General features: G+C 39.8%; 1 protein-coding gene across 3 annotated transcripts; it reads right to left on the reverse strand.

Annotated features, from left to right (window-relative positions):
* Nucleotides 1-9,305: 9,305 nt before the first annotated feature.
* Nucleotides 9,306-46,786, reverse strand: RNASEH2B (ribonuclease H2 subunit B). Of its 3 annotated transcripts, none has more exons than XM_059493893.1 (11): nt 46,674-46,786; nt 35,645-35,716; nt 32,610-32,717; nt 30,279-30,355; nt 27,595-27,712; nt 22,363-22,427; nt 21,032-21,137; nt 17,858-17,936; nt 17,030-17,072; nt 11,976-12,056; nt 9,306-10,048 (listed from the first exon to the last, which is right to left on the reverse strand). In XM_059493893.1, the coding sequence occupies exons 1-11, from the start codon at nt 46,732-46,734 to the stop codon at nt 9,941-9,943; spliced, it is 918 nt and encodes a 305-aa protein (XP_059349876.1). In that variant the 5' UTR covers nt 46,735-46,786; the 3' UTR covers nt 9,306-9,940. The 3 variants fall into 3 exon arrangements, with proteins under 3 accessions (XP_059349876.1, XP_059349875.1, XP_059349877.1); XM_059493892.1 differs by having other exon boundaries at nt 27,595-27,715; XM_059493894.1 differs by lacking the exon at nt 9,306-10,048 and having other exon boundaries at nt 11,972-12,183; nt 27,595-27,715.
* Nucleotides 46,787-72,089: the final 25,303 nt, after the last annotated feature.

Genomic DNA, 72,089 nt, shown 5'->3' on the forward strand with positions numbered 1-72,089 from the left:
CATCCACTATACTGTGGCCAGTAGGGAGAATGTGATTCCTGGCTATTAAATTGCAAAATCCTGAAGAGGATCCAGATTTTGAACGAAAGACTCCAATCTACTCAAGTTTCCCCCCTGAAAAGTGACAACTTGGAGTACAGATGGTGGCTATGTTCTCCACCTCACAAAGGAGGAAGAGAACAAGCCCATCTCTTCCATAGAGGAGCTCCATACATCCAAAGAGTCCCTTCACACAGACAATAATCCCTCTCTGCATCTTCCCTGCTTTGTTCCTGAGCTTGTATCAATCTGTCACAACTCTCCACTTGGGCAAATTCTCCACTTTGTCAGATGGGTCCCACCTGCTCCTAGCAGGTCTCAGTCCTCAAAGTGGGTTCCATAGTTGTCAGTGCCTGATTCCTGTTGACACCAGATGTGCAGCCAGGTGTTTACCCATTGAAGCTCTTTTCCTTCCCAAGCCCTTCCCTTCACTCATGGAGACCAGGTATTGTGAGCATAATGGCTTAGATCTTGTCAACCAAAAAACAAACTGTTTATACACACTGTTAGTTTAAGCTCAGTGCTTCCAAACCCCCGGGCAGAATTCAGATACACAACTCCCTTTCTGTCCAATAGAATTTGTGTGGTTACACTTTGGCAGAGTTGAAAATCCTCACACACACATGGAACAGAACACATGGACACAAGTATGAGGACATCTGAGAATGTCACTGTTTGTAGTTATTCTGTAAGCCCACTGGGACAGATACCTCATCTCTCAGTGGCTTCAAAGCCAAGTAGGACTCTTTTGTACACTGTAAAAATAAACAGTTTTCTATGAAGAACTGCTGAAAAAGGCCCTGGCAAACTGCACCAAGAATCTTTCTGATCCTTGCAAGTGCTACTGGCAAACTCATTTCTATAGTGGTTTTCTCTTAAAAGGGTCCAGTAACATTTTCTTCTTGTCGTGGAGTAGCGTGTCCATTCTAATGAGTTACTGCTTTTTAGTAGTTGCCTGCTGCCTAGTGGTTTACACATACCACTGGCACAAGTAAAGAAGAACTTTTAAAGCACGACTTCCAGATAAAATGAGAGCATGGAAAAGTGCTGATCCATGGTCTTCTTTGCTTCCCTGTGCTATTCAAGCTCTCTTTTCTCTCTGCCCTTCCCACCTCCACTCCTTTATTTCCAAGCTTATCAGAGTGACATAATGTTTGGGTTGGAAGGGCCCTCTGGAGATCATTTAGTCCAGCTTCCCTGTTCAGGCAGGGTCACGTGGAGCAGGTTACACAGGCATGCATGCAGGTAGGTTTTGAATATCTCCAGAGTGGGAGACTCTACAACCTTCCTGGGCTGCCTTTGAGCCTTTTTCCCCCCCATATTTTCCTGCAAAAAAACCCCTCCAAACAAGCCAACAACAAAACCCTCTTATCTCTGCAGAGCATTTGTCCCATGCTGCTTGTCACTAACAAATAGTCCTGGAAGGGAAATGCTCAAGTCAGGCATGTGCATACAGGGACAACTTGCCTTGGAAATAAAAACCACAGCAAATAATCCTCCCTAAAGGTGTCCTCTCTGTCAAAGCTGCACTGTCTAAACAATGGGCTGGGAAAAACGTACATAGCACTCACTCTTGCTGCAATTATGTGGTGGCACATTCATTACAGATTTCACAGAATTATAGAACAGCCCATGTTGGAAGGGACTTCAAAACATCATCTGGTCCAACCATTCATGGAAGAAGAGCCTAGATGAGATTATCTAGCATCCTGTCCAATGGCATCTTGAAAACCTCCAGTGATGGGGACTCCACCACAACTCATGAAAGGTTGTCCAGTGAATGATTGTTCCTAACATGAACAATTTCTTTTATGTCAATAAAAAAGCTCTCCCAGTACAACTTATACTTGTTACCCCTTGTCTTAATGACCTGGGATGACTTTATGGTGCTTTTATCCCCAGTTGTTTGTTCTGTTTATGCTGGATATTAAGTTCTGCACCTTTAAGACTGGTTCTGAGAGTGAAGCGGGGAGAGAAGAGGCACAGAGTTTTTTATCAGGGACTGCACTTGCTCCTTCTCCTGGACTGTGTTACCTGCAGCATGGACAGACAGTGGGGGAGAGCTCTCCTTTGCTTTTTTGCTTGGGTTTTTTTTTCAGTAAATTGAGGCAGAGAAGTTCCCCAGATTGTGGTTTTTTTCTTTTTCTTGGAACTGTTCAAATCTACTCTGGACAGAAAACTCAGAAAAACACTTGGAGCTCACACTTGTGGCCCACCAGGGCCTGTGATGCTGCTTTCCAGTGCCAGAGGGACTGACAAGAGTCTGAGTGAGCCGAGCTACAAGCCACAAAAAGAACTTTCTGAATTTCCCATCCCTTCAAAACAGAAAAGAAGTTATACTGCTTAATATTATTCATTTTTTATGCCCGTGAATACTCTGCTTGTTAAATAAACAGTTTTTTCCACTTTAATCCAAGAAAATCTTTTCCTGAACACCTCAGCTGGGGGAGGGGTTGCTTGAATTTGCTTTTCTAGAGGCACCCCATTTGGAGGTTTCCTCCCAAAATTTGCCCTAAACCAGGACACTTTTCCATGTGACTCTACAGGAAGACAGACAATTCTCTTTTGGCAATGTGGCTCTGCAGCATCAGTAGCTGATGCAAGTGGTACTCCCTCATTAGGAGCCCTCAGGCACTCGTGGCACCAAGATATTCTGAAATACAAGAAAGGGCGTGGTCCAGCGGCTGCACCATCAAGGGATGATGTGACAGGACGTGACGTTGGGGGAGGAAACTGAAGTCAGAAGAAGAGCGAAACACATGTAAGGAGTTGCAGACACCACACAAGCCACCCAGTGCTATCTCCTGCTGTCTGGAGATGATGTGAGCTCTGCAAAGGGCATGACACCTGGGGGTCTACCTCATATGGAAGGAACAGCAGGACTGAGCTCAGTGCTGCTCCATCTGCATCTAGAGAAGAGGTGCAGCAGCAAATCCCACTGCTGATAACAGCAGCCCAATCTCTGTACCCAGTGTGCCCACTCAAGTGGTACCAGATCCCTGGCAAGACCATACCATGACTGATGCCAATAAAGGTAGAGAAATTCAGCAGAAATTAAATATAGTCTTTTTCATTTGTGTCAGCATTGCTGTTGCTTTCTTCATGTTCAGACTTATTGTGGTCTTTTTCCACTTTCAATTCAAGAGTTCGTTTTCCACTATTTCCTTCCTCTGCCTACTTTTCCTTCATTTTCAACACTGCCTTTTGTATTTGAGCCAGCTTTGCTGCCTTCTTAATTTCCATCCTCATTGTTGTCTCTTTAACCTGTCTGCTCAGTTTCTCTAGAGTAGGATTAACTATAAGAGAAGAAAGTACATCAGGTTGGAGCTTTTCACTTTCACCCCTATTGAATCAACTCTGAACTGTTTTGGAAGAACCTGTAGCAATGCCAGCTTGCACAAGGTATTCAAGAGGAAGTAGTGATGAGTCTATGCACGACCAGGGCTGCAGAGAGTTTTGATTTTGGCTGCCCTCATGAATGTGGATTCCTGTTCTGAAACAGTTTGCTCAATTGGCCTGAAGGCAAGGGGAGGTGAGACTATAACAAATTAGCACCTTCTGAAAAAGAACCAGGTCCTCAGATTGAAAAAAGGATGAACAAAACAATGACCATAATCCCAAATCAGAAGCCAAATTTTAAAGCAGAACTTTTCATCTTCCTATTAGCTTCCCCTTTTAAAAACTGATGAGCCTCACAGGGGCATTGTTTTACCTGACACACCATTGCTTGCTTTGCAACTGTCTCAGGGTATGCAATGCATTTTAAAAGGGAGCTTTGGAAAAATTAGCGCAATTTGCAATGTGACAGACCCTAAAAGACAACAGTTGTGCACAGAGAGGGTACTAGAGAGCTCAGCTTGGACACTTGAGCTACTGAAGCTCTTCAAGAATGTAAAGCAATGTGCTGTTTTCCTTAGTCTTAGCAATGCCTTGCAAAGTGACTTCATTGAACTAAGAAATGTAAATGCTACTTCATATTTAAATAGATGCCATGCCATTGCTTTGTTGTTAGCACTGGTACTTCTCTTTCTTCAGATAAGTCTTGGTGAGCGATGGGTATATGAAATGGTACAAGCCTTACTTCTTTTCTTTTTTTGTTTCATTAATATCAATAAATAAACTTGGCAGTCAAATAAAATATCCATCATCTTTGCTTTGCCCCTTGTTGTCTGGATTTTACAAATGCAATGACTGTAACTATCCTAACAGCCTTGAAGCCTCATGTCAGCACTTACAATATCAGGGTGATACCAGGATAATGTTTTGGCAGAGGAACAGCTTTTCCTCTGTGCTTTATTACCTGTCTGCTCTTAAAAACCATGATAATTGTTTATCAGTTCTGTGTCAGTCTGTGATGCAGCACCGATGTATCACATATGTGATGGCAAAGAATGCAAAGTACGTAAAAAGTCACACAAATAATCACATCATTCTCTTCACCTCCACTCTCTTCATCCCATCCACCAACACTCAAAGATCCACCACCATCTTCACGAAAATGAAAATGTCCAGAGTGTGCAGGCCAGCAACTGCATATAGACAGAGATGGGTTCTCTTTAGAAAACCTGTACAGTAAGGTCCTCAGGGATTAGCCTAATTGCATCTAGACTGAATCTGTCTAAATGAACTTTTAGATTTGTATTTATATCAGGACTCATTATTTCCTCCAACTCAGTCCAAGAATTACTGACTACCCTGTGCAGGGTAACAGCATCAGCAGCCTGACTGCACAGCGTTTTTCTTTGCATTCCTCTGTGATACTAGTGAAGAAATAATCAGCAAAATATTCCAAAGGCATTTATTTATTTCTTGCACATATATTAAAAATAAAATCTTACAAAATATGGAACCATATACTGAAATATATAATCTTAATTCATACATCAAACATTTTTTTATGTAAGCTAGAAAAATAGAAATTTCATTTTGGACCCGTATAATAATCTTGCTGTATTCCTAAAAATGATGTTAAAAAATTATTTTTCCTTAAAAAGAGAAAGTGCACATTGCTTCACCAGACTAGCAAAAATAATTCAGTGCAAATTCCTAAAACAGGCATTCATATTACATTTCCTTTCATATATGATTTCTAAATAGTGAATAGTTCAGGTTTTTCCTATTCTGAAACAGAGATGAGCAGAATCAGTTGAAAAGAAAGTTGAATAAGCTATTGCCTCTGTCCTGGAATTTAGCTTCCAGCAAGGTCAAAATAAACTCTTATTGGAGCTCTTCTTTACTCAAAGTTAGGCAAAATTTGCTAGTGTTGATGTAAAATATTTCTTTACATTTTACCTAGAACGCTTAAAATACATTCAAGCTTTACCAAGCATTTTGGTTATTTGCTGTAGGCATCTGTGAACTGTCACAGCTGGAATTTACAGAAGTAAAATTCATTCTGTTCAAAATCCTGTCAATTACTAACTTTAAAAAGTTCTTCAGCAAGGAGTTATATATTAACAGTAGTTTGATATACAGGTATTTAAGTCAAGAAAATCAGACTGCATATGACACAAATCACTTCAGGATCTCATTAGCATCCACTTTCTGCATGTTTTATGTAGACTCAGGCTGACATTTTGGTTGAAGCTCACTCCACAGAAAGTGCCACTTACATTAATAAATAAAGGATAATTAGGTACTTTTTTTAACCTGAAAAATTACATAGGTTTTGGTTTAGTTCTTAACACAAAATGTACATGTTATTTTATATACGTTTGTAAGGATTCAGTCCCTTAGAATAAAAGAAGCAAAATAAAAAAATACAGCTTCTCCATCTGTCCTTCTGAACATACAACCAACTTGAAGCACTAGCACTTAAGAGTCACACTGTCCACATAACCTGAGCTAGCTATAAAACTGGTCAGCGTTGGACAAAATAATGTAAATCAAACTCAGTGAAATTACTTTTAAAAATGTAAATGTCCTATAAAGAGTCGATATTGGGTTTTTTCCCATTTTGGTTGATTTTTTGACTGAACATTGGACTTTTGAAAAAGAAAGAAGAAATTGCATAAAACATGCTATACAAACATATTTTGCTATACAGCTTCTAAAACTTGTAATTACAGTTACTAAAAGCACACATTCTATTAAAAAAATGAGTACAAAACATAGAAGATCAAGTATTTAAGACTTGCTCAAGGATGCAGTTGGTCTAATCTTGCAAAATACTTGGGCAGGTGCTTAATATTAAGCATATGAGTCATTGTGCCAAGAGAGATTTTATGGCGAGCACTAATGCACAAATATTAGACTGGCTCTTCCACTTCAAGATAAGCATGGACGTAAGTGCTTTGCTGGATATGGATCAGGATGCTCAGCACCTAACAGGGCTGCAGGCACTGATCCAGCAAAGCACTTACCCACACGAACAACACCGCTGACTTGAGGATCGCTGCTCATGTGCTTAACATTAGGCATGCTCGTAAGTGCTTTCCTGGAAGGGCCCGATAGACCAATCGTGTGTGAGCTATAAAATTTGAAGCAGAGTATGTTTAACACGCCGCATATTTAACAATGCTAATCTGCTGAGATTTGCTGTTTCTTGGAACGGGGCATGTCCGATGTCAAACATTTATTTTTCAGAAAGTGCGTAAAAGAAACCATCAAAAGCAGCTTTGTGATTATGGAGAGTTACAATAATACAAGTGAGTCTTCTTAAGCTCCTTTCATTTCTTCTTTGCACGTCTTTTCTCAGGCATCTACAAAGTAAAGAGAAAACCCTAATCAAAAACATTACTTTATTCAAATAACCACTGAACACCTGAAAACAAGCACACTGAAGCCTTCCAGATTTCAGATCTGAATGCAAGCTCTGCCAACTATGCCACCTCTTCCACTGAAAATACTCAAATCACCAATCACTTCTACGAATAGAACTAAGTTTATTACTTAAGACTGAAAATGATGTGCCAGTTTGACCCTTAAATATTCCTAAGTCAGTGCTTGAATTTCCATGTTTTCCATGCCCACTGATGTCAATCCATTTTCTATGCAAAGTCCAAAAAAGTGAAAATGTGAGAGCTGTTTAATCCCAGATAAACAACTATAAAATCATCACAGCTCATCAGATATTTACATGAACATGTAGAGATGTCATGTTAACCCAGAAAAAGAAATAAAGTAAAACCACATTTCTATAATAGCCCTGGCATGTTGCTCTATACTATGCTAACCAAGGAAGAAATAGCAAAGCAACACTTCATAATGATCTACTGCTACTGCTGGCCAAGCAGGGTAACTATATTTAAATCTTTATTGTGGTAGGAAATATTGTTTTATGCACTTGGCACCTTATGCTCTTCATAACTTCTTACAGATACATGTCGAGGAAGTTTCAAACTTACTAAATGTATTTCTTGCTTTCCTAAAGGGAAAAGTTTTGTTTTCATGTGAAAGTTCTAATGGTTTTTGGAAATGGCTTATTTTTCTTGTCATGCACAAATTCATGCTTAACCAAAAGTACAGTCACTAATAAAATTACTATTATGGTAAGTTACAGCATAGCTGACAGCTGAAGTCGAGATGTGGCACTAAAGCAAAATGCATCCCTGCACAGAAGAAGAACTCTAGACTTAGTCCTTGAGCACAGCAGCAGATGTGAAAGGCATGCATAGAGCAAGAAAAAATAAAATCTGGTACCCAAGAAGTACCAGAAGGTCAGCACAAAGACCTCTCATCTGTATCAGATTTGTTGTCTCTCTGTCCCAAATTCTGACCAGAGAAGCTGTGACTTTTTCATAGAAGGTTCTTGAACAGCTCAGTCAATGAAAAGGCGTTCTTGGAAAGTTTATTTCACAAAATTTTTGAACTGTTAAAATCCAAATTCCTAAAACTAGCATATTTAAATATCCAGAAGAGCTTCTATCATGTATCTGTTCTGCCCCATAGTTCCCGTTTCGAACATAATCCTCTCCCATTCCTGGTTTTCCAACAAGCACCCATCCCATGCTTGTCTGCTTTCTCAGCATTTTCTAGAACTGGCTTTTCATTAATAGATACAAAACTCCTTTTTTCTACCAAAACACTCCCTAACTAGTTGCTTACTGCACAGAACTTCTCCATTAACCTAACAGAATGTGCCTGCTCTTTTTCTTTCCTTTTTTTCCCATAGCATCATCCTGCATTTTTGACAGGTGTTTTTCAAAATTGCCATCACTTTGGCATCCCATGATTCTACTCACATGAATTTGGGAAGTTGAATGTTTTCTGGAATTTAACCCTTCCAGTTCACAACCACAATTGCTTGTTCTGGGGTCATCAAATGCTATTTATTATCAGAGATAATAATTCTGTAGATTTCCAAGTATTTTCCTCCATCTGGAATTCCAGCCATGCTGACCCTCTGTGCATTTGCAAACTACATCTGACACTTTGTAGAAAACATCCATTTGAAAGGCACACAAAACCCAACAAGAACTAGAAAACTGCACAGAACACATGGCAAGACTTCTCTTTCATTTCTGGCTGGAATAGAGCACTACAGAGCTTTTTAACCTAACAGGCACCATCGTAATCCAAGGGTTGTAAATGACAGCAAGTAAGTTTGAAGTGGAAAAATGGCATAGTTACTCAAAAAGGGGAAATGCCTAACTTCTCTAAAACTTGCATGATCAAGGGATACAAGCAGATTCTTTACTGAGCTGAAGTAGCAAAGACTGATGTGTTTTAAGAATGTCATTCAAAAACAAACATCGTAGTTGATCTACAGTAATGACTCAGTGCAACAACTGATGGATGACATTGATTGATTATTGTGCAGAATTGGCTAGATCGGTACAAATGATCCCAGTGACTCCATCTCTTTTTCAATTCTGAGACTGAGGGAAGCCACATCATCAGCTATCCCTCTAAATATACAGGAATAGTCTGTAATGATGAAAGAACACAGAAAAGAGTGGATAGTGCATTTTAAGTAACAGTCCTACCTTGAACAAAACTTTGTAAAACTAAACCTTATCTAAGACACTCATACTTAAGCTTTTGAATCCAATGCCAAACAGGCTTCTTAAAAAAACCCCCACCCATTCTTGCCTTTAAATCAATTTTTCCATGATTATTTTTGTAAGGACCTCTTGACCTTGGAACTAAACATAAAAATACCCCTATATTGCTATGCGCTAAGAGATTTATCACGTAAAGCCAAAGAGATGCCAGAACTCTTTAAGGATTAAAATTTATATACAGGAAAATACCAAAAGCACTTAAAAAATGTGCTGAAACCCAACCTAGCTTTTGAAGCATACAGCAAATACAGCAAGCACAAGTTTGTTACACAAAGCACTTTATTGCATTACACATACACTGACATTCAATGCCATTTGTTTCCAGCATATTGAATACGCCCCAAATCCCAATACAGAGAGTATCCTTGCCTCGATAAAATACCAGTGACAACGCTTACATCAACGCTTACATTTGGGTCAAAATAAAAATGCAATGATGTCATCCTACTCTGATGCAACACTGGGTAAAAAACTTCAGAAAGTTTTAAAAAAATAACGCTCCTTAAGAATTTAAGAAAAAAAATCATCAAAGGTGGGCAAGTTTTTGACCTAGAATGAAGTGTAATGGAGAAAACTCCATGGTGGGCTTTACTGGGCTTGCTCTAGAAGGAGGAGCAGCACAGTATAGTACCCTGCTAAGCCTTGCTTCTAGCTCACAGCACCATGTTAATGCAGCTGAGCCATCTTCCCAATCCAGGCTGGAAAATCAGATATCATGGTACTGCCTTGCCTCACTAAGGACCAGCAGCTCTGTGCCTGGCCAGCTGACAGATCTCTCCATCACACTCGTACCCAGACATGCCCTGCATACACTATACTAACAAAAAACTCCAGGAGACTTCTTTAGCTTAACATAAAAAATAACCATTGTATGAAATTCTTTAAAGAGTAGGTCTTCATTTTGATGTTTTAGGTTTGGAGCTGAAGAAAGCAGAAATGGATTTCATTCCACTCTTATCAACTTTGGCCAGAGCCTTCTGTGCTGCAGACATCTTGGTATTTGCCTGTGAGTGAAATGATCAACAGAAACAGTTAAACAGCAACTCCATAGGGGGGAAACAGATGCTACAAACTCCTAAATACAGAAGTCAAACAATAAGTTGAATTGCTTTTTTAGTATACGGCCATAAAGATAATGTGATGCAGGCACTGAATAGTAGGAGAAAAATATTAAAAAACAAATTTGAGATTGTTCAAACTGAAGAATACTTGTCTTGAATTACTTAACCTCAAACAAAGACAGAAAACCAACTACAAGGAGAAGGAGGTGAAACATCTCTCGTTTCTGCAGGATGAGGTATCCCAAATCAAACGTTTACTTTGGGATAATCCCTGAGTGTACATTAATAGGAATAATGCATGCAATAGAACAGATGCATTCTGTACCCTCCAACTCAATCTCATGATTATGCTGTCAGCAGGCTGAATTACAGACCTGCATTACGGATGATGAATAATTCACACTGATTTACTATCAAAGACTATGCACAGTGAAATAAAGGGAAAAGGGATTAAGAACTAGGAATGAAGAAGGTAACTAACGTTTCCAAAGCACTTTTGAGGCCACTGGGACAACTTCCCAGACTTCTACGCCTAAAACACATTTTATGAACCACATTTTATAGAGCCGATCTCCTTTCTTGTATTTTAAAGCGTTATGCTTTGAATCTCTAGCTGCTTTCCCTATTAAGAAAACTTTGCATTGACCTTTCCTTATGATACTCCTCAGTCTGCAGGAATTCCCAATTACAGTACTTGGGATCAGCTAGATGGTTATGGATACGATGGAGATAGGCAACAACTGTATGATTGTCTGTGTTACTCTACAAATAAAACCACTGCCAAAGTATTTTAAAAAGAGTAGTATACTGTACAGAGTCCAAGGGCTATCTTTTCTTTCCCAGATTCTCTCATCAATGTGCATTATTACTTCAGAAGTAAATCTTATTTAATGTTAAAATGAATTATCTCTCCTCAGTTTATTTCTATCATTATGCTAAGTTCAAAAGCATATAATGTGGGGAGGGGGGAAGCACGCATATTTAAACTATTTATCACCTTCACTTAGGGGGCAATCCTCCTACTTCCAAACTAGAATGTGCAATGAGTAAAAAAAAAAAATCTGGGGTTTTGGGGGGAGGAAGGAATGCATCTGTCACCAGCTGCTTCTCTTTGCAAAGGGATAATGAGTAGTCAGCATTAGACTGAAGGTCACAAGACCAGCACAGCGGGCCTTCTCAGTTCCCCACGGATTGGAGGAAGATTCATTTTCTTTCAATGTTCAGAGAAATAAGCCAGTACAAGCCTCACAGCTTTGGCAGACACAGACAGGATCTATTTCTTTTCACATCTCTGTTGCTCTCCTAGGAATAGTACAGTGGCAGGCATCGCTGGACTCAGATTTGGATTGGCCTCCAAACATGCGTTGGAGCTGGCAATCAGTAAGTTCTGTGTTGACTTAACTTCATTAAGTTGACATAAGTAAGTGCACAAGCAATATTTCTAGGTAAAAATAAAGCCTGTCCTAGCATCCCTTGGAATTTAAGTAAATGCTGCCATCTTAATTTCTTTTTTGAGTAACTGAAATTTACCAGTTGCTATCACTAAGCCACAGGATTTCTCATCTAAAGATCTCAAAGAGCTTTGCAAACATTAGCCAAACACCTTAACACATGTGTCTGAGTCTGTGAGGCTCACTGGAATGTTAACTGGTGAAATACAGCCTGGCAAAACAGTTCGGAATACGAAATTAAAACTGTCACATTAAACCTGAAAGAAAAGTTCAAAGAGATATAATTACAGATGTCAGACAATTTTGTATTTGTTTTGTATTTGTGATGTGTTTTGAAGGAGAAAGTTATGCACTCTGTGCTAGTATTTGCTATTCATCTACACTTCAACAAAACATGTATGAATGCAAGGCTTGCTTACCTTCTTGGTTTTCAGATTGTCGCTGTTAAATTTAGTATAGTCTTCTTGTGGTTCCACAGGGACATCTGACAATTTCCTTTTCTGAAATGTTAGAGTGAGGAAGTTGCTCTGTCAACCACTTTTATGATGTACACACAGGGAAGTTCAAAGCTTTGGCTTTAAAACGTAACCATAGCACCAAAACAGGACTGGCAATCAACTGAAGAATCTGCAGCAAGAGTGGAAGATTTCTGTCTGCAATCGTCTTCTCTACATGTGAATATAAACCATCCTGACAGCATTCAGAAGAGAGCATTCAGTGTCAGGGGAAGCATTTTCTTCCTAGCCTTCTGATGAATGACTGCTAGAAATCAGCCATGATCATGACTTTGGTGTCAGTCTATTTAGAGAGCTTTCTGGAGCAGCTGTTGGAAGTCAGTGCCTGACAGTCAAGGAACTGTGGTGCTTATGATCTCATAGACCTGTGCAGCACCTCCAGTGTTGCAGCTATCTGCCAGCACATGTGGATCATCATTTAGTCTGTTGTCTGTTCACAACCTTTAGAATTAATTAGCTTCTACAGGCTGGCAAGAGTGAAACACTGCCATAGCTCATTTATCACTTGAATCCAACAGTATATTATGGAAGTTTGACTGCATGTGCTGTGTGACTTCTAACTTCAGAAATAATGCACGTGAACGATTCTAAGCACTCCACATGATCAGGCAGTAAAAATGAATATTTCTTTCCATAAACTGTGAGCATGTGTTTAGTTTAAAGGTGAAAACATTCTGGTATGTTTCCAAAAGGGAAAAAAAAGTATGTAGTATTTTACAACACTGTATTTTTATTATTATTATATATCTGATATTACTACCCTCTCCTTAATATCCTGTGAAATCTAGACCATGGCCTTCCCAGCTTTTGTGCCAAAGAGAGTGATTTTGCAAGCAACTTGGATGGTACCATACATTTTAAGATCCTGTTTTATTCATTTTGTTTATGGTGCTTCTGATATCTCTCTCTTCCCCTCCCTCTCTCTGTTTGGCACAGAAGTCAGGTCTGCAGCCTAGATTTCTCAGCTCTTAGAACCAGATCCAACTGAAGCCTTTTCTTCTGATTTCAATGGAATCTGGATCAGCCTCTTTAGGAGGCTGTTTACTGCGCTGTGATTACATTTTCAAATGACCATCTAATGAAGAATTACTTTTCTCCTCTTTTTGGAACCTGATAAACAAGTTTTTAAAACTTATAACAAAAATGTTTGCATTTCAGCAAAACATTTGCTGTTTAGTTGTAGCAAAGCCTACATATTCTTTGTAAATGTCTCTCATCATCTGCCAATAGCCAGACTCCCTGTGCTGACAAACTGGACACTGTGATGATTACAACACAAGATCAACAGCTTACAATTAATACAAAGAACATGCAATTTTGATTTAATTATTAAATCACAAAGACCAGGCTGCACCCAGCTTGTTCTTGTTCAGGAAAGAGAATTTGTCATTACTTTTCGGCTGATCACTGAAGTTTCTACTTCTTTTCTCCCTTCAGAGTTTAATGTAATGTACAAACATGCAATTATTTTTCCAAAACAGGAAATGCATGTTAGAACGTTATTTTGGAATAATCATATATTATGACTGATAATACACCTTGTCCTCATGAAGAGAAATGTCAACACAAGTGATTAGAAACAGTCTGAAGGAGATGAAGTTTCCATGTATAAGCCTACCTTGCTCCTCTGAGATTGTGAAATAAAGGAGTGTTTTAATCTCTGAAGTTGCAAGGACTTAAACACAGAAACATCATACACACCCTGGTCAGTGCTCTGGAAATTAATCAAATCCTCAGCAAGGTCTCACTACCCAACAACTGAACAGTTCTAAGCCTCATTTCCTCTGCAACCAAACTGCTGAAATGAAACTGTTTTTAAAAATAGATTCTCAGAACTATCCCAACGGTATAAGAGGTATTCGTACACAATATGGAATGTACATCACATGCAGTTTAATACAGTTGTTTTAACATGCTTATATAGCTAATGACTATCAATTGGCTCCTGATGTGTGCTTAATATTTCTTACAACACATAAAGATAATTCTTAACTGAATCAAAGGGCCAAGTAACTGTGCAGCCAGAACAACTGTCCAGCCACATGGAAATAACAGATCTCTTTGGATATCCATTGGAGAACAAATGCTATTAATAACAGTAGGGCTCAATTATTCCTCTATGTGCTAGCTGACATGCTGCTAAACAGAATAGTCACTGAAGGAGCCAGAACTGAGGGTTTTTTTAGACTTTGTTTCAGTAAGTAGCAGGGACGTTGCAGGAAAGGCCAGCATGATAGGTAATCTCGTTTCAGCAGACATGGGCTTCCCAGTTTAAAGTAAATGGAAAGGATTATCCAAAATGGGGTTATTGGTTCTAGGGGGCAAACTTTGCAAACCATATGCCTTACTTGTCTGAGGCAAAGCAAAGGGACTTGATAGAAAAAGACTGAAGAAGTGATTTTGGATCTTCGACTTCAAACAAGGTGAAAATCTTGGAGGAAAAAGCTTTTCAGACTAAACACTATAAATGTGGCTCCTTGCTCACACAGATGCACACACATTCCACCACCCCCCATTCATCCTCCAAAAAATCCAACTGACACTAGGTGTAAGCAGAAGTCTCTAATGAATGGGGGGAAAAAAGACTGGGGGAAAGGAAATATTAAAAAAAAAAAAGATTGGTTTAGGGGTCAGGTAATCCTGGGACTAAGTGAGAACTGCCAAAAAGTCAAGCTGAGTTAGACCTTGAAAAGGAAATTAAAACAAACAGTACAAGGTTGTTTAGCCACAGAGGCAAAAAGGGAATTAAAAAAGAGAAAGTGGAGCTGCTGTACTGTAGGGATTGGATAGATATTAAAGTTAACCTATGTGTGGACCCAAAATGGAAGAACTCTTTTGCCTCAGTAAATCATTTTCAATAAAAATGAAGAGGTTAAACACAGGGACAGAAGAGAGAATAGAAATCACTCTATTCAAGACAGAAGTAAAACTCAGTATGCTGATCTGGTTGGAAGACCGCATCAGAAGATACAAGATGAGAGCCAGAACCTGGTGTATATTCTGTCAGGAAGGGACCATAGTGCAGAATAGCCACAGACCCATCTTTAATATAAGAAGGGAGAAAAAGTGATAGTAGGACTCAGGAGAAGAGAGTGGGGAAAAAAGTGAAAGATGGAAGAATAATTGAAGAGTAAATGAAACACAGAATCATAGAGTGGTTTGGGTTTGAAGGGACCTAAGATCATCTAATTCCAACCCTCCTGCCATGGGCAGGAACACCTTCCACTAGACCAGGTGGCACAGAGCCCCATCCAGCCTGGCCTTGAACACTGCCAGGGATGGGAGTTCACATGTCTGGGCAGCCTGTTCCACTGCCTCACCACCTTCACATCTAATTTAAACCTACACTCTCTCTCAGCTTAAGGTCATTGCCCCTTGTCCTGTCACCACATGCCCTTGTAAAAAGTTTCTTGCCAGCTCTCCTGTAGCCCCCTTAAGGTACTGGAAGGTGCTCTAAGATCTCCCTGGAGCCTTCTCTTCTCCAGGATGAACAACTCCAATGCTCTCAGTATGTCTCAGCCTAAAATCAAAACAAGGTAATGCCTACTAAGTTGCCTTTATTTTCTCAAATATAACACATTTTCTGGCGACAGAATGTGAGGGATTGCCAGAGGACTTGATATGGTGCCACTTAAGCAGCTGAAATTACAGAAAACAAATACTGCATAAGAAGTTTAAGGTAGGTGAGAAACTGGGGAAAAGGGAAACAAAGGCAAATAATGCAGAAAGGGATGCCATTGGATCACATGGAGATTACTAGTTAATTACTAATTAAAGATAATAATACAATGCTATCATTTGCCAAATGTACACCACTGAGTAGCATTATGAACACCTAAAGAGCTTTTAACACTGTGTAAAAAAGTCAGGGAACCTTCAAGACTGGAAACATTAAAACCAGATTAAATGTACAGAAGAAGCAAAAGGTCATGTACGCAGAAACTAACTGCTTGAATTTCTTGTAAATCTGAGAACTGATCAAGTAGAAACTGCAGTGGAAAAAAACAAACCAACTGTGTGTCTTAACTATTCACAGCACAACAGAGAATTATCTGATCACACACCAACAGAGGGAAATGGGATTCCAGTCTGTAATGGGACCAAGTATTTCTAGTTAAGACAAGAAGGGAAGAATGCCATCATATTGTATGAGTAAAGGTTTTATCAGAAATAATTACACATTTTTCTGGTCACCTGCTTTGAAACAATTGAATTCATCTTGGAATAGGTGTAAAGAAATGTTTCCACAATGAGGGAATGGAGAACCCATCTCACACAACCAAACTGGCTTCTCAAAATGAAAACACAAAGCATATATGTTTTCCCTTTACACATTGAAAGAACTAATGTTAGGGAAGGAAAGGAGCCATTTCAATTTCAAAAAACAATGATAAAGTTAGCACAAAAGGGCAGGGGAATAAATTGGCCATGAATAAATTCAAGGTGGAATTTACAGAAAGGTTTCTGAGCATCAGAGGAATGAGGTTATAGAACACTCTTCCAAGAGAAGTAATGGAAATAAAAAATCCTAATGAGACTTACAGTGAAGAATGGTCAGTGTATGAGAGATTATTCAACATGGTTGTCTGGGAATCCATGACCCAGGAGGTCCCTTTCAGGGTCCTCATAAATTATATATGAAAGAAAACCTATGAGGTCATATTGTCCCATCAACCTCAATAAAACTAAATAAGCAAAACATGTATGAAAAAGACTGCTGACCGAAACCATAAAATATGTCTTTTTCCCTCCCCTTTTTAAGCAGGAAAACCAACCAAAATATTCCTTATTAAAAATATGAGTTACCTGGTAAATTTCTTGAGCTTGTTTCAGACTGGCTTTTCACAAGGCCACCTTACTTAATGTATTGTACCCAGTGCTTGGTCTGGTCCAGTTTTAATAATAACTCAGAAAAATTAACTTACAACACATCTATCAATATCTTAATGTTCTCCTACCTTCACTGGTGGCTCTGGTGCTGGGCTTCTAAGTTCTGGGAGCCTGCAGAACAAAATATTTTAAATTAAAAATTAAGAGAGATGAATTGCACAATCTAAAGTTTGGAAATCCTTCTTTATGAATGCTGCTTTGGTTATCAGCTACTCACACATGGCAAGCACTTGCAAAAAAAAGCAGCTCATGGACTGTATTTCTGACTTATGAAACTATGGGGCTTCAGGCTGCAAATTGCACACTTTTCCAAAGGCCACCATAACAGAAGCCTTTGAGCAAAACTGAACTGATGAGTAGGTGCAGAGTCCCAGTGATGATCCAAGCCAAGTCTGCTGCTGGCAGGGAACACCAGGATGAGGATTTGGCTCACCTTCCAGATTTAAATACAAACTAACACAGGTGAGATAAATAAGTCAAACCCAAGCAGCATTGAGTGAGTAGGGAAAAGGAAAGAGGAGGGGGGATGAAGACTCAATTTCTGGCTCTGCTGTTTGTGCTTGACAATTCTGGACAAACTGTTCTTTTGGATTTTCCTCCCACTTGCTTTCAAACAGGATACATTACTCAGGGTTTCATCAGGCAACAGTGGTAACAGACATATCCGACTTTAACATTACATCTCCCCCAGCTCACAGTCCTTAACACCATAGGAAAGCCAAAAAATAACCTATAGTCCACATTTGAAAAATCACGTTTCAAGTGTGGCAAATATAATCTCATTTTGTCATTCACTGCACTGCCTTGATGAACAAATCTCAGTATTCAACAGAAATGACCAAATGGACATTAATCCATGCCATGTAAAGCTATAAGCCAGCTGGAACAATACTTACCCCAAGTATTTTAACAACTCCTTACTCAGATCTTCAGGAATATACTCTGATATTAACCCATGGGCATACCGTACATAGTCTTCAGGAACAGGTCAGGGAGTGGGGAGGAGGAGAAAAAGAACATTCATGTTACAAAGTCGCATTGCTTTAGCCATGTTGCATGTGCTACCATGAGGCACAAGGTTGAATCACTCACAACAGACTTCTAATGGATACACTGTGATGCTTCTCTGCCTTGAGTAGTTTATGTTATATGACACTCGTAGGTTTATTTAAAAAGTAAAGACTTACTACACTCACTTTGTCAGCACATGTTATTAATATCTGCTGCATGTACTTTACAAAAGCTGTTCACTTTCTGAGAGTACTAGATATCGTGTATTTTTCCGAAGAAATTAAATTTTAAAAACCTGCAAAAGTAAAAAGCTGAGTCAACAGAACATGCAATCATTAATTTTAAACCATCTGGATCTTACAATTATTTGGCAAGGGCTTCAGTACTAAAGAACATTTTCTGGCTTCAACTGAAAACAATTAGATGAGACAATGAGTCTATTTCAAAGTCTTGTACTTAATTTTCAGTACTTTATAGAAAATGCCAAGGCCTATCTAAACATCACTGGCAAGACAGGATAATTATCTGTGGAAATATGAACTACTAGAAGCTGTTTTCAGTACAGGGCACTCCTGCTATAAATGTTCTTCTGAGAGACTGAGGAAAAAAAGTGACCCTTTTATAACACAAAGTCCTAAACCAGATCTTTTCCGGTCACGTTCTTCACAAGCATTTACTGATCATGGGCTGGATTTTTTAAACTTGCTGTTGTTGAGGCTGCTAGGGAGTAACTGCACCCATGCACAGGAAGCATTTGCCAGGCAGATATTAAGCTAAAATCTCCCTTCTGAATTCCAACTCCAACAGGCCAGTTTATCTGGTCATTTGCCTCCACACTTAGAGAGTTCAGAAGCACATGGCATACCAACCTTAAGGCGGCAAAGAGCTATTACTTTAGTGCCAGAGATAAATTTATTTTTTTTCCCCATTTTCTCTTTCTTTAACCTGAAAAGCCCAATGCAAACTGGCATTGAAGGAGAAAGCATTAACAAACTGACAGCAGCATACGCATTTCAGTTGAACTGATAATAAATTCCTACTATCATCTATCAGCACTTCTCCTTCCTTCACTGCCTAGATTCATCAAAGTTTTTTCACTCTCTAAGCCTACTTTGGGATCAGGAGAGAATACGAAATAATTTCAACCCAAGACAATTTCACCTCAGCACTTAATATGTCCAATTTACTGCTTAAGAAAAATATTCCAATCATTTCGCTCTTTGCATTATGACACTGAATGGTGAGTCCAAATCAACTGCTATTACTTCATACCAAATACAAAACACATTCCCTTTGCATTTCTGACTTGAAGTAATCTTCACTATCTTCCTTTACTAATTTAAAAATACCACTATTTGCCTCCTATGGAGTCTGTGTTCTTACACCAGCCTATCTTTGTAATTAATCCTTCATCAAACATTAGGAATATTGCACATTCCCCTTCTTTGTCTTCTGAATGAAATAGTCAAGTCCCATATGATAAACCTCCCCTACTTCCCTATTTGCTCTCGTTATATCCTCCCCTATTTTTGCCCTACAACATCTGTAGAAGCTAACTACATATACCCATCTATTTTTAAGGTGCTGAAATTTCATAATACCCCAATGAAAACAATTCTGTACAGAAATAAATTGCACTGTCACAGCAGTGAAAATCAGACAAGAAAATGAGTCTTACTAGAAATAAGTGTTGAGAAATGCCCATTTGACTTCCTGTCATACACCTTGCCACATACAGTGGGACTACCTCCAAAACTCACTTACTCTAGACCTCAGTATTCCCAATTTCAATGCTGCTCTCTCAAATATGAAAACCCAAGGTTTTTAAAAATACTACTATAATCATGTCACTACAAATAAAGAGCAGGGTGGAAAAAACCCACTGCAGATGAAATATTTAATTATAAATTTCAGAGAAAAAGTATTTAACCATAGTCAAGATGGTTGTTGCCAGGACACTTTCCCCTTTCTTTAAAAGAGTAGGGGTTGGGAAAAAGGTGAAAAGCTACTGTGAAGTTAAAGTCACAACTTTTGCAATTTTGTCTCTTTTTAAAAACCATATATTACAATCTCTGTTCTATAAAATTGTCTATTTGCCTTGTAAATCTCCTTTATGTTGTTTCTTTTGATATCATGACTTGGTAAGTAATTTTCCACTTTGTGAGCAAGCTGCTTTGTTTCTTCTTAATTTTCAATAGCATGAAGACTTCTGACTTTGTAATAAGAAACAATTTGCCTTGGTTCATCTTGCTCTAAACTGTTCTTAATTTTCATTAACATTTGAAGATTTTATTCCGAGTCCATTTTCAGGTTTTTTTACAGAATTTGGTGTCAGTAACATTCAGGACATTGCCCTCCCCAGCAAAATAGTGAATAGAAGCACACAGGATCCCATGAGACTTTTTGGTAACAGGACTGTTATAATTTAATACACATATTATCAAAATTTTGCCCTTAATAATTACACATTTGTGCATTTGTAGTGGGTTGAGGATGGAAAAATGCCAGTGCACCCACAAAAGTCGTCCAACTTGTACATTTGTTGCATAAAGTAATGTTTGGATGAGGAGCCTTTTCTCTGTGACCATGACTTCCCAAGATCTCTTCACCATTTTGAAGAATTCTATGAATGCAAATACTCCATGCATCCTAATAAAAATATTAATGAAAAGAAGCATGTTCTAATACAGACACACTTACTGGTTGGGACCCATATACATTATAAAAATGTGTCCTATTCTTTAACACAGTCTCAGTTCAGCAAAGCACTTCAGCAAGTATTTCACTGAGAAAAATGTTTCCTCCTTGAACTGTGAAGAAGCTAAGAGAACCCCAGCTGAGACCATTGTAATTGTTAATTACATTGTCATCTGATGAATATAGCAAAGAACTTGGAAAAGCCAAGGCACAGAGTCGCAACTTATATGGAATTTTCTGCACAGGGCATAAATTTACTGCAAAGGTCAATTTCAATATATTTTAGTTTCTAATCATGTGTTTTATCTCTACATATGTGACTTCACAAAAATGGAAATCATTATGATGTTTAGTTTACTTACCTTCCTGAGCATCAGTGATCTGTTTACTGTTGATAAATGTACTTGCAAGCACCCTTTCACCTACTGATATATTGTTGCTTTTAAGTGCTTTCACTGTTTGATTAACCTACAGAAAACCAAAGAATGAAATGCCTGTATCAATATTGTTATGCACATGTCAATGCAGTGACAAAGCTCTTGTAATTTTGTTTCAAGCATATAAAACACTCAAGTTATGGACTGTGGTGAAATTTAATATACGTTTGTAATGACTAGCAGATGAGCTCAAAAAACCCAAAGAAACTAGCATGTCTTTGAACATGTTGCCTTGGCAACACAGCACCACATTTGCAGCACCCTAAGATGAGCTGAGCTACTCAGACTCAACAGCCATGATTATACAGGTGAGAAATACACCTGCTCAGAGAACACTCCTGAGCTCAGCAGGATGGCAAAGGCAGTCCTGGTGGAAATCAAAGATTAAAGACTCTACAGGGCACTGATGTGCTAGATCCAACAGAGAGAGAACTGTCAGACGAAGGTATTTTCAACAACATAAACAGGTAACTGTTCACACGTAAATATTCAGGTAATCATTGCAAAATAGGTATTCATTCCCACACCTCATCACTGCAGAAAGTGGACCAGATTTTGTACTTGTATTGATTAATTTAAATGACAAGGCCTCCTCATCATGTGATGCACAACCTCTTTTTCTATAGAGCGGCATCATGTTAAAGGCACACGTGCATGAGTCAAAGGAAATTCACTTTCTTTACATCGAAACAAAGACCTCATCAAGCTTAGCTTTAACACTAGTTTATTTCTGGCAAACTCTACAGGCCTGTTGAACAGCATGATTGGATCAGGATAATAGCAACCAAACCAGGACCATTCTGAGTGAATTCTGCCAAAACTTCAGGAAACACATTTGCAGCACAAAACCAAGGCAGTTCTGTCCAGCTTCAAAGCACAGCAGAATTTAGAAACTTTAACAATTAAAACCCTCCTCTAGCCCATCTATGAAAGGGACAAAGCAAAAGCAAGCCCCTCACCTTATGCAAAGCCCACAGCAATAAGCTGACAGATTCTTCTTCCTACCCACACCCCATATAAGCCCCTTTCATGACCAGTCCCATCAAAAAGAGAAATGCAACAAGCTTGTTAATATCTCTAACACCTGATCACATTCCCAAGTGGAGCAACTTTACTGTGATGTCTGTCCTTCTTGGACAGGACACATACCTTGAACTGAGGCACAGCACATAGCTCCAATGCAAATGTAGACAAGCTAAAAAGCATTTCCATTTTAAACATATAGCAATTTTTAAAGCAAAAGTGAAACACAATACCTTTTTCTTTAACCACTTCAGTGTCTTCTCCTGGCTGTATTTGTGGAATTTCTGACTGCCAATCTCTGAGAAAAAACAAGCAAGGGGAAAAATGTCATGCCTGGTTTGGATTGCATTTTCAATACCTTTAAAATCTTTTAACTTGTAGATAGAATATAAAAGTTAATTTGCATCTTGCACATGTTTGATATCAGGGCAATAAGTTTAAAAAATATTGGAAGCAAAAAAAAAAAAATAAACAGACTGAGCTGATATGAACAAGTCTGGACAATCTGACAGTTCTTTAATTAGGACCTAATCCAGCAAAGCACAGATTTTATTTATTTATGTGCAATCTTGAGTTCTCTTATTCACCAAGATTCTTCTCAAGTCCTTGTAGTTTCACTTCACCTTCACTGCCCTGTGTCACCAGACTGGTGATTTTAACTACGTATCTCATAACACAAAATGTTGGTTCCACAATTATTTTTTTTTTTTAAACAACAGATTATCTTAAATCTTTATGTACTGGATTTCAGCACCTAGTAAGGGACCAGGACAGAGTTGGTTACTGAAGCTAAACCATCCACCTCTTCTATAAACCCTTTCCCTATCAGTTCTCCTCTCTCATGTCAGAGTGACTAAAACAGGATTTTTACTTCTATCCCCCTTTTACATAATTCAATAAAATGTTAAAAGAAAACACAGAATCCAAAATAGTGAAACTCACTCCTTGTGGGAGGAAGTACATGATTCACTCATGATTTATGGAGCAACACAAATTAACTTGATGATATAAGAATTCTGGAGAGTGCTTCCCCTGTGATAATGAGGGCATCATGAGCACTTGCCATTCACATGTGATCTGGAGATACATCAGTTCTAAACATCCAGGCAAAAGAGAAAATTACAAAGGCTCAGGGAAATTTCAGTATAAAAATTCAGTGTTAACTCACAGAAAGCTACATTTGGGAAATGGAATCAGATGCCTAATAAGCTTTCACAGGAGATTTTGGAGCCTGCTGTTTCAGTCCTTTTCTTTAACAGGTATTTCAATAAGTTTTGATCTCCTGTATACCATTCCCATAAATACCTACATCTGTTTCACGTCATTTACTGAGACAGTGTCATATTCCAACACTCATTTCATGGATTTTCCTTCTCCCCTGGCAAACAACAACATATTATTTATGATTCCTTCAGCATTTCCTTCTTTGGGGTTTATCTTGGCTCTTCCAAATTGCACACAAACAGTGAACTATTATGTGCTCTTTCTGCATGCATGGCAGGGGCTATGGAGAGGTCAAGGAAAGCTGCTTGCAAGATAAAAGTTTAAATCTCTCTCAATAGTTGTATAATAGCAAAATACAAAAATTCTTCAGAGCAAAAATGAAAAAAAATACACTAATGTACACTTTGTTTAATGATGAGCTGCAGGTAAAACAATTAGCTGTGACATTGCTGGCTGCAGGCTTTAGGACTTAGAAGCTTCTAAATGGCTCTGAAAGAAAAGGAGCAGAAAATGGAGAAATTCTGGATACCTGAACCTGCTTCTCAAAGGGCTAACGTGGTTTGGGTTCAAGCACAGTGAGTACAATTCATGGACTCCTCTCTTATCTATGAAAGTTCGAGGAAGGGACATCCTCTGGGCACCATCCCCCAACCCGTGCTGAAAAGTAATTCTAGTCTGGATTCCCAGGCAGACTCCCCCACAACAGCATGATTCAGAGTGACTCAGGGAAAGGAAATGTGGAACTGTGAAGCCATTTTCATTAAAACATGTGAAAAATAATTACACTGAACCCTTCAGAGATCACTTTGTTTGAAAATATTTTGTGTGCTTGACAGTTTTGACTATTAAACCCTAGAAACTGACAATATTCGAGACCTCTGAAGAATTAAAGTGAGTTATGAAAGTCACAAACTGCTGACAAAAGGATTCAATATTGGAACGTGGATTTAACATGTGATGCACATTTGATATTGGTGAGAGTTAGTGACTACGTTTGATAATATGAGTATATATTGGAAAGCCTTTTGTTCCCTAATGTGTCTGGTGCCTATAAAACTGGTCTGAGACATCTGGAAAGATTGGGTTTGAGAAATACAGATGGAATATAAGTGGTTCTACAATTAAATAATATGTTCAGTGATCGGGTAATCGCTATGTAGACTTGGAAGTTTCCCTGATGTATTGTTGAGCAAACTGCCTAAAGCACATTTTAAAATCCATTTTCTCAGTGTTTTCCATAACTCTGAAACTTATAGGGCCCCTTTTTTCCTACCTCCTGGGAATACAAGCTTGGCAATATTATTTAGTTCTTCTAATCAGGTAAGTTTTCTTGGCTCTTCATGTTAATCACATCAGACAAGATCATAGTGCAGCTTTTGCCTCGCAAAATGAAACAAAGAGTAAACACTCTAGAACTGGAATTCATAACCCTTTCTTAAACCCTCTCTACTGTACATTCAATCCAACGTCAAAATTTATTAGCAAACAACCCGCCTCACCCAGACTTAGTGAGCTGTAGCACACCCTTTCCAGAACTACTAAAGCGGGTAATTCAGAATATAATTCAACTAAATGAATTTTCAGTGCCCTTCAAGAATGAGGCCAGGGAAGGTGGATTTTCTGCTAATTCAGTAAGTGTAAACTGTGAGTGCTCTGGGGTAAGAATTTCTTAGACAGATGTTAAAAGTCTTAAGACTAAATGAAGAGTGAAATAATTATGTTGTTAAGTTCTGTCAAGCAGAACAGAGCTGCAGAAGCCTTAACGCAACTGGTATTTCTTGCCCCAATGCTCTAGTCCTAAAATGAGAAAGGCTACAAAGTGGACAACAGCTCTTAAGAACCAGAAAAGAGTGAGTACCTGAAGTCATAATGCTGGTATTTTTTACAAGCAATAAAAGACATGAGAATATGAAACACATAGAAGTGGATTAAACAGAAAGGTGATGTGTGCATGACAGGCAAGAAAGTGCCAAGGGGTTTGTTGCATAACAGTACTCTTGGTGTTCTATAAAAAGAAAGAAATCCTAAGAACAAGCTCCACTGTAACCCAATCCAAACCTGAACAAGAAAAGAAGTAGCATGTACATGCAGGTAAATGCCTGGGAAAATCCAAGAACATCACAGAAAGCTGATGTGTGTGTGTACAGCTTTTATGACAAAAGCATTATTGACTTCACATTTCAAAACAAAACCCAGGAACTGAACACACCTTTAACAGCTAATACAATTTGCTGGCAAAATGACACTAACTTATGGGTGTACATAAAGCATTACTTAAAATGGAAAAAAACAAGCAGAGAAGCATCTTCACTACTGTCTAACAGAATACACTTTATGGGAGGATGCTCCCAGATGGATAATAACTGCAAATACAGTATCAGAATGGATACAGAAGTTAGACCAAGACACAAGACCTTGCCTATAGCAAACAATTTTTAAGAAAGTTTTGTTTTGGGAACATAAATACTGCCCAAAGGCTGTGCTGCTGTTTAGAGGAAGTGGCCCTTCAAAAAAAATCATCCAGACCTTGTCCTAAGTTCCTATGCTCTTCTCTCACCCTGGCTACATATCCCATCTTACACAAGTTGTAGGGCAAGCAATTGCCTGAAAACTTAAAAATACTTTTTAATGGAAATACTTGTCACTTCATGAAAAGGCAAAAAGAGTTTTGCTTTTCAGATGCACCTGTCCTAGAGAAGCCTTCTCAAAAGTCAGAACTCACCCAAAAAAAAAGATTGTTTGGTCCAAAATTATACAAAATGTAACTAAATGTTTCTGTAGGCTCTTTTGGAAATGCAGGAGGAATAGTAATATTACTCCACAGTTACGTATTTATGGAAGCTCATAATTCCAACTACTCCAGTCCCAAACAGAATGTGACAACAGCCTTGCTACCTAGATTTTCTGCTCCCTTGTGAAAGTGAGCATTTTCAACAGAAACATGTCCTGCCCTGGAGTTCAAGTGCAACTTCCCTACCCTACTGCACATGCACCATAAAAAGCCCAAAATACTTAAACTTGTTCACCTAAATTAACTTACAGCTTCCACCCCTCACAAACACCTTAATGTTCTATACAGTTAGAAGGAGGTCTGGTCTTTTACTTAGCAGACACTATTTTTTCATCACCTTTCCTTAGCCACGTCCCATTTATCTGTAGATCATCAAAATATTTCTTCTTATGTATATATATATGTATCAATGATAAGGGTCAGCTTGCTTCATGAAAGCAAATTCTTAATGTTTGTAGCTTTCAATCTATCTTTTAACTTAAATCTCAACTCCTTGGAGCAGCTCTGGTGCATAAGAATCAGACTTAGGACTGAGCTTAGGACTTTTGCATTTGGTGGTGCGAAAGATTCCTGTATGTTCTCCTGTAGGTCTCCATGTGCATGTAGGGAAATCTCCATTCCCTATCAGGGAGTTAGCAAGCTTAAGTAGAATGCTATTCAAAGGACTGAATATAAAAACCGAAGTCTTGCACATTTTGCGTATCTGCAAACAAAAATTATGATATGCTCCTGTCCCTTCCCTAGAAAGCATATATTGTCCTTAAATAAAATGAAAGTTCCCACACCAAAGGGAATTCTGAGCAAAGGCTGAGGAAACCATGTACAGAATTGATAGCTTGCTAACTTTTTCCATTTGAGTTTTCTCACTCATATACTCATGCATCTCAATATTTTTTTTGTATTTTAAAACTATTATGCCTTTAAACTTAAACCCACAACACTAAATTATGCAAAGCCAGAAAATTTGTATTCTCCTTTCTCAGCAACATATTCATTCTTCTCCAACTTTTATTGACTTATTTTTTAATTGTTTGTGACAAAGGATTAAAAAAAGTAAAATGGACCTTTTCCATGCCAGACCATCATACACTAAACAGAGAATTGAGAGAGATTTAAGATTCTGATCCAAGTCAAAGAGACTTCACAACATATACAATAACATCAACAGCCAGCTGTGATTGGTTTATCATTTGTATGACACCTAGCAACAAAACTCCATGAGATTTTCAGACTTGCAGCAGATAATCTGAGATCCACAAATTTCTATTCACAAGACTGTAATGATAAGCTCTAAGCCTAAGCTTCTGTTTTCAAAGTACAGCTGTGTCCAGCACTTCAGTTGTTTGGTAAAGCAAAAAACAATATTTAAATCTATCTTGTAATGAGGTGACACTAACAAATTGAGTCTTTTTTTATTTGTCCTCCCTCCCCTCCCACCCCATTTTTTCACCTTTTTCTTCTGTTACGTGCTGTATGTACTGTTTAACATCTGCACACTTCAGCAGCAGTGGGCAGCTAGGGTATTCTGAGTCTAGTACAACTTGATCAAGTGGCTGGAACTTTCCTTGCTGCTGAAAATACATCAAAGGGATTACAAAAGCATTACTTAAATGTTAAGACACATATATACACACTACACATAAGTATATAAATATATATGCATGCAATGGCCATAGCTTTAAAATAAAGGATTTAAAGAAGATCGTATTTTGAATGGTAACACATGACACATTCAGAAACTGATTACAAAGCAAGTTATAAATATTTATTTCAGACCAGTAAATACCTGCAAAATGCTGAACTCTTCAAACACTGCACTTAAAAGGCCAAATTTAAAACAACACAGGGAGAAACTAATGTGAAGTACAGCAGGATTTTTTGGAAGATGACATAAGACACAGTAGTCAGTGTATGCCAATAGTGTTTTAGACCAAAACCTGTTGGATTAAACCCAGTGTCATAACTTCCATTCAAATTTTGCTTTTTCTTCCACAAAGATACATCTCAAAGGAGCAGGGCAGCTTCTGGAACACAGTATTAACCTTTCACCTCTGCAAAGTCAATTCCAGTTTGGCCAGAGTAGGGATATAAAGTGATTTTGGCACAACTTAAATAGCCCCACACATGACAGAACCATCAAACAAATTTTGCCATTGCCAAACAATGCATAATCATTCAGCATGGTTTGGCACAACTGGCAACCTTCCCTTTGGAAAGATCCTTTAGTGCATCAGTACAAAGACTCCGTGAACTTCTCATGCTTAGAGAGTGCGTGGTCTCTGCAGCCAAGGCTGAACTCATTATACTGGTCAGCATGAAAAAACCCACTTGGGGTATACTGCTTTCATTATTAATTAATTCTCTTGCTAGACACTCAGAGGCTTAATAAAAGTAACCACCTATTGTTAAATCACAATAAAACCAAGAAAAAAAGTCCCAAAGAAACAAAAAAAAAAAAAAAGGAGAACCAAGAAAATATTTAGAGGGTTTCTTCTCCTTAAAAGGGAAAAGGCACAATAACCGTGGCAAAAGGAATTTAAAATAAAACTGCACAAAAAAATAGAACTGCAATAAGCTCTTTCTTACAGATAACTGACCTGCCTGTGTCCCAAAGCATGACAGCTGCATTTACCTCATGCATGGGCACAGAGCCTAAGCCAAGAAAGGTGCTGTAAAGGAGATGGCTCTGCTCAGAGACACACAAAGCAATCCTGCATCACGCTATCAAAATCAAAGGACAGTGCAAAGGATGATTCTATGATATCCAGTGATATCCATTATTCAAGCTGGAAGTGACTGTGCTGCATTCAGGCTAACCTTGCCACAAGACTGCAGAATACACTAACTTAGGCAAGGTGCTGCAGCAAAGCATTTGCCCTTTTTTAGGACCCACAACAGCTCTATGCATTTATCTGGCATCACACCTGGCCTAGAAAAACCAGAAAACCTAGAAAACAATGTACTGAAAAAGTGAATGGCAGCACAGGACTCTTCCCATGGACAGAAACAGCAGCAGTAGCTGTCCTTTACTCAGGCTACCTCAACACCGCCCCACATAAAGAGAGATTTACTACTTCCCTAATTTAAGTTTGGTATAAAGCTTTCAAAGGAATGATGAATTCAGAGTGCAGCACCCAGGGAACAAACTGAACTACTTGTGGGATGGCCTTTTCTGATGACCAACCTGACCACTGAAATGCAGAATATATCTGCACACCCTATACCTTAAATAATTAAAAATAATGACAGAACAGTAAGTTACTATTACAAAAGTATAGGGAGACTTTATATCTTCACCATAAATAACTTGTTCTCCTGCACTGTCCACTTGCAATCTAAAGCAGAAAATAGCAAACAACCTTGTAGAAATTCTTTAGAGCAAAAACGTCTTAGGATGCATAAAGTGCATTGTCTCCACAAAACAAAACAAACAAGCAAAAAAATCCAACAAAAATCAGCATTTCAATTTTATTTTGTGCCCCTTTGTTCACAGGCTCCTTATTAAAAAATATCAGAAAATTTGCCTACAACTTTCGATACATTTCATAAATTTAAGTGAGGTTTACACCAACTATAAATCAATGAACCCATTTTTTTAACTATCCAACTTTTGGATACTCAATCATCCCATTGCTGTTCTATGATATGGCATCTCTACAAATGTTGTTGTTTCCTTTCAAGTTAAAACTGCCACAAAAAGGTTCCTCCTTCCTCCTCCATAGCATCCAAATATTTCTTTTTTTCCCCCTTCTTTCCCAAAATAACCATTTTACTGATGCCTCAGAAAGGGCACTAGGTTTGTTTTGATCTGATGACATGTCAGCATTTTAAATTCAATAGTTCTGGGACAGGCTCTCACAAAAAGACAAAAGAGATTCTCTTCTCTAAAAAAAAGAAGGTGATTAGTGCTTGTTGAGATTGAAAGCTGACTCTTGTAGCATAATTCACCAACCAAAAAACTTGATGGAAACAAAAGTACTTCTAGGTATTAAGATAATACTGCTTTAAAAGCAAATTAAATGTCCTCTATTATGGAAGCCACTCTTTGTAAAATTAACATAACTTCTGCAGAACTGAAGTCAGAAATAATGTTTTCTCCTGAGAATTCCAGAAGAAAAAATAAAGCAGGCTTACCTCTTTGTCTGCCTTTATGAGGTAGTAAAGTATCAGAAACAAGGGGTCCATTGGTGTAACAAACAGCAGCCGCCCATCTAGGTGACAGATAAGGAAAAGTAAGCTTCCACAATATATTGACTTTTTGGGGCTTTAGGATGTTTTTTAGGAGTGTGAATAGAATTTTTTTTAGTAAGTATCCCAATATTTGAATAAAACAGAAAAATAGTATTTGTAAATTCATATTAAAAATACAGAGATAATTCAGTTCTCTAGCCTACCAAACCAAAGCACATACTCCACTTCAGGACTTCTGCTTTGTATAGTCTGAGTTTTGCCTTTTTTTCTGGACTGTATTAAAACAAGCAACATTGAAGCTGCCCTCTATTGGCAGATTTGGGGGCAACAGAAATTGGATTGGTACACCAGAGATATTCAGCAATATTCCACCTCTAACACTGGGCAAGGTAACACTGGCAGAAGAGACAGGCAGGACAAGAAAGAATTTCAAGGGCTAGTTAAGGGAGAGCTGCCTTAATCTGCAAAGGGAATATCTCATGCAGTCTCCTAATGGAACAAAATAAACTTAGATCAGAATACATGGCTCAGAGTGCTGCATTCAAGGTTACACACAAAGGAAGAACTTGGTCTCCCATTGAAACTGACACCTCTGCCCATCTGGAGTTCATTGCAGGACAATGGCTTAGTCAGGCCTTTTGTACAACTGCAGATAATTGGAAACAATGTAACATCAAGGAAATTCACTAACAAGACCAAATAATTGATGACAATTTGACAGTAATTAGCAAACCAAAAGCAAATAAATGTAATTATTTTTGTTTTAAATCACATGATTAAGATAATTAAATAAAAGGAAATCCTATTATGATGGCCCTAAAACTAACAAAAGATCATGTGGGAAGAATGTGTTTTGGGTAAAGCTGATATCCAATCTACCATGTGTATTATCAAAATGATGCTCAGTGTGAGGCAAGGCAAGCATCAGGGCTACATACAAACACAAAAGCTTTGATATTGAAATTGGAAGGAAAAAGACCCACTAGCCACTTTCTAAAAGCTTCCATTTAAATGCTTTCCACCCAACCTCCAGGAGGAGTTATTTTTGTTTGTTCTAAAGACTCAGACTCACTAGAAGTGTATAAAGACCTCTGCCCTTATCTGCAGATAACCAGATAATTTGTTTTAACTGCAAACACACAGAATTGTTTTTATTGTTCTTCTCCTGACCCTTTCAGAGATACAGCAGCCCTAACATGCACGAACAATTTTTCCACTGTATTTTTAAAAGAAAACTGAGGGCATGATTTCTTAAGGCAACTGTTTCCCAAGGGCCAAAATAAAGGTTAGAAAGGGAGAGAGAGAATACAATGTGGACATAATTGGGAGCAGGGAGCAGACCCAGTCTGTTGGCTCACCCCCAAGACAGAGCAAGGAAAAGCTCAGAGACATACTGCTTGCACTGCTTTATGTGCCTGCAGAGGATGTTTAAAAGTTAGCACACACTTTGGGATATTATGTTAAAGAAGGCATATGTCTGGAAGGGTTGCTTTTATTTATTACTATAAATGGACTTTTCTCTAATGAAAAGGAATAAAACAAATATACCTTAATCTTCTGAATTAATACTTATGAACATGCTGGTCTGTGGACATGCTGGCAGAGAAACACTGCTACAATAACATCCTTACTGAAAATGGATTGTGAAAGCCATCCCAAGCAAGTTACACAAGCTTCCTCCTCATTTTCACAAAGGTGAACAGGATCAGAGAATGTCCAGGATATTACAGACCAGCTCCCTTAGAGAAAACAGTGAAATAGCAGCTTCAGACCTCTCCTGAGAACTCAGCACTTAGGCTGGGGACTACAGAGGCAATTTAAAGAACACAAGACCATACATTCCAGTGATTGGAGCTCTAACACACTACTTTGCTTGGCTAGCTAAGGCCTTCCAGCCCGTTCTTTTCTTTCCCAGTGGAAAATACATATAAACTTACAAAGAGGACTTGCTGGTGAGATTGACAAGGAAAGCTAACTATTTTATGGCACTTCAGTTTAAACACAATTGAATTACTTACCCCTCCTTCCCCCTTCAAAAAATGACAAATGAACATCAGTCTAATTGAGGCTGCCAAAGGCAACCTTTTAAAGAGAAATGACAAAGCCCCCAGCCCTGGTTAAATCCTTATGGCAAATGAGTCTATCAGAAGGTGGGGATATGATGCAGCATGTCTCAAACAAGGAAAAACACCTGTAAATTTACTAGAAGAAAGAGGGACGGTCTGTGTACAAACATTAGTTAAAGATGGGGGAAAAACACATTATCCAACTCACCCTGTTGAACAGTCTGACCTATAAACCAGGAACGACGTTCCTCGTGAAAAGCTTTTACTTCAAACAGCTGCTGTGCACCACTATTGAATAAGTAAAGGGTTGCTTCCCCTGTTGAAAAGAAATCTGGTTTGTGTTTGTAAGCTTTCAGAAAAATCAAAAGAATACCCAATATGTTTGAAGAATGTGCCCTATATACATACAGATACACAAACATACACACAGTCTACATAAACTCACTACAAAGAGAGCTCAGACAAAAAACGCTATTATATACAGATGTTCATTTACCAGCTCCATAAACGAAACTGAATTTGAATCAATAAATAAGATGTGTGAATAGTTCATCTTACAACACAAAGCCTTTGATCCAAACCCAAATCAAAATCACTCAAGAAATCAGCTTTTTTCTGCAGTGAAGAGGGAAGGTGGAAAACAAGAGAATTCCCTCTCCTTCCATCATGTTTGTCTTGAGGATACCAGACTCTGGGTTAGGGGAACAAAAGTCTCAAACCTTTCATGGACAATCTGAATATTCTTTTTATTTTGTGCACCAAAATGGATTGTGACGACTCTGTATGGGTAGACATATAAAGTAAACAAGGAAGCTAGAAGAAGTTGGTTTGAAGTGCCCATCAGAACCTTAGTAGTTGGGAAAGGAAAAGGATAGCTTTATTTTAGGTCATCACAGCTCTACCATTTGACATTAGTTTTGGGATACAATGGAAGGGTGACAAACACATTGCAAACAGGACTGGCATTTTCCAAATCAGAAATGGGAAGTTGCCACAACTACAGAAGGGGCCACTGAAATGTGGTCAGCTGAATCTGACCACATTTCAGTTGGCTGGACTGCTTCTATCTTGCTTATCAATCCATCTTCAGGAAACAAGAGCAACTACAGCAGGGCTGTCCTGCTCAGAGCACATAAATTGCAAAGCTGCAGTGACTTGCAGATGGTGGGCTGGCTCAGAGAAGGCTCAGTGTAAGCCCTGAAAGCTGACATCAGCACTGCTCTTCTCAGTCTGCAGACACCCCCAGGTGCGGAGGGAGGTCAGCAAAAATGGGCAGACACATGAATTCCCAAAAATGACTGGCAATGCATTTTTTTCCCCTTTATCCAAAAGGCTGACCAGATGTTTAACCTCACTTAAGGATATCATTTCAGTACTCTGATAATTTTTCTTTTGGGTAGGGGAGGAGAGGAGCAATGAGTAGTCATAAGGGGGGAGCAGAAGTTTCAGTCATTACCATATGCACCCTCAACAAGGGTCTACACCACAGTTTGATCAGCCCCATATCAAACTACTCACAGAAGTGCTGACTGAACAACTTAAGACTCCTACCAGGGAGTGTGCTAGCCAAATCCAGTGGTGAACTATGGAATCTTGGGAAAAGAACCCTTTTTATTACCTAAGTACAGCTCCTTAATTTATGTCATTATGCTAAAAGGACAGTCACCATGGGTTCCCTGCAGTACTGTAAGACAGGAACTGCAGGGGATGGAGAGAGAACCCCAACAGCTTTGCTCACAACTTCACTAATGGTTCTTGTGGTACTTCTGAACTGCAGTCTGATCCTACTTTATAGTGTTTCTAAGGGATAGAAATCTTGTTCTTTTACCTGTCTATACAAAGGACGAAGCATGCTTTTATTTAATAAAGTGGTTAGCATCGATTCTACAGTGTGCTGAGTCCTTCAGTGCCTACTTATACAGTATCTGGCATCAACAATTCATCTGTTAGACACAAAGGTAAGGAAAATACATTAATAGTGTGTTCTCAGTTCTTCCATTTTCAGACTTTGTATTTATAACAGGCTACATAACTGAAAGTCTATGCAGGCCTATAAATAAGGTCCTGTAAATTCTAAAGGAACACACCCAGACAATCATTGCACTTTAGGTTTTCCCCAGAAAACTTCCCCAAGATCTCTGATTCTACAAGGTAAACAGATCTCTTTTTACACAGAGAAAAACAAATTAACATCTATGCTTTTAAAAACATAACAAACTACAAAGGCAGTATGCTACAGCAGGAAATAATAACACAGGTGGAATATAGATGTGGCTTTATATTCCCATTGCAAATCTGAGCAGTCAAGAAACACGCATCATGAGGAGTAAGTGATTTTACATTCTGTATTATTATTTTTGACAATTTTCCTCTTTCAAGAACAAATATGGTTTCTATATTGTGACAATAAAATTCATCTGAAGACTCATTTACACACATACATGTAAATACATATAAATACAAGCAGTCAATTTCAGACCAAAACCATAAAACTTTAATCTACGGAAAAGAAACTAACTCAGGCAAAGAAAAAAAAAACAAACATGAAAAACGTTTTTCAAACAGATTGTTAACCCTAACAAAGGCTTGCTGCAAGTTTCTGTTGCAGTATCACACACTCTAATTATTAATTAATCATAGAATAATTAAAAATCCTTGACAAAAAGAACAATATGACTAGAAGAAAGTAATGGTGGGATGGTGATATCATTGAATTGCCTGCATTTGCTGGTCCTTCTAACATATTTTGAATTCAAAGTGCCTCATCCTCTGTTAAGGAGAAAAGAGACACCATGACCCAGGCCATGAGAAGAAAATTAGATTTAAAAATGAAAAGACCCAAAAAGCTTGGTAAGTACAATTGAATCACTTCTTCTAACTCTATTTTATAGCATAAGATGAATGCTAAGAAGCCTAAATTCGGATTTAAAAAAAAAAGGCTTGGACTCAACACCCAACACTGTAAGCTCCCCAAAACTAATGCACTTAAAAACAGAACTTAAATTACACCCCTTTTTTGTTCTGCCAGTATTTCTGATGAATAAACAGTTCAACCAATTAAAATTATAAAAGAAATCCTAAATGTTTGCACAGCATTAACCATCTGGCATAACCAGCAGTATCTTTGGCACGTAAGACTTGTACCTATCATCATTATTTCAGCTTTGAGAAACATGAATCGTTTGGTGGTGGAGAAAATCAACCAGAATTTTAACAAGCTCATGTCACAGTTCCAGAACTTGCCTGTGCTTGGGTTGCGCAGTTTTGTAAACAAGGGTTCACTGTCAGGTGTCTTTGGGGGGTCAATTGCAGCCTCTGTAGGGGGAGAGGAAAAAGTTAGGAACTTGTAAATTGTGAAGTATTTCACATCTGCTTCACCAAGACATTCTGAATTAATTGGATTGACACTTTTTGAAAACACACACACACATCTGCCTAAAAATTGTGTGCCTCAGCCCAAATTCATCCTACCTGATCAAGGCACTTAAATTATGATTCCAGACTTCCTGGCACTCTCTATCTGTCACAGGAAAGATATGCACCTGGGGATGATTTAGATTTTGAAAACCACTTCCCCCTAGAGAGCCTTCAGGCAAGAGAGCTCCTAAATTTGACATCCTGGTTAAGTAAGATGAACTGATATGCTGCCCTGATTAGTCACAAAGACAATGAGAATGCTTTGGTTAGTCAGGCCAAGCACAACGTGGACATTAAGAAAGTCCAAAAGGTAAAATACACATGGGGAGAAACTATTCTTTAAAACTTTCACGAAGTCAGATTACACAGGAATTAGCCTATTCTAGTTGCTATGTCTGTGAAAAACATGCACACTTATTTATCTTATATGTATAAACTTGAAATATAAAGATTGCATTTAATTCCCCCCACAAGAAAAAGAAGGTGAGAGAATGCAGCACCTCTGGCTGAAGCCCCTTACAGATATTTTCCTTCCTGTATCTTTGAACAAACGGAAGATAAAAAGCAGAGCCACAGAGGTATAATTTTTTCTGTGAAACTGAAAAAAGAGGGAAACAGCTACCACAAGGACACTGACTCAAGTACAAAAAACCACATCTATAAGTATCCCCAGTTAATTATATTCTAGCCAAGCTCTCTTTGTAGGGAAAGTCTAACTTATATTTATGAAAACAACTTCCCACATCTCAGTAAGGAGCACCATGACAGAATCATATTTCTTAGCCTGCACACTGCCAGTTCTGCCTCAATTCCTTTCATACAGGCATTCATCAGAGCAAGGAAAATTACTAAAACATTTCACATATATAATGAGTATCCAGACCCCAGAGAATGGACTGACAGAGCTCAGGCTGATGTTTGTGTTACACTGCTGCTGAGGAAAGCAGAGAGGAGCAGTAGAGGGAGACTCCATGATTATTCAAAGGAACAGAAGTGCCACATTGTCCTTCCCCTTCCAGTAACATCCAGCAGGTTTGGGAAGAGGGAGCTGGCACAATTCTTTGGCAAACAGGGAAGTAGGAACAACTGAAAGTAGTTGTCTTCCACCCTGGCTGAAAGCCCCAGCCACATCTGAAAAGGACAACTGGACTTCTCACACTTGGCTCTTCACTAACACCTCATGGGCAAAAAAAAAAAGGCCGAAACAGCTCTCAACCTTCATATCCACCCCTTGTTATTCAGTTGTGCCACCAACAGAAGTTGCCCAGATAAAGACATAAGCGGGACACAAAAACCAACAGTGTTTAGTGATAGTAGTGTTGGAGAGTAATAATTCTCAGAGCTGTTCAGACAATTTAAAGTAATTTTCTTCTCTTCAATACTCAACTGAGTCTTCTTCAGGTGGCTTGGAAAAGTGCTTCAAAAAGTTTCAATATAAGTTGAGGGCTTTTAATGGAAAAAATCCGTATTTGCTAAGCAGACTTGCTTCATATGCTGATACATAAACACATGGTTGTCAAGCTACATTTGCCCTGGCAAAGGCGACTTTCCAATTTCTAGAGCTGTGTATATTTCAATTCTTGACCACAGTTTAACATTAGTGTATTTTTTTTACTTTTTAAAACACTGAAGTGATTAATGATAGTGAAAGAAACACACTGCACATGTTTACTTTGATGTGTTTCACATGAACATATTAAAACATACACAGTAAATGTGAGTTTCAAAATTTAAAACAAAAAGCAAAACAAAAAAACCCCAAAGGAACTTTTAGCACTCGCTTGCTCTGCTTTCTTCATGCATAGATTGATGAGCACCGGGAATGAGTCCAGCTGAGCCCAAAATGCATCTTGTCAGCAATTAAGTCAACAATCCCTCCTAATTTTTTGCTGGTTTTAATGACATTTGCATCTTTACTGGGTTGAGATGTTCTCTCCCTAACCTGCTAGTAACACACTGAATTTATCCATCTCTGCTAAGCCTGGGGGACACCTACAGGTAGGGAGCACTAAGTGTAACAAACCCAAGGAATACAGTGTCCCTTCTCTTCCTCATCAATCCTCTACCTTCCCAACCAGATAACCACCTTCCTTCATCCAGGCCTGTCCCATGCTATCCCAGGCTCTGGCCCTGCCAGGAGCTCTTCCCCAGGTGGTGAAGAGCAGCACAGCCCTGCCCACGGGGTTCTTTGGTGCTCCTCAGGCTCCAAGGGGCTCAGCACGGCACAGAGGCAGCAGGGATCAAACCCCAACAAACAGCCTGAGCTGCAGCCTTCTGTGCCAGTATCTCATGGTGATGGGATCAGAGTGTACCTCACACTCTCCACAGAGCTGCCACGGAAAATGGTTTGCCTGAAGGGACACACACATGCACGAGGAGAAGGGAAGGACCAGGCAACAGCAAAAGTGGTTCTTTGAGTTTCTTTAACATTCAGTTTCCTCAAAATGTAGGCAGTATTCCACTCCACTTCCAGGGGCATCTGAAGTATATTTTTGTTATAGATTGGCTTACTATATGTCAAGTTGGCAGACAAAAAAAAGAGGCAATTGGGAGAATGCCTGCTTGGAAAACTGGATGCAGTATTAATATGGCCTTAAGGGCAAAGAAGGCCCTATTTATCTGAGTTTAAATACCTCATGACTAGGAAAATGCTGAGCAAGGGATTTTTGATGTTAGGTGTCCAAACCTAACTTATTTGTGTTCTGGACTGTAGCCAGGAAAGGTAACTGGATTTCTTTAATGCCATTACATTTATCAGTCCTTCTACTTCAGCAAGGATCTCTTATAGCTAAGTAAACACAGACTTCTTAATAAAGCAGTACTGTAGCCATTTTCTAGCAAGACTGAGAGTTAAACTAGGTTAGGAACTTTTTTTCAATATTAAGGTTCACATCCAGATAAGAAAACATCCCCTACAGAAAATAAACAGTAAAACGTAACATTACAGGAAGAGCTGTTTTGTTAAATTCTAAAGGAAAACATCAGATGATTGCTGCTATGCTTATTATAACAGTTCCCATAGCTCAGCCCTGACAAACTTGGTCATCTACAAGAATACTTGGGGGGAGAGAGGTGAGAGCTTTTTGAACAGTACACCCTCTACCAGCGATGGCCCACAGTCAGGTCAGCTTACCAACATGTGTCATTACAGCATGATTTTCTCCTAGGAAAACACACACTACAATGATATAAAACACCTGACAGAAGGGTACAGAGGGGCTCTATTAATCCTGTCTCAAGGAGGCATCTCAGCCAGCAAGTCACTCTTTAAACTGCCTGGGAAGACAGAAGGCAGACACTTCCAGGAGGCAGCTGAAGAAAAGGAGAAAAGATTATTGTGTTTCATGGAGGTCAGACATACAACCAGGCAAATCCTACCAAATACATAAACAAAACAAAGTGAAAATTAACCAGCTTTCAAAGGATTTCTGGCAATAATTTCTTCCACAATGGATAGATATGAGGCAGTAATGAATCTGCCTGTTAAAACCAGAAAAAAGTGTTACCTGGTACAGCAACATAAATAAATTGAAAAACAACATAAAAACTCCCACTAAGAGCTATGAAACTGTTATGGATGATGCAAAGTCTATTCTCCTTTTAAAAAAAAATGCTTATAGAATACTATATATAACAGACTAATATCAAGTTCTATGGAGTTCCCATGCAAAAAGCTGCCAGCCAAGCAAGCAAAAAGGCTGTAAATATATGTCAAATGTGTAAGAGGAAAAAACCCTCTGAGAGCACAAATTTCCCAACCACCACCACCACCCTGCAAAGAAAAAGGACTATTGAAGTCTGGAAACATAAAGTTAAGATTTCATTTAAAAACAGATATTAAACCATACGTCACCTACACAAGTCTTTTCCATTCCCTTCTTAGTTTCTAACTGTGCATGAAAGGTGTGTCAGATGGAGACATTATGATGGAGCCCATTAAACAGACATTTTATGGAAGACTTTAAACTGTGTAGCCTAAGGGTACAGATAGGTTAGATCTATTAAACATTTTATTTGTGTTATTTTTAGAATCTCAATCCTCAAGAAAATGGCTTTAATTCACTGTCTGTGTCCTTTGTTGTGCAGCATGCCCTGAAAAAAGCCTAGTGAAAAATAATTAATAAATCCAGTACTTTGTATCACCCAGATTTTTTATAATTTTTCTAAGTTACAAGGTAATTAACTGCAAGTATAATAAATGAATTCTGGTATGCACAGACTGAGAATACAGTCTGTATCATAAATGGCTTCAAATGACGAAAGTTCATAGCCCACAGAAAAGTGCAGTCCTGGGGTCCCCAACTCTGCTCCCTTCTTGTTTTGTACCACCAAAACTAGCAAGTTCATGGCTCTACAGCAAGTCAAGTTGGTTCACTCATCCAGCTGAGAAGTAACCAACCAGAATGAAGAAGTAAATAACTTTCAATCCTATCAGTAAGCTCACTGGAACAAGAGACAGAACCCATGGCAGGAGCAGATGGCATAGAATATTCCCTACTCCACATGTGACACAGGTGTCTTTGCACACAAATGCACACAAATTATAAAACCAGATCATGTGTGAATTGACAGAGTTGAGGAAGCAGGAGATGAGCCACAGGTCTACATTGCTTCTTCCTTGGCTCACAATACTCAGGGGAGCATTGAACAGAACACAGCTTGATTCACCTCTGCAAACAGCCAATATTTTGCAGGTGCTTACATAGAGGGTATGGGTTTGTACTTGCCCACACTTGATTTTTGGAAATAATCTTAATTGTTACTCAGTTATGTAAACTTGATGTTACCTCACCACCTTACTCCTTCTATGACTGTACATAGTACTCACTTCAGTGAGGGGACTTTTGCCGTGCCCATTGTAAAACACAGAATGATAACCAGTTTGGTAATCATGACATTTATTTGGTGCCCTAAGGAAACAATGTTCAATGTGACATAATTTAGAACATTCCACAATAAAACACAGCATCGAAAAAAGGCACTGGTTTCAATCCTGTCCACAAGTTCAGAAAGAAATGCTACTTGACAGTTTGAATGGTCTTTTGCTCCAGGACATAGCTAGGCATACAGCTAAATTTTAAGTGTTAAGCCTGAGAGCATCTTTTGGCTTCCCTTTATACTGGCATAATTCACTTCTTAGCCAAAAAACCCCCATGTTCATGGACTCACTAGTAGCAATGGACAGTACTAATTCATCCATTACTGAAGTCAAGATGCCTGGCAGAACATGCAGAGTTTCAGCTGAATAAAGGGGAGGTCAGTCTTGAGAAGTTCAAGAACTGGTTATCACTTGAAAGGATAAAAACTACAGACTTCCCTTCTCAATATTTATAGGGTCAGCACTGGTGCAGCTGTATTACTGGCTGAATCAGCCCTATTCCCATATGCAGAGAGGCCTAAGTTGGCATACGTTGGTCTCTTCCAAGCCAGATGGCAGAAAGCAGAAGTGGGAGATGGTGTTACACATTAAAACATGTCTTTTCAGTTATTTTATTTGCTATGCTTCCTTCTGGCTCCTTAGCTTGCCAGTTATATCTGCTTTATTCACAGCAGAGCTCAGTATGCCTTTCAGGAGATGACATGTAAGAAAGAGTGCAAATTACCTGCAGGCAAAGGGCTTTGTTCAGGAGATGCAAATGCCAGTTTAGGGGGAGGTTTAGTAAAATATGCCCACAGAGTGCTAACTTCTAAAATAAGCATATTCACATCCACCTTATTTAAAAGGTATATAAACATGTACTATTATTTCATATAGGTTTTCTGATGTTTTGACTCAGCTGTTAAAAAAAATACATATTTGTTTATTGCAAACATTATTTCCAAGTTCTTTACTTAGATTATTCTGGGAAAGTATTAATGTTCAATTATTCTGCTCAATTTTGACACTCATTACAATTTTTTAGTCAAGCACCCTATCAGCCCAGCAGTGTGATGTATTTCATAGCAGATAAACTGGTTTTTTTAAAAACAGTAAATGAAAGCATGTATCGAAGTGCAAGGATGGAAAAAAAGTTAATGCAAAACTGTTTACTTCTGTTTTTAAAGCAAACCACTTTCACAAATTAAGTATTCCACAACTTCTTTTGCTATGACACCTTCTCTCACTATGACCCAAAATTTTCAAGTCAAATACTTCCTCGGTTACTGCATGGAGACAGAAGTTCCTTAGTCTCAACTGAAAGGATGGAGGATTAATTTAATGTGTGCTGATGCCCCATGGTTTGGCATCACAGTCCATTTATTTCTGCCTCCATTTGACTTTTGGCATATATGAGATTTGCTCAAACTTTTTGCCAAGTATAATTTGAAACTGCTCCTTTTATTTTTGAATAAGTAATTCCTAAAAATAATAGGATTGTTAAATTTCCCTCCCCCATTGCAACCCTTCCAGTTCTATTCATATGGCAGTTCCCATAAAACAATGTAAGAGCTAATCAATTTACTGTTTAAGAAAACAGCAGACTGAAAAAATGTGCCCAGCTAAACTTGTCTAGCTCAGAAAAATAAAGGCTGAGAATAATTTTCAGCATGTAGCTAACCCCTACTTATTTTCTTAATACAGACAAAGACAGAACATATTAAACGCATCAGTCTTAATTTTAGGTGTGGAGTGGAACATCATAGTTAGAAAACTGCCTTCAATTCCTGACCTCTTTGCTAAAACCAGTGAAGGATATAAATAGTTTCAGTTCTGACATAACACCTATCCCTGAGGATTACTGAAAAAGAGACTGTCCTTCACACCAATCCTGTTAAGCAGCTAGTGTGATGTTGGTAAGACTGGTTTGAAGCCATTGCATAAGAATGTTTATTTGTTATCCAGAGCTCAGATCACATCTATGTCAGACACAGTGACTTTACCGCAGTATTTCAGAGTTTTCCAAAGCTCTGCCTTTCGATTTAGATAGCTCTAAAATTAAAAATCTTTAGATAGCCCTAAAATACTGCTGGGTCTCAGCAGTATTTCTCAGTCTAGGAAATAACTTCTAGCTCTTGTCATTTTCAGAGAACACATAAAAAACGGTAGCTTCACGGGCCCAGCTGAAAAGGCAGGTAGAAATTTCCTACATTCCTGTTAAAAAGTAGCAGTATTTGTTTTTAAGTACACGGATACTCAGTAAATACAGACAGATTCTGCTCTATTAAAGCACATCATTAGCAACTTTGTAGCCGTGAGAGACCCAAGGTTAATCCCCAGGAGCGACTACTTTTCTCTTGTACCAGATCAGTAGCTAGACCAACAACAGAAAGCCAGTCCAGCCATTTCTACATTCTCACGGAAAAACAATTTGGATATGAGGGTAATGTAACAGCCTTGATCACCCAACTCCCACTCGAAATGCAGGAAAGCACTATCTGGAAACTCAGCCATCCACCATTGAAGCCCGTGTGGTCCTCCAGGACTCGCTAGCACTTTGGTGTCTCTGCACCACCGTTCCTCCAGAACTCCAGATTCGGGAGGTCTTCTTAACCAGCGACGTCAACTACTCGGCACAAAGCAAGCTCAGATCCAGATTTCCAGCCAAGCTAATAAAATCCCCTGGAACATGGAGCACAGCACAGAAACACCCAAGTGGGTCTACACAGAGCCAGCTTGGTCCATCAGGACTTATTAGTTCAGACACTGTCTGAAAGCAGCTGCACTGCAAAGCTGGTTCTGGAAACAGCAGAGATGTGTTAACATGGCACAGCACTTGAACTAATAAACTGCTAGTGCTGAGCCGAGCCTGCCCCAGGCTAAATCTGGAGCCTGAATATCCACTGCACAGTCAATCTGCAACTGCAGAAACGGCCCTAAGAGCTGACTCTGTTTCAAGGCCAGCATGCACAGCTCTACCACTACCAACACGACCAAGTTTTCTGTCCTTTCACCCTCCTCCATAACAAGCAATCCCTCCATCTACCCTCTTCCTGTTTGTTCACTGTTTTCTCTCCTGGCCACTCACATCCACTTCTCAACCTTCCACTACACATCCCCAATAAGGCTGCACAACGTACATCAGCAGCTTCCAGCCTTTCTGGAGTGATGAACATGGTTACCACCCTCTGCTCACCCTGCCTGAGCAGCATTTCCTAACTCCTCTCCCACCACTTCTGGCTTCCCTCTTTGTCCGGCCCCTGGTGGTTCAATCCCTAACCAAGGAATCATTACACTTACAAAAACAAACCAAAAATATGATTGTATTTGCATGTCAAATTGTCCTGCCTTCATGGAAAAAAGAGCAAGTATCAAAGAAACACCATCACAACACCTCTCACCAGGCCAAGGGCAGGCTATCATCTCTAAAGGTAAAATTTGCAATCTCACCCAGAAGTTGCTTAGCAGTCAGCTCAGACATAACTGTCTGAGGCTCTCCTTTTCCCTTCCTACTTGGACTCCCCTTTGTGTGATTCCCCCATGCCAAACAGCCCAAGTGTCCTGGTGTGGCAGAAGGGTTGGCGAGGGCAAAGACTGGCTCAGTCAACCCTGCTTGCCCTGCCCACCTTTTCAAACCATACAAAGTAACTGCTGAGCATATGGTTCTAGCTCTGCCCTGTGATGTGCAGACATGAGAGGGGACCACTAATTACCAAATTTCTACAGCACTGGAAATTTGACAGAATTAATCACTTGCTACAGAAAGTGATAGTCTGTCCCTCTAAAAATAGCTCACAGCATTGGTAGAAAACTCACTCTGACTGCATTGCTCTAGCCAGAATATTGACTCCAACTAAGAACATGCACAATTCTACCTGACAGAAGAGATTCCTTGTTTCTGAGCTGTTTCCAGAAACTGAAACCAATATAAAAACTACAATATCAAAAATACAACTGAAATTTGTCTCGTCAGTCATCACACATGCTCTGAATGGCAGAGCAGCAATTCATTATCCATGCAATATAACAGCATATAAATGTGTACTTAAACAAGGAAATCAGTAGTAATTTCATAACCTTCCATATTAAAGCAGACAAGCATTTTTTAGTAGACTCAGCAACAAATGGCACCAAACTCACACCCAGAAACAGATCCTGTACTTATCTGCACCAGTTGGTTTTGCGTATGTATGTAATATAATGCCATACAGGTATTACGAAGATAGAGATTGTCATATGAATAGAATTTTACCATCAAAGGACATTTTTGTTCTAAATCCAACTGCAACCATCTTCATTCCTGAAAGTAATCAGGTCTTCCTACTATACATTCTGCTAAACAGCCAATGAAAAATTCTGAGATTCATTCAACAGAGCAGTTATGAAATGCAAAATTGTGAAAAGTGGTAACATGTTAACTTAAAAAAGCTTTTCTGAAAATAATGCTAAAACAAAACTAAAATAATGAAATGTTTCGTTTGGCTGGCTCTCATCAGCTGTGGAGTCCTGAATTTATCAGCTACAGACTTTTTTTAAAAATCACTATGTGCTTTGAAGTTCAACTAAGGCTTAATAAACTCTCTTACAGGTCTGGAGTACTATATAAATTTTGTCAGAGCTGTGCTGGCATAATTGGTAATACAAACTGTCTGGCTTCATGAAAGTTACAAGCTCTGGCTCCAATCCTGCAAACACTTACTGAAGAATTTAACTTACTGCACAGAACTGACTACTCATGCATAAGCTAAGCGTATTTGTAAATATTTGCACAGTATGGACATCTGTTGGCATAGCCAGTCATCTGATACGAGATTCAGCTTTAAATCCTAGTCTGCATAGAGTCAATATTAAAAAAAGAAATTCCTCACTTTATAAATTCCTTTCTTAGTCATCAAACATGTCAGATACCAAAGGGTGGAACCAAAAAGTTAAAACTAGAGGAAGAGAGGAATCAGTGAAATCATAGTAATTGGTTCTGCTTCTCATGTAACTAGAGAAGCCTGGTTTCCTATGGGCACATGTCACAAGATTGAGCTCCTGCCTTTTTTTCAACTTTATTTCAACAGCTGAATGAAGCTCTTGCTATACCTTTCCTTCAGTGGTGCCATTTACAGCATTTCTCACATCATCACAGGCAAAGCTCAGAAAGGGATGATTTCCATAGAACTCATCCTTTTTATCAGGCTTGGTTATTAACACTCTCCAGTTATGGGCGAGTTAGGAAATAGCCATAGTACAAGGCTGGCCCACAGATAAACATGGAAGTCGCACTTCCTTAAACACTAAACTAGAAAAAGACAGTTACGTCTCCTTCCTCTTAATGTCTTGGCATTTGAACACATCCAGTTTCACTCATCCTCTTTAACAGCAAAACATTTTGTGATCTGTTTGTTTAAACCTCATACTGGGCAGAAATACGTGTAAGGAGCAAAGGCATCCTCCCACTGATGCAGCGCGGCATGGGATAGAGTGAGCCTCCGCAACACAGCGGGTATTGCACCTGCAGAGCTGCCGTGGGGAGCTCTGCTGCTCCACAATCAGCGAGTGAGGAGATCTAACTCTGGCTTAGCACTGAAGTATGTTTGACAGCTGTGGCTCAGGGCACTACACCGTTTCCTTCAAAATCTGCAGGAAGGGACTGAGGGGATGGAGGCAAGGCGGGCCGCCAGCTCCGGCGAGGGGACAGCCAGACCCCATCAGGGACATCGGTGGCAAGAGCCCTTGGCCAAACCCAAATGACCGACATAAATTAAACGCACTGATGCAGCGAGGGAAACGGGGTCCCTGGAGAGAGGAGGCCGGGTACCGTGCGGGGCCTCGTGTAGAGGCCTGTCCCAAAGCGGCCTTGCACACCCGGGCGGGGCCCGGCCGCCCGCAGCAGCCCCGGCGCCTGCCCCGGGGACGAGCGCCCGCCTCCCGCCCGAGCCGGCCGGCGGGGCAGGAGAGCCGGGCGCTGCGGCAGGGCCGCCCCTGCGCGGAGCGGCCCCGCCGGGTTACCTGGGGCAATGAGCACCCACTGCGCGGGGGCCGCGCCCTGCTCGCTCCGTGCGCCCCGCATGCTCCGAGCGCCCCGCGATTCCGCCGCTCCCGTTCCCGCCGCCGCCGCCGCAACATGGCGGGCGGGGCGGGCGGGGAAGGGAAGGGGCCGGGCGGCGGCGGGGCGCGGCCATGACTCGGGTTGCGCCGCCGCTCCGCCTCTTCCCCTTCCCGGCACACGCGGGGAGCGGGCGGTGCGGCCGTGGTGAGCCTCGGGTGCGGAGCTTCTGCTCTCCGCCGCCCCGCGCGACTCGGGCGGGCGGGATGTCCCACCCGCAAGGGGAAGGGAGCCCCCGAGGTTCCTAAAAGCTCGTGGTCCAAAGGAGCGACAGAAGTCACAGGGTCCGCAAACAGTCAGAAAGTTATATTAGTGAATCGCGCACTTGGCGTGGAAATTGTTTGGTTAGTCCCTGACCTACTGTGTAAGTTTAAGCCCACGGCAGTGGGTTTTGGATATAGGGGTAGAGAAGGGAAGAGAGAAAGGAAGAGATGAGTTAAAGACGGGCAGAGAGAAAGAGAGAGAGGAAAAGAGATCACCCGTCCTGGTTCTAGCATTGATCCAGCTCCTGGTCCTAGGGGTCGCTGCCCAGGCTTAGGAAGGATACCTTTTTATGGATAGGTTTTCTCCACCCTGAAGACAGGCTTCTCACTTTCCGTGTAAATTAGTTACCAAGTGCAGTCCGATCTTTATTATCTTTCTGGAAATTGGTCAGACGGTTTTGGGGGGCTTAGGTGGTATTTATCCCCCTCTACAGTCCATGCCCGCCTCCTGGCTTTGTCATTCCCGTGCATAACTGTACAGTGTTATGCTCATCTCCAGGAACTAGAGCAAGGGTGTTTGTCCTGGAAAAGTGCTGCCCCACCTCTGCATGTCCCCCTTCTCCAGCCACATCTTGTTCTATCTCACGACATGTCACTACTGTAGCAGTTAGTTCTTTCTAATAGTGTGATAGGGCTTCACAAAAATGGTGCAGACTGAAGGAAATTCCATTTAAACATAATAAAGTGTATCTTCAGTGGAGCAGGTTGTCCTGGATGACTGTGGTGTCTCTGTCAGTGGAGGTATCAAAAATCAGGCTGGGTGTTGCTCTGAGCAGCCACTGTAGCTGTGGCCCTGAGGAGAAGCTGGACTAGACCCTCTCCAGAGGTGCCTGCCAGCCTTGGCCATTCAATGGAACCTCAGTCCTACAAGGCTGGTCGAGGGCAGAGCCACAGTTCTCTCATAGCTGTCATCCTGCCCAGCTCTGTGGGTCATGTGAACAACCTGATCCTGGTAAATAGGTTCTTTACCTCCAGATCTTGCTGAGAAGCCATAGCCACAACACAAAATGCATATTTTCATGCACATGTACTTATATGTACATAAACTTGGCTTTACCTACACAAGACTGGATGGATGGCCACCTTCACAGAGATTTAGGAATAAATATTATGTTATCAAAAGTATTAAAGTATACATATCAATTGTAAATCTCAGAGATATGAAACAAATATTAAAAACACACTAACAGAGCAGAATTAACCAAGGCCAGCATATGCAAAACAGCTGAGCTGATGTAAGGCTGAAAAAAATAATTTCCTGAAGTTTGAGCATATACCTTCATCACTGAGATTACATTGATCTAAATTTGTTTTATTTTAATTTTTCTGACTTTATTTTCCACTGATTGAAGTAAGTCAAGATTTAAGTGCCAAAGACCGCAGTGCACCATGTGTTTTGAAGTCCCCAGAGAAATCACTTGCTCTCAGAGTGATTGCAATTTGCCGTGGCGTATGCCTGGATTGCAACACTCACTGATGAGTCTTGTAAAATTCTCCTCACTTCTTGTGTTAACAAAGAGAAAAGGAAGTTCACCAGTTCCACTGTAATCTGTACAAAACTGCTGGAAGAGCAGAACAGAGCTGATAGCTGTGTTTGAAACCTTCCTAGAAGGAAAGCCTTCCATGTGGAAAAAAGGGTTCACCATAAGATTTGGCTCCTAGTTCTGAAAATGGCGGCTCTTAGCATGTTGAGCACCACTGAGCTTAAAAAAGCTCTGGAAAAGCCAGGAATCCAAGTCTGCCAGCCTCCAGATGCAGCATGTGTCAGGATCAAGTCTAGAAGCATAAGCTGCAGTCATTCCAGAGCTCCTATTTCCTCCATGGCTGTAGTGTGTGATGGAAATGTTGTAGCAAGTGTTGCTGTATGTTTACAAAACTGACTCATTAAGCTCACATTTTTCAAAGCACCAATCCATCCTTATTTAGGCACCTGGTAAGCAAGCTAATTTTCAGAGGTGCTGAGTACTCCTACCATCAACTGAGCTGAATGGACATTTCAGCTGTTCATTTCTTTTGATTTATGAGCATCTCCCACAATCTCTAGATGGATATTGGCCCTGGAATCTATAATGTCCTTTTCCAGGAACTTTCAGATAGAAATGTTTTTCTCAGATACTTTGAAAAGCCCCAAACGGAAATTCTCAAACAGGCCTGGACAAGGCTCTAGAATGACATCAGTTTTGGAATAGAAATTATACAGTAATTTATACGTATTAAATATTTAAAACTTTGTGCTGTTACTCATCCACACTTGATATATACTGTTCCCCTTTATAAACAGAGGATATACTATATCATTATAAGCAAAAGATAAACTAATTAGGGATTTCTGTCAAGAACTGATGATACTAAAATCTTATTTGCTTAAGAATTAAATACCTTCAGGCTTGCCAACACTTTAAAGCGGTAATGGTGTCTCTCTGAAAGAAAATGCTGATGTTTAAAACACTAGACTGATCTGAGCTGCTGCAGTGATATCCTTTTTATATACTCAAATCTTAATTTCATGCACATGGGCATTCTCATTTGGGTCCATATGACTCATTAAGTCCAGAAAGTTAAATGCATCCAATATGGGACTAACCCTAACCCAATCTAAGGACAATTGTTTTCCACATTTCAGAGCCATTTGATTTGCATTCAGACTTCACCTACGTGCTGTCTGTTCATTCATTTCTGCTAGGCCTGCTTCTTATAATGCAAATATCTGTGCAAATGCAAGCATCCCTTTTTGCCAAACAAAAATTACTTACTTTTGGTGCCAAAGAAATGCTACCTCTTGTCCACCTTCAGCTGCAGAATTTATTCCTTCCTTCTACCCTACACTAGTTTTAAGTGAAGGCCATTTTAAATTTTGCTCAGAGCAAGAAACAAAAGACTGTATAGAAAGAAGTGTCATTCATTTTTAAGTAGCGGTTGTTGTTTAAAAGAGAAGATTATTTCCACATAATTATGTTTCATTTTACACTGTTTCAACAAATATAGGCCAAGTTTATCCACTTTACACTTCAGTGGTTCAAGCATTTGCATGCACAGCTTTAAATCCTTTGCTCTGCTCACTTAAGGGTCACCTGCATGTAGGGATGCAAGGGTTGCATTCAATGCCAGTAAAAGGCCAACTCATACATGTAACTAGCTGATGTACCATTATAATTATGATCCATTTTAAGTTATCTAGTTTAAAATACTGTTCTAAGTTAATCACAGGCCAAATTATTGCTTTGTTTGGTTTTATTCAAAACAAAGCATATGTGGTATTGAAAGAAATTGAAATACAGAGGCCAGACACAGAGATGGCATTGATCTGAAAGAACACATACTGGCATTGCAAACCTTTAAAACATCATTTGAATTTCTAAATGAAATTTCAAGTCAATCTGTCAAGCTGAAAAATAATTATTTTAAATTGTTTTTCATGACAGCATTTGTCCAAGCAAGTGCTTTTCTTATTGAAAATAGTCAATTTTGGGGAAAATAACAGTATTCATTTTAAAAGCACTCAAGCAATGGTGAAAAATATTCTAACCAGCTCTGAGCAGAAATTACTTTGTCCTTTGCACTAAACAAAGTTGGATCACCTAGGGCACCTATAGGTGACAATTATAGTTTTTGGCCTTTACAGAAATATACTACTGAGTCCAAGAGTTTGCCAGTATGTCAGGTCAAATAGCAGTAAGAGAGTGAAAAGGAAGAAAGCAGAATTAGAAGGGAAAATATAGACACACCCACAGAAACCGTGAGATTCATATTGCCTAATTTTATGCTGTAAATGCATAGTTTCAATCTGATTATATAGTGTCTTTTTCTACTAAATGGAGAGAAACAGAGTAGCATCCATCTGGACTACTCCCTAAGTTTATGTCAGAGTTAGCCCACCTATCTAGAGGTAGATATTCAAATTGAAGATACCTCAGATTAAATGTGAGAGTTTTCTCCACTACTTTTTGGTGGGTTTGGGGTTTTTTTCCTTCTTTTTGTCTGTACTGGGAGAGGCTCCTGTTTACATACAGTCGTGATCATTCTCCCTTTCCTCCTGTTTTTGGTGCATCCACTGCACCCTAAGAATGGATGAGGACCTTACTGTGGGGTTAGCACAAGCAGATATTTATTGATACAAGTATGCTAGATCTAAAAAGTGTTATTGTTCCTCTGTTTAATCAGCCAGAAAATTCACTTGTTGGAGGTGTGTTGCTATAGCAAGCAGACCTCGGTCTGTTTATAGAAACTGCTCAGAATGATGTATACTGTTTAGAGAAAAAAGTTGAATGAGTATACAGATTGTGAGCTGGCTTGAAATGAACAGTAGCAACACTTGTTTAATGTGCTTGATACATTTATCCACAGCAGTAAGTTACTGCAAAATATCCTCATTATGACTCAGACTCTGGTAAAAAAAACCAAAATACACAGACAAAAAATCCCAAACCAACCAACCAACAGCAAAACAAAACAAAAATAAATAAAAACACACCCAAAAAACCCCCCAAAACCAACCAAATAAGAAAAGCCTACAAACCCCCTGAAATATGTTTTTTTTTTTTTAAAAGCCAAAAGTATGAGTCTTTACTAATATTTTCAGATTAAAAGTTGTTGCATCAAAAGCATTATTAACTCTGCCATATTAAAAAGCCATATTAACCCTGCCTTCCTTTACTGTGTATTTCAACAAATTTCTCAGCCCCATTAGGCTGAACATTACACTCTCAGAAAGTAAATGTTCACTTGAAAAGCAAAGCATGAATAAAAGCTATGAAACAAAATGTCCAGGTTAGTAAGAAAGAAATTAACACTTGAGATTGAATGTTACAGTGAACCTTGTAAGCGCTGTGTTATGGCATTATTATTGCTATTTTTGCTGTTACTGTAGTTGTTGTTATTATTATTAGCCAAAAGTACTTTGACAGTCTTGAGGCAATTTTCCTCCCAGAGTATCAATGGTTAAAAATGTCATATCTGTAGGATAAAAAAAAATGTTAACATCTTTCTACCACAGTTTATGTACATGGATACATACACTGTACATGTATCAATGTATATTGATACAACCATTTAAGTCTAAATTTTTCAGACATTTGTGAGAATACTACTTACCCTAGAGTATCCTAAAGTAGTATTAATCCTAGGATACTATCCATGTAATTCAAAAAAATGCCACTTATTCTTCTCCTCAAACATCTTTAAACATCTATAATTTCTGTTGTTCTGTGGTATTCCTATTTCTTTTCTCTGAGGAATTCTCTCTGAACAACCACGGTGTGATTAATGGATGTATTTCTGCTATTTTTTCCCTCCCTGCTGTACACTAACAGCAATTCTATTATTAAAGGAACACATTTATAATTCTTTTATCCAGCAACAACTAAGATGCCATTACAGTGGTCCCTTATGATTAATTAAGAAACTTGAAATAGTTAACTTCTGATTTCAGACATATAAATCTAAACCAACACATTTATGCTCTTGCAGAAAACTCACCAGGTGGAATCTCAAAGAACAGAACTGTTTCTAATGCCATCTTCAAAGAGATAATTCCATGCAGACTTAATTTCTTTCCTAGCAAATACTGTGTGGCAATCTGGGAAGCACAGCTGTCAGCGATGATGGTCATTTGTGCACTTCAAACCCAGACTTAGTCTTGCAGCAGACCCACTGAATTTCTGTTATTGGGGCTGCCCTAAATGGTCTCTGTCCTCCACCATCAATAGAGTAAGACAGGGAACAAACAGTAATGGTAAAATGATTATGGAAACTCTGAGTGGTGTATATAGCCCAGTCTCCTAAGGAAGTAAGGCTTAGGGGAGCATATTGTTTATTTGTATTCCTGTCTGATTCCTCCCTCAGTAATCACTCACTGACTTCACACACGTTTGATGCAAGTTCATATTTTATGAGAGTGCACACCCAGGCTAAGGGAACAAACATCTTTCAGGTGACATTCAGCTCCCCCTGAAACAGATACCCATCTCTGGACAGCCCATCAGCTCCCTAAAATTCATGGTGTTTGTTGACTTTAGGCTCAGTTTGGTTGTAAAGTGGGAACACCTGGCCATCCACTTCTGGTCTAGTAGGGCACTGTCTCCCATAGGTATTTTGTCGTAATGTACATGTGTCAGATACCTTAGGGTATCTCAGATGACATTAGTGACCTTCCTAGGGAAGAGGAGGATTGTGAGATAAAGAAACACAAATTCTAAATGCCTTAGTCGTCAGTCTTCTGATGTTCAAATGCCATAAGGTAGTGGAGTATCAGCATCATAGCCAAGATTTCTCTCTCTTAATTATTCTTTCTTGTTGTCATGCTTTCAGCTGGGATAGAGTTAATTTTCTTCTGAGTAGCTGGTACAGTGATGTGTTTTGAAGTTGGTATGAGAATATATCTCAATGTTGACAACACACTGACATTTTCATTGTTGTTAAGTAGTGCTTACTCTGAATCAAGGGCTTTGCAGTTTCCCTTGCTCTGCCAGCCAGCAGGTGCACAAGAACCTGGGAGGAAACATGGTCAGGACAGCTGACCCAAACTGGCCAAAGGAGTATTCCATACTACAGAACATCATGGCCAGTATTTAAACTCTGAGAAGTTGGCCAGAAGAAGCAGATCACTGCTTGGGGACCGGCTGGGCATCAGTCAGTGTGTGGTGAGCAAATTTATTGAGCATTGCTTGTTTTTGGGGGGTTTATTTATCTCCCTGTCCTTTTCATTATGAATATTGTTATTATTATAATTAATATTTTTCTTATTATTGATATATTTTATTTTGTTTGAATTGTTATACTGTTCCTACCTCAGCCCATGAGGGCTGAAGATTTTGAAGATTTTCTGATTCTCCCCCTCACCAGGAAGGGTGGGAGTGAGTGAGCAGCTGCAATGGTGCTCAGCTGCCAGCTGGGGTTAAACCACAACACATGTAGGTGTGAATATTCCTGAAGGCTTCCCAGCTTTGAATAATAGCATTTGTAAAATGGCTAACACGTGCATGGATTATGTGATGTCTAACAAGAACTTGAGCTTTTGCCATAGTTCAGAGGAAAATTCAATCACCTATAGAACTCAAAATCATTAGGGAATTTGGAGCATTATTTTGTTGTCGTTATTCTAAATCCCCAGATATATTAGAAGGGTTTATCTGCCTGTGCCCATCTGTGGTCATGCACAGAAATCCTTCCATGGGGCCAGAAGTGTGGGCTGTGTAGTGGTTGTGTGAGAACCAAGCTTTGCCTGCAAGTGAAAGCAGGGTGAGCTGTAAGGCACAGGTATGAATGGGTTTAGAAGGAACAGGTCTATAGCAGTTCGAGACACCTGAGTTTTAAGTCCAAGAAACCTCATTTGACACAGAATACAAACACTGTTCTCACAGATGAAGAAATTTATTTAAGACAACTTATTGGTTCTTTCCCTGTTGGAGTGGCCAATTCCCACAGAACACAGATGTCTTCTCCTGCTTCTTGCATAATTCCTGGTTGTGACTTCTTTACTGTAACTGTGACTGTAACTGTATCAGGAGAAGTAAAATAAAGAGGGTTAGAACATGGCCTCAAACACTGTCCTGAAACCTGTCTAATTGGTAGCAACTCCAGGCTTAATCCTATGCCGTGTAGTGAACTTCCCAGACATTGCACCAGCACAATGCCGGGGACAGCAAGACTTTGCCCAATAAGTAGTGTGAGCAGTGTGAGTTGTGTTTGCATGGCAAGGTTTTGGTAGTAGGAAGGGCTACAGGGGTCGCATTTGTGAGCATCTGCCAGAAGTTTTCCCCATGTCTGAGAGGTCCAATGCCAGCTGGCTGCAGGACAGACTCTCCACTGGCCAGGGCTGAACCCAGCAGTGACAGTGGTAGTGCCTCTGGGATAGCAGAGTTAGGAAGGGGTAAAAAAACTGCACTGTTGCAGACAGACAGAAGAGTGAGACTACACAAGAGCAGCAGTTCTGCAGACACAAAGGTCAGTGGAGAAGGAGGTGCTGAGATTCCCCTGCAGCCCCTGGTACAGACTATGGGGAGGCAGCTCTGCCCTTGCATCCTGTGGATGTGCACAGTGGAGCAGAGATCCACCTGCAGCATGTGAAAGACTCCTCCCAGAGCAAGTAGATGCCCCAAAGGAAGCTGTCACCCCATGGGAAGCTTGTGCCAGAGCAGGCTCTTGGCAGGACCTGTGCCTCCGTGGGGACTCCCACTGGAGCAGCCTGTTCCTGAAGGAGTGCACCCCATGGAAAGTACCACACAGGAGCAATTTGTGAAGAACTGCAGCCTGTGGGAAGGATTCATGTAGGAGAAGTTTGTGAAGGACTGTTTCCTGTGGGAGGGACACTGCTGGAGCAGGGGAAGAGTGAGTCATCCTGCTGAGGATGTGTGATGACAATGTGTGATGAACTGACCGCAGCCCCCATTCTCCATCCCCCTGCACCACTGGCAGGGCAGGGGTAGAGAAATTGTGAGTGAAGATGAGCCCTGCCTGCAAGAAGGGAGGTGAGGGTGAGGGGAGTGTGTTTTAAGATTTAGGTTTATTTCTCATTGCCCTGCTCTGCTTTGATTTGCAATAAATTAATTTCTTGAAGTTGAATCTGTTTTGCCCACGACAGTAATTGTTGAGTGATTTTTCCCAGCCCATATCTGTATCCAAAAGCCTTTCCTTATATTTTCTTTCCCGTGTCCAGCTGATGAGGAAAGTGACAAAGTGGCTTTGGTGGACATCTGGCACTCAGGGTCAACCCACCACACAGGGCCACCCTGTGTTGGGGGAAGAGTACAGTGTCAGCATCATGCTTCTTCCCTTGGGCCCATGGAAGGCACTCTGGGTTGATTTATTTGCTAGTTTAGACACAGCCATGCTTCACTATGGCTCATAACATGCCCAGTGAGAATTTTTGCCAAATAGGATGACTGCAAGCAGGCACAACAGGTCAGTAGTCTAATAAATCTTGCAAGGCTCACCTATTTCTAGGACTTGTGGGTGAAGAATTCATTGGCATGGCCAGTTCATGCACTGTGAGCTTAGCATTTCTGGAATGTAAGACTTACTGCGCATGAAGAAATATTACTGTAGCTCTGCATCTCTGTGAAATAGACTGTGTAACAACTGCAGATGTGTGCAGATACTGGGGCATGCACCGTGTCCATTTACCCAGAACTACCAGCCCAGGCAAAGTGATTGCCATGGCTCCAAATGGACAGCCAGTCATGTGGGGATCCTTGACCATGTTTTTTTTCTGACAGTAGAAATTTTCAGGAAAAAATAAAAAGCGTATTTCCTGTAGAATGTGAAGATATACTTAAGAATTTGGAATTTTCAGTTGTTTCTGAGTTAATGGTTTCAGCTCCTTTACCATATAAAACTTTTCACTTCACAACAGTTTTTCATTTCTCTTTTAAAAGTCTCCTGAATTCATGGGCAAAAGAAACCTTACTGGAAATTAGATATTGGTGAATTCTTAGCTTGCTGCATGTGTTAATCATATTGAAACTAGCTATACTCTCAGGTTACCTTTAATTCAAACTGAAAATCAGTATTCTCAGTTGAATTATGTATTGGCTTATGAAGTGTTGCATCTTCACTAATGCAATTACGTCTTATTTTGTGAGCACTGCAAAAAGATTATATTGTTAATAAATATAAAATTTGATTTCAGCCAAGTCTGTTCTCAAGGGAAATTCTAGGAGGAAAAGGGTCCTTGTTACTTGGAACATCATTAATAGTATTGTGTGACCTTCAAGGCAGATAATTACAATAACAACTTGTTGAGGTTTATGTACCATCCATAGCTTTATTGAAACAAAGGACCTGTGTGCGATGCTGTTTCAAAGATTCTCTACAGATCAAGAATTGTTGTCTTTTACATAACCCTTATCAAGAACATCATACCAGAAATAAAGAATTGGCAATAAAACATCCCCTGTACTGGATTTGGGAAGTAACCAAACTGATTACAAAGAAAGATTGTAAATTGATGTAAAATGTGAAAGGGTTCTATTAAACTTAAAGACTGCTGTACTCATTCCATATCTTTAGAAGTGACTGGCTGAAGACTGACTTGCCCAGAGTCTGAAACAGACCTTTTATCATCTGTCTGCTGGATGGAACAATACAGGCATGTTTCATTTATTTAGAATATGGCCAGGGGCCAAAGAAAGATTAAAAATGTAAGCAAGAGTCAGTGCAATGGTTGTTCCTGTAAGAGTTAGGCATTTGAACTGCAATATCAGCAAATCCACCCACAAAAGATATATTCCTACAACAGAGGATTTTCATTTGATGTCCTGGAAAAGCAATTGGAATGGTAAGGACAGGCTTACCCATTATTCCAACAGTTGAATTTGGAATGCATTTGGCATTTACAAAGTAAACAAAAGCAACTGGCACACTTGAATAAGTTGTTTTGTGCGCAGCAGAACTAATGAATGCAAAAAAATTCTAAAAGGAACAAATTGTTCCTTACGGAATTCTGTCTTTGTTCTTCAGCCTCCCTCATCATAACCCCAGCTCCCCTGCCCAGGTCCTCTGCACTTGTGGAGCCGGCTGAGACTCATCACATGCTGCAGCTTACTCAGAGCTGGGGCGTGCTGCTGGCCCCCAGGCCCTGCCATAGCTGAGCTCACCGTGTCTCTGTCTCAGTGAGGACAAGTCGTCTGAGCACCTCTGTCCTCCAGAAAAACTTCGTTGTTTCATAGATGCCTGAGAGGGGGTCAAGCCTGCCTAACTGAGGGACCTAACTTGAGCTTAAATTCAAGGAAGGCAGAGAACCAGCCTTATTTCAGTGTTTCTGCCCTACAAAGCAACAGTAGGTCATTGCTGCCTTCCTGAGACTGGGAATGTAATTTTTGCAGACAAAGTCTGCCTTCAGAGAGATCCAAAGGTACTCACCTGTCTCTGCTGACCTTTGAGAAAAACTTTGCTTTAGGAGAGTTTATTCTTCAGTTTTTTGAAATGTTTGGTCAAGTTAAAAATCTACGGTAAGACTCCAATTTGAATTTTGTTCTTTCTAATTTGGTTGAAACTGGCCATGGAGGACAGGAGAGGAAGACAGACAGATTGCCCCATTCTGGGAATAATGGGAAACTATGCTAAAAGTAATAGCAATTAGGAGGCACGTGTATTTGATATAGTGATTTATGTGCTTTAATATTGCTCTAGATACTGTAGAAAAATACTGCAAAAACAGAATAAATTTTCATTTAATTTCATTAAAACTTCTTTTGAATTGTTGAATACAAGTCCAAATGTTGTGTCTATCTGGAACAATTTAATTCAAAAATATAGAAGAGTTCAGTCCAAAATTTCATTTCAAGTAAGGCAACTGATTCTGCTACTTACACTGGTAGAGAGCTGAACAGAAGACAAAAACTTAATGAACACAAACTTCTGTAGAAATGCTCTGCATCACCAGTTGAACTCAGCTTCTCTAATATACCTGTGTCTTCTGAAAGTACCCAGACTGGTGGCTGATGTGATTCCTTAATCTTTCTCCAAAATATGTTTTTAATTTTTTCTTGACACTCAGGTGGATATGAGATCTACTGCTTTATGATTTTAATTATCTTCAACTGTTTTGGAACATGTACAGCTTATTACACAAAAAGAGCAGGAAAATTGCTGGTTTAAAGGAATAGTAACAGAATTTGGAATAAGTCCGTTTGAATAAAAAAAGAAAACAGCAGAGCCTGTAGTAAAAAAATCTGATTCTTGCATATTTGCATAGCAAAGAACACACTATAAAATGAAGATTTGCACCTTCTCATCCTCTTGGGCTGAAATCAGAGTGAGGAGATAACTCTGATGGCAGTTCCACTGTGCTAGCTCAACCACAAGTGTGACTAGGAAGTCAATGAGTTTTTACAGGAAATCTGTTTCCAGTTCAGTTGCACAACAGAAGAATTGAGCTGTGTAGGAGTAAGAATACCTACTTACCTATTTTTCTAAGACCTTGACATTCACAGTATGGAATGCCTTTCTATTTGTCCACCCATGCTTCTTTTCTTTTTTTAATTAAATGCCAGTTTGGCCAAGGTATGCATTCATGAAATAAATCTCTGATCACCTGGGCTGGCTTTGTTTCATAGACAGCTCCCACAGGAGTGCTGTGTCTCTTCTGTGAGCAGTGACATTGGCACAAGGAAGAGCAGTTCTCCTTTTCACCAACAACCAACCTGCCTTCAGAGGGCAAAAGGGGGAGTTCCTTCACTTGCAGCCAGGCTCTGCTTCTTTTCTTTTCCACCATGCAAATACTCTGTAAGCCTTCTATGGTCTGGCTCTAGACCCATCTGCACTCACATTTTTCTTCACAGAGTTGAAATAAAATTTTACAAGTCAGTTTTGCTTAAGCAGCAGAATGTTTGGGGAACCATCCTGGACTCAGGGAGAGGTATTTCCACTGAGGTATTAAAAATCCTAAAGTGCTAAAACTATTATCTGAATATTTCTAAAAGAGAAGAGAACCTAAGAAATATGGAAAAACCGGCTGGGTTTACTTGTGCAATATAGAATTTGTGAATTACACAGAACACATCTAGGACACTATCAGTCCTTGGGGAGGCTATCTTAGCTCTGCCTTGCAGGATTTCCACATTTAATACACTTAGGAGTAGAGAGGTAAACCAAAGCTAACACCTTTTTCTTGTTGTTAAACTAAGACTTCGGTGCTCAACTCTAAAGTGATTTAATGTGGAAATTCTGAGGGACAAAAAGCAGAAAAAGGAAAGAGCAATTGTAAATAAACTCACAAGAAATAAGGAGGATTTTGGCAAAGGAGGAAAAAAGATAGAAACAAAGTGAAATATGTCTAATGAGAGAGAAAGAAGGAGTAACTGCAGGGAACACCAGAAATTTCCTACCCATGGGACAATATCAGCAACTCAGACAGAAGCAGCTGGGCCCAGCAGAGACCCAGATTTGTCAGAGAACCTAGGGCTGTCTTGACAGAAACAAGACCCAACTTCCAAATGCCAAGCAAAACAGGGTTAGAGATGAAGAAATCTTTTTACCTTAAATGAAAAGCTTTGCCTTAAATAAAAAAACTTTCAAAGGACTGTCCTACTTCTCCTCCGCTGCATGAGAAATAGAAAATTTTAGCAGTCGATGGCTGTCAGGCTCTGTTGTCAAGGACTTGGTTATAATGCAGCTTGAACAGCCACAGTGGATGAGGCCAACAGGGGATGCAAATGGAATGACCTTTTTTTTCGTTGCATTTTGGTTTTCAGTTTTTATTAAAAAAAGGTCTTTAGCTGAGGTCTCTACCTAGGCTTTTTTTTGTAACCGAGATATAAAACAGTTTGGCTCCATCTTAACTGGCCAGCCAAACTTACAAGGTCAGGCCATAAACAAATTTAACAACTGTTGTTAATTAAATAGTTATTGTAGTATAGATGGGGTCAAACAAAGGGTATGTGTGGGAGGGGAGGGAAAGAGAGGGCCTAAGTGGCAAAAGGTGGGGGAATCTTGGCTCCTGACTTAGAAGGCGTGAACAAGCAAGAACTCAGTGGAAAAGACCTCTGGGACATAATAATAACAGTTAGCATTTAAAATTTTGGTGCAAATATTAAGAAATTAATAGCAAAAACCCCAACTCATGTTCTCTCATTTACACTTTCCTATTATGTGAAACCATCCTGGTAAGGCTTGGCTTTCCTCCAGCAGAAATCCTGTATCTGCCTCTATCAGTGGTATCACTTCAATGACATATTAATGCCTTCCCATGCCAGGATGTTGTCCAAGTTCCAGCTGTTTGAAAGAGTTGTTACAGAATGGGAATTCCAGTTGGAGATTTATAGAACAGCAACAGGGAAAAAAAAAAAAAAAAGGATTACATTTAATTTTAATACTCAGAAATGTGCTTTCCCTGTCATGAAAGTGGAACCCTGCCTGCGCGTCTGCAGCCTGCCCTGCATACTGATTTTGTGTGTGCCTAGCTAAAACCAGTGCCTGTGATATGATCTGATTTTGACTCTACAGAGGAAGGTAGGAGGAGCAAAATTTATGTTTCAGGTCTGTAAGGCATTTTAAAGTTAATCGGGTCCTTTGGGTCTGATATAATTTGTGTAAGATTGCTGTTGATGATTAGAATAGCTATTTAAGATTTTTGTTAATAGTCTGTTACATGGGCCCAGTGGAAAGATTCCAATAACAGTCTGTTAGTTTTTCCCTGTCACATTCAGGTTACAGACCCTTCACAGATGTTGTAAATAGACATCAATACTAAAAGGGAATATTACACAAATTAAAATCATAAGTGTGCTCAAACTGCCAACACAGACATTTTGTTAAAAACATCTGTCACATAAAAGCAAACATTTAAGGCCATTATATTTATAACAATTGTTTTCATTTTTAATATGTACTACATATTTTTCTTTTTTTCTGTTATTATTGATTTGAATATTTTTTCTTAGACTTTAATACTTATTTTTTTCCAACATTACTTATGTTCTTGACGATATAAATAATAATGTGGACTTTTAATGAAAAGAAATAAATCTCAGTGGTTGGAAATCTAGTGGATACTTACACAATGAATGAGTCAACTGAGAATCCAACACCATGTTCTCCAAAAAAAAAAGTTATCAAATGTTACAAACACAAGTATTAAGCTGGATGTCTGTTCAGTTACATCCAGTTATTTCGTTCTGTTCTGAAATTAATTTCTTAGGTGAAAAGGATAAATGACATATAAAGGTTCTATTCTGGGCCTTTTTGTTGCATTAGTGCTGATGCAGCTGTTCTGACTGTGCAAGCACTCACCATAACACCATGTAATAGAGCCCCCCAAAGCTGGACAGCCCTGAGGTGCTTTCTAACTAACACACCTACTGCACTGATAGTTTCCACCCTTCCTTCCCCCTTTCCCCTGCAGTTTCTGGGTAAATCTGTGCAATCTCTAAGCCCAAGCTGCTCTAGCCTTGTCTCACCAGTGCTGTGGTTTCTACTACAAAATAGAAGAAGGTTAGAAGCAATCAGTGCCGCCATTTACCCTGCTTACAGCTCCTTTCTCTCTTATGTTTGCTTTGGGGAGAACTATTTGGAGCTAAGGAGCTAACAGTAAAGAAGTGGGGACACCTGGACCTTGTGCTCAAGTTCAGCCTTATCTCCTTCCATTTGTAGCAGCACACCTTCACATCTCCTAACAGCTCAAACTTGTCAAGAGATCATACAAATATAATGAATTGTCACAATCAGGAAGAATTTGCTGCTCATGGAACAAGAGTCTTGGTCCGGTTAAAATCAATATTTGCTATTTTCTTGATTACCTGTGTTCTGAAAACCACTTACATAAATGATCAGCTTTAAGTTCATAATTAGCTTTTCTTAAATTTGGTGAGCTATTTCTCTTTGTAAGGCCTCCATATAATTAGATCCAGTTGAAGAATAGTTGCAGTATCCTGAGACACTGTTATTTGCATGGCACAGAGGGTGTGCTGGACCCTTTACAAATGTAGAGGCACAGCCCACGGCCAGGGGAATTATTGAACCAACTCAGACTCAAAATAAAGTCATAAAAAATGTAAATACTGACTTCAGTCAAGAATGGAACAGTTCTCATGAAGAGATTATGAAAGTGTTCTATTATGTAGGAATGAGTAAGCCAGGCCTGTAGCATCATAGAAATGTCAGTTGGAAGAGATGCCTAGAGATTTCTTGGTCATGCAGTGAAACCTCCCTCCCAAAGCAGGACTGTCACCAGTGCTAGAGCTGCCCTTAGTTTGAAAGAACATTGTGATTTTTTTTCATTGCCGCGCATCATTATTTGAAATGATGCGCAGCAATGAAATTATCCTTTGAAAGTGTCATGTATAGCTTCTTCAGAATTATCCTGCATGTCAGGATCAGAACCAAGTCACTCAATAAAGACACAATATCTTAAAAAGTGCAATTATTATGGTCACAATATAGGCAAAGCCAGAAGTCACTGGGCTTCACTGAGTTGTTGAAGCACAGTCAATAGTAAGATAGTAAAGGGCATCTTTGTAGCATCCTGCTGCTACTGCAAGGTTTTGGTTTGCCATAAGTCCTATTCTAACTCTCTGTCACACCTGCCAGCCTGTATAGATGCCTCATTATGGAGCCAGGGAGTCTCAACCTATTTTTAGGAACCCCATTGACAGTAAATGGATTTCAGCTGACTGCAACAAGAGCTTACACAAGATGCCCCCCAGATAAATACCTGCAGAAACACCTTTATGATCCAGATCCTGCCTGGAGAGGCAAAGGAAGAGGTTTCTGGAAGAAGAGTTTTGAACCCTGTTTTGAAGAACAATATGTTCATCACCCATCTTTATTGTGGAGGTGCATATCCCATATCCCTGTTGTTCCAAATGAAATATTGAGGAGGCCATGCTGTATAAGGGTATACACTAAACCAGCCTCGCTTCTGTCACATATTCTACAGGGTTTCTCTGCTGTCTAACACTTAACTGTACAATCATTTTAAAATTTCAGTATTTGGTAATAAGCATGTAATAGTATCTATTCTACTGTATTGTTATTTTTCATTTAACAGAAGATCCCTGAGAAAAACAACAAGAAAAGATAGTGAATGTGCATAACAAAAGATGAGCCATTACAGTTTCACCCTCAAAAAATGACATAATGTATTTTTAGAGGTTTTCAGTGGGAAAAACAATAGAAATTGGAACCACAATGGGTCACAAATAAAATGTTGCTCTCAGAATAACTGCTTTTATGAACTGCAAACCAGAACCACCAGGCATTCGGGCAGTGTGGAGATAAGAACCATCAGCATCAAGGCACTAAACTGACAGATTCCTGTAAAGCACATAGCTCCTAGGTATGTGACCTGCATGAGAAAAATATACAATTCCTGCAATATGTCAGTTCCACTGTTTTCTGCTCATTTTAATTTTTCTGTGTGTCTTACTTCAGGATGCCTAATTTGCTGTGTTTGGGCATTTATTTCAGCAATGATTTCTCAGCATGTGTGTGTGTGTCTTGTCCCTTTATTTCCACTATTTTGCCCAGTTAACAGTTATTGCTGTTTGCACCATGAGTTTTGGTAGTATTGTCCATCTCTGATCTTTATGACCTTCAAAGTGCATTAAGTCAGGCATTTATCTACATGTCTTTCTAATTTATTACCAAATTATGCCATCTTCTAGAACTTACCAGTACTTATGCTAGTAGAGATCTCAGAGAACATTTTAGGGTACATGTACTTCCAAAATATTTATTTAGAGCTAAAGGAAAGAAGTTTTTTAATGGTTTTTGTTTATTTGTTTGGGAGTTTTGTTTGTTTGTTTGTTTTCCTTTTCTTTCTGGGCAAATGAATTGGAAGGTTTGGTAGGAAACAAAAGGTAAGAATCAAACTGCTAGGCTATTTTTTTTCAGAAAGAATGAAACAATAGAGTCTGTTTTGAGAGGTAGCTGAGGGCCGGTGTAACCTGTGTAGGGGTCTGGGGGAGATTTCTCCCTTAAGTGATTTAATTGTACTGCAGCTTTGCCTTGCAACTAGACTCTGATGGGATAGAGGTAAGCTACCATGGGGAAAAGACAGCATGCAGATATTAGCTGCAAATGCACTGACATCATCCCTCAGTAACTCCACGTGCCCTTTTGTCTTGCAGAAAAGTGGTCCTTTGAAATCTCTTGCCTGTCAGCCAGAAACAGGTTGAAAAGTAACAGTCCCCTGGTACCAGAGAGGAAAGGCTGTGCTGGCCAGCACTGGCAAAACACAGCTGCTAACTCTGCGCTCTGACAGGTTGGGAAAACACAATCTCTGGGGCTTGTTCTAGGTCCTTCCAGACCTCAGCAGGAATGTTCATTGCCTTTTCTGGTGCTGGCTGAGAGCATCTACGCACAGATTTTCCCAGTACCCTGCTCAGATCCTTCAGGCACTCCCTGGCGAATGTGATTCTGTAAACACTGTAGCACTCTGCCTTTGTGCCTGTCTGTTGTGTCTGTGGCTGATCTCTTCCTTCAAGCATACAGCTGACAGGAACCTGTATCTATCCTCATATTCATTGCGCTTTCAACTGTGTTCAGCTCTTACAAGTGTCTTCTATTTGTTATTTTTTTGTTGAAGCCTTTGTTTGCCTAAGTCTTTGATCTCACATATCCAAACATAAATACTCTCTCAAACGCTGTACTCAGATGGCCAGAGGAAGGAACAGCCTTTGCAAATATGCATTGTGTCAGTATCTCAAAAATCAGGCAAAGTCGCATTCATAAAGCCAACATTATCCTCTGTTTATAAGTCAGTGAAGAGTAGGGAAGCTTCTTATCACTGCACTGGGCAGCCCTGGCTGGAGGGGGGAGGTTCCAGGGAGGGTCATTCCTGTGCTGGTAAGGTGTTGTGGTGACATGGGGGGGTGAGCATATCGTGGAAGGGCAAGAGAGTCATGAAACCCTTTCCTGCTCCAGTCTCTTCCCCAGCTGAAGGCTGAGCTCCCTTACAGTCCCATAGTATGGTTTTGGGGTGGGAGTGATTTGGACCAGTCAGGTGTCTTCCAGGAACTCTTCATGGTTGCTAGAAGGAAGGCTCTTAGAGCCAGCTGGTTCTTTGGTCTCCCCAACAAGACATCCACCTCGTGGAGTGGGAAGGTGGGGATTTGGCCGATGGGGTTTACTTTTGGGCAGCAAATTCGAGTAAAAGACAGAGTTGTGTCTTGCTTCAAAATGCCTGGACGCTTGGGAGTACTGTTAAATGGTATGGCTGAGCTGTCAATCAGAGGATGGGTTATTTTAGGTTCCCCCCAAGTCACTGGGGTTTACATGTTTTCAACACCTAGAAACTCTGTATCCATACACTGGCAAAAGAGGGGGCTCGGTGACTGGTCAGAAAGCAGTGTTTGTAATAAGTAAATTCTGGTAATTTCACTTTAGTTAAAAACAAACAAACAAACAAAAAACCTGTAAAATATGATTATAACTTGATTAGCAATGACAGTGATGGAGGGTGTTAAGGAAAAGGACTCTCATGGCCTTCAAGGCATAGTTGTGGAGGGCATTTGTAAGCCTGCAAGATTCTCTCCCAGGAGGATAAAGAATCATAGAGTCATAGAATGGTTTGATTGGAAATTATCATCTCGTTCCAGCTCCTGTGCCATGGGCAAGGACACCTTCCACTAGGTCAGGTTGCTCGAAGCCCTATCAAGCCTGGCCTTGAAAACTTCCCGGGATGGAGCATGCACAGCTTCTCTGTGCCAGGGCCACACCACCCTCACAGTACAGAGTTTCTTCCTAATATCTAAACTAAACCTACTCTGTTTCAATTTAGGGCCATTGTCCCTTGTCCTAGCACAACATGCCTGTGTAAAAAGTCCTTTTCCAAGTCTCCTGGGCCCCCTTTTAGGTATTGGAAGGCAGGTATAAGGTCTCCCGGAGATTTCTCCAGGCTGAACACCCCCACCTTTCTCAGCCTGTGCTTGTAAGAGAGGTGCTTCAGCTCTCTGATTCTTTGTGGCCCTCCTCTCACCCACTCCAACAGGTCCATGTCCTTCCTACATTGGGTGCCACAGAGCTCAGGGCCCCATTCTGTGGCACAGTGCCTGCCCCAGCCAGGGCCCAGCACACATGCCAGGCTGGGCAGCACCAGTGCCCCAGCCATGAGGAAACCAGTTATAAAGAGAAGAGGAGCACTGTTTTCTTTGGCACTGTACGAATTTCCCAAGTATGGTTGTCACAGCAACAGCGGCCAGCTACACCATGAGTTTGCCATGCAAACTGGGTGAGAAACTCAGTCTTTATTTTGTGTCGGTGTCGTGAATGAACCGTCCACCTTTACATATGGGATCCATAGGGAGTAAGTTCAGAATCTGCACTGCCTGCCCATGGTGCCTCAACTCCCTAAAGTATTATTTAATCTTTCTTCTGCTCTTATTCACAAGCTGCCATTCAGGCTTTCCCTGAGTACCTCATCAATGGAGAGTAAGTGCAGCACTGGATTTGGTCCTTTCACTTCAATTTTTATGGTTTGTTCTTATATAAACACATTTCAAGGAGTTTTGCAAAAGCTGCATAATTCAAGACAGCTTTTGGCATGATGAAAAGAAAGTGAAAAGAGAGGAGAAAAGATCCTTTCACTCTGATTTCAAAATGAAGGAGTAAGAAGTGTCCCAGACATCTGAGATTGGAAGGTCCAGAAAAGACTTCTTAGCAGCCCCCTATCTACATAAACAGTGAGACAAATAAGCCAGTATGAAATGCTGTGAAAAGCCACAGCAGCCCTAACTGTACTTTTCAGGGTCTCAGAGGTTGAAAAAACCCCACCATTTTTCAACATAGAACTTGTGGGAAATTTTTTGCTTGGGCTGACCTTCCAGACAAGAAACAGTACTCTCTGCAAAAACCTACAGTGGAAAACACTGCTTTTGCTGAAGAAAAAAACCCCCAAACAAACAACAAATAGCAAACAAAAACAACAACAACAAAAGGTTTTGTTTGGAAAAGTCTAATAAAATATTTCATTTGAGGTTATCTATTTAGCTAGTTAAAAGTTATTTAAAATCACTTGAAAAATGGAAGTGCAAGGCACTGTAAGAAAACATTAAAGAATGCAAATTGTTGCTTAAATGTAAACCATGCAATGATGACTGCGATGTGTTGCTGTAGCTCTTCTGCTTTCCAGCTGCTGCCCTAGACAGGTGCTGCTCTGCTACAGCCCTGTGTCTCATCTTTCAGCCCTCTGGGAATGTCTTTGGATCCTTTTCAGCACCCCACTCTCCTTAGGGGCTGCAGCTGACCCAGACAATTTCTTCCTTGCCGCCTTTTTTCAGGCCCAAAACTGAAACTCATTCACCAGTGCCTGTTCTGCAGAGCCAACGATGAAGTCACAGAGATCTGACATCCATCTGGCCCTTCTGTCTGGTTCCCCACTCACCTGCTGAGCACATTGCTAGGTCTGGTTTGGGAGCCCTGTTTAACTGGTTCTGGCTCTGCCATGAGCATGACCTACAGAATTAGCTTTACATATATTTCACCAACTCTGGGTGGAAAATTCAGAGCAAAAGCAGACAGATACCTGGAGACAGTCCCAGATCATTGGGAGGGGTGAGGGAGAAGATTTCTGCAAGTTTTTTCTACTTGGGAAGAGATAGAGTATGTCTTCCAGTGCACGTCTTTTTTACAAATGTTCTTACATTGAGTAACTATAACCATCCATAATATAAACTCTAAATAACCCACCGCATGGTATGAATCTATAGGTAAGTAAAATTAGAAATAGTTCAAATGAATTCTTTCAGAACCAAAAGCTTCATTCTTTTTCTTTTTTATTTTCCCCTCCCCTCCCTTTTGTTGGCCTGTAATGGAAAATAGAAAATTATACCCCTGGACTTTTCACATCTTCCAATTAACTTTCAGTATGACCATGGGCAATTCAGGTGAGTGAAGATACAGAGGATTCATTGTAACAGGTCCAATAACCCATTACAACTTCAAACATGCATGAATGAAGATCTACACAAGAAAATTAAACACTTCCTCAACTATTCAAGAAAATGACAGCATCTTGCCTTGTATTAACAGGACCAAAACATGCATATGTGGTTTACAACCCTGTTAACACATCTAATATAACCTGATTCCTTTCAGGCACATTGCCTTAATAGAACCATAGAATAAAAATGAGACGTGTTTTGTCTAAATTTCTACTCTAAGGAACTCAGTGCTCTTTGGTCAGGGAAATACCTTAGCAGTAGTAATTTAATTGAATTATGATTTTAAATGCTTACCTCTCCAAACCATATTACATTAAATTAACAGAGCAGCAAAAAAAAAGAAATTAAATATGGGTTAATTTTCGTATTATAGTAGTGGGATGTTAATTTATAATGACATTAAAAAGCAAATCACCTACAGCAAACACGAAGTTGTTGTTAATTGAGGTGGATTTTTTCCTATTGGAAGGACTATATTGTGAGGTACTTTCAGGGCCAGATATAGCTCTGATCTAGGAGGGGGCCTGCAAAGGAGATACTCAAGTTATTTCACGTTATGCTGCTCCTCTGGCTGGTGATAATGTTAACAGGACAGCCATATCATTTTCACCTTTCCTTGTAAGCCCAGCCCTGACTTCTAACATCAGTTTGACAGTTGTGTTTTTTAGGGGCTTTTTTCCCCTTTTCGTTTTTCTTTTCTATTCACATTCTTCCATTTGTCTATAGAAATTGCACATTTGATTGCCACACCTCTGATTAAAAAATACAATGTGAAAACTGATAATGCTGTATTTGTGGAAGGGCTGGCATGCAATTCCATGGATCTAAGCCCAATCCTGCAGGCTCTTCCCTAAGATCCAAAGCCACGCTGAATTTAATAGCAGTTCATGACCATGTTTGCAAAATAAGAACACACACTGCATAGGCCTCTCTTTCTAGAGAAATAAGATTTGTATTTATAGCCTTTGTAATAGTCTCCATTTCTACATTTGGAATAAAAACAAAAACAAACCCCAAAGTTCAGTATTTTCAGCAAATCTCTAAGGAAACTCCCAACTAAATTATGCAAACCATCAAGTTTATGGCTATGGCTGTTAAACCCAGTTGCTGTCTAATTGTATTAGTGCTTTAGCTTGAGCTGTAGGAAAGGGACTGAGCCATAATATAATTTGATTTAAAATATAGTGTGTCCCATGTAGAGACCCTGGTCCTCTCCAAGACTGGATGATAGAGGGATTTGTATGGGAGCAAACAGGCTGTCATCACTTCTTCCTATACTGAAGAGCTAACTGCACATATAAAATTTTTCTTCCAGACTGACCCTATTTTTGCCTTGCCACTTCATCCTGAATTCTTTCAGCCTTTAGCAAAAGGTACAGTCTTCCTTCTTCTCTGATTAAGCAATGGTGAGGCCTGGGGGTTTAGGGACTGTCTTTTAGCTTCACCAGCAAGGGCTGCTGACCTCCATACCCTAAATGTAGGTACCAGCCCAGCCCCAGCTGTAGGGTCTGTGATATGTTCCTGGCAGTGACATCAATCACTATTCCAAGAGAAACTGGGGCTCATTTCAAAAGCATCCTAAGCTGAAGGGTAGTCAGGGCATCATCTGAAATTTGGAACAAGTATAATCTCAGGTTTCTGTTAATCTGGACCCTGGAAAAGGTCTAACTGGATTAAGAGTGTCCTTCTAGCAGGCGCCACATGGCTTTAGTCTACGCTGCGTGGGACAAGCCTTCTCCCAGGCAAACTGCATCCATGCCACCTTGGCTCAGGATATCCTGCAGGCCCCACATAACACATCTTGCCCTCAGGTGTCAGCATTATCCTGTGTAACATTTTCAGCTGAACCTTTCCAAAAAAGTACAGACCAAGCCTGCAAATGATGTTTTTAAAGCAAGACTGTGAGGTCAGGTTTTATGCCCTGAGCTGCCTGTGGCGAGTCCAGACCCCCCTTTCTGGCACGAGGGCTTGGCAGCAAGTGTGACACAGCTCTCATGTACTTGGCTGGCCACCTGACCAGCTGTTGGTGGGTTTGAGATGAGGACAGCACTAAGGTCAGAGGGATGGGTGTGGCAGGAATCAGGAACTCGATGTGTACATCCTGAGCTATAATAATCCTTGAACCCATTTCTGTGGGCTGAAGCAACCTGAGTGTTTGTGTATTCACTGCCAATGGCATCACTTTTCTACTGTCCTCCTTTCCTTTCACATATGGCTTTCTGAAAGGACTGGATAAAATGAACAGTTTAACAGTTTTATTAAATTACTTTGGTTTATGTTAGTAGGATTGCCAGCATATGTCCCCTTTCTGAGTATTTTTAAGCTGGAGTGGGCAAGGCTCTGAAAAATACACATGAGAAATCATCAGTTAGCAGAAGAGATGTCTTCCTGTGAAAAATGGTGACACTGAGGGTTCTCAAAACCCTTTCAAAAGATCCATGGTTTTACCTCAGTGGCTTAAAGAAACCTTTCCCATTTAAATGTTCTGCAATTCTGCAAATGAGCAGTATTATTCATCTTAGGTCTGTCAGATAAAGAAAAAGAATGTACATATGAATTTAATCCCTCAGTTGGTTTATAACCTTACAACTCAGGCAGGAGAGTCACAAATCCATGTAGACATCCGAGTGCTGACTTTTGCATTTGGATTTCTGATTTAGTTGAAAATATATATAAAAAACTTGTGTAGCCAAACAGCTCCCTATTGGCTACACATCTGTACAGGCTCAAGAGCATTGTATATTTCTGCAAAGATCTGGAATAAATTGTGCTCAATGAATTGGCCCCTCGCATGCTTGTTTCAAACAAGAGACTCGGATGAACTCATGCATCGTGGGAGCATCAATAGCAAAACAATACCTCTTTGGTCAAATCTAGTGGGAGCTGCCATCATAAATATGGAAGATGGGGAGATGCAGAAATAAATTATTTTGGGGAGATGGAAATGTACTTACAGATCAATATTAGCGACTGCAAGCTACATTCAGCTTCTCAAGCATTAGTTTTACATTTTGAAAACTCCACAGTTACTCTGAAGAAAAGCACTTTCTGTGGTTGGGATTCATCTACCTAACTCAGCCATCTAAACAAGAGGCACCTATTCTGAGCCACCCACATATATACATCCTTTATTGGGAGTTCTGTGAGAGTTTGACAACAGAATATGACCCCATGTGAGATTGCCTCTTTTTCCATTGACAAAAGGGAAAATATACAGGACTCCATTTACAGTGGTACACTCAAGTTTTATCCAGCTAAAATTAGGAATCTACAGATGAATGTGTACTCACTTGGCTCCTTGCCCAGCCCACATGCATAAGTGGCAAGTGTTCAGTACTGACAGCAGATTTATTAATGGTTCTGTTTATGTAACTTCATCCACACCCCACTCTGAAGTCCTTACTCAGCCCCTTTTGTTATACAAACAATGTCTTATCCTTTTTATTCACCTGACCCGACCTTGTTTCTTTAACAGTAGGATATTTGTATGCCATTCTTCTCCTGTGAACATAAACAGCTCTCTGTTTGCAATCACCAGCTCTTAACCAACAGCCAGCCTCTCCTTCAGCTGCTCAGCTGAGCATTCACCCATAGAAACTGCTCATGTGTTGCTGTGCAGATCTCAAGCATGAAAGTTTGGTTTTCTTTCATGACTGGGATTTTTCGAGAGCAGGTAAAA

This window comes from Ammospiza nelsoni, chromosome 2 (assembly GCF_027579445.1).
Source record: "Ammospiza nelsoni isolate bAmmNel1 chromosome 2, bAmmNel1.pri, whole genome shotgun sequence".
Lineage (NCBI taxonomy): Eukaryota > Metazoa > Chordata > Aves > Passeriformes > Passerellidae > Ammospiza > Ammospiza nelsoni.

What these genes read in the sequence shown, in the direction of transcription:
- RNASEH2B (XM_059493892.1), bottom strand. Translation starts at nt 46,734, where the DNA reads ATGCGGGGCGCACGGAGCGAGCAGGGCGCGGCCCCCGCGCAGTGGGTG. An exon ending in TGAAGTGGTTAAAGAAAAAG is followed by an intron (nt 21,138 to 22,362) that starts GTATTGTGTTTC and finishes GGTTTTCTGTAG; the next exon opens with GTTAATCAAACAGTGAAAGC. An exon ending in GATCACTGATGCTCAGGAAG is followed by an intron (nt 17,937 to 21,031) that starts GTAAGTAAACTA and finishes CTGTTCCTGAAG; the next exon opens with ACTATGTACGGTATGCCCAT.